The sequence below is a fragment of the Hemicordylus capensis genome, chromosome 1 (genome assembly GCF_027244095.1).
Source record: "Hemicordylus capensis ecotype Gifberg chromosome 1, rHemCap1.1.pri, whole genome shotgun sequence".
Taxonomy (NCBI): Eukaryota; Metazoa; Chordata; class Lepidosauria; order Squamata; family Cordylidae; genus Hemicordylus; species Hemicordylus capensis.
Window position 1 is genome coordinate 13623689 of NC_069657.1, and position 71553 is coordinate 13695241.

Consider the following 71553-nt stretch of genomic DNA (forward strand, 5'->3'; position numbering starts at 1 on the left):
CGATGACCCTGATATCATGCACCAGGTCCTGGGTGTCACTCAGAATTAGATCCAAGGTCGCCTTCTCTCTGGTCGGTTCCATGACCAACTGTTCTAGGGCACAGTCATTTAGTGTATCTAGAAATTTGACCTCTTTGTCCTGACCTGAATGTGAATTTACCCAGTCTATGTGTGGGTAATTGAAGTCACCCATAATTACAGCCCTGCCTCTCCTTGACACCTCCCTGATTTCCTCCTGCAACTCCCAGTCACTGTCGGCATTTTGATTCGGAGGGCGATAGCACGTCCCCAGTAGCACGTTCCCTTTCCGGCCTTGTATAGTCACCCACAGGGTTTCTGTGGAGGACTCCAGTCCACCTAGGTTTTCTAGCTTGTTAGATTCTATCCCTTCTTCAACATACAGTGCTACCCCTCCTCCAAGGCGCCCCTCCCTGTCCTTTCTATAGAGTTTATACCCAGGGATAACAGTGTCCCACTGGTTCTCACTGTTCCACCATGTTTCTGTTATGCCCACTATATCTATTTCTGCGTTAGCAACCAAGCACTCCAGCTCACCCATCTTGGCTCGGAGGCTTCTGGCATTGGCATATAAGCACCTATATGCTGAATCTCTCCCCTGATGTATGCTATTCTTTTGACTCTTTGACCTGCTGGCACAGGCTCCCGTCTGCTCTTTATGCGGTTCTGCACTGTCCCCTTCTGTTTTACCTGAATTCTTTGCAGCCTCACACTTTAAAGGATGGCTTTTGCCAAACGGGATACTGCCCAGCTCCCATCGGCTGTTCCCCAGGTGTCATTTTAAAAGCTGCTCTGCAACCTTTTTGATTTTAAGCACCAGCAGTCTGGTTCCTTCTTGGTTCAAGTGCAGCCCATCCCTTTTGTACAGGCCTTGCTTGCCCCAAAATGTGTCCCAGTGCCTAACAAATCTAAACCCCTCCTCCTGGCACCAACGTCTCATCCATGCAGCTCTGCCTGTCGCACTGTATTTGCGCGTGAAACAGGTAGCATTTCTGAGAATGCTACCTTGGGGGTCCTGGACTTCAATATGCTACCTATCAGCCTAAATTTGGCTTCCAGGACCTCCCGACCGCATTTCCCCACATCGTTGGTGCTGATGTGCACCATGAAAGCTGTCTCCTCCCCAGCACTGCCTAGGAGCCTATCTAGACGCTGCGTGATGTCTGCAACCTTTGCACCAGGCAGGCATGTCACCGTGCGGTCAACATGTGGGTCACAAACCCATCCGTCTATCCCTCTAATGATCGAATCACCCACTACAAGGAGGCCCCCGCCCCCCAGAGGAGTATCGCCTGTGCGAGAGGATATGGGCTCATCATCCACGGAAGGAGTCCCTTCTAAAGGAGCATTTCCCTCTTCCTCAGACTGATGTCCTCCTTGCCCAAGACCTTCATTCTCCCTGACAGCAGAGGAGCTACCAGCCCTGGAGTGGGATGCCTCTATCACATCCCTGAAGGTCTCGTCCACATGCCTCTCTGAGCTTCTCCAGATCTGCCACCTTGGTCTCAAGGGAACGGATTTGTTCCCTGAGAGCCAGGAGCTCCTTGCACTGAGCACACACCCATGACTTCTGCCCATGGGGCAAATAGTCGTACATGTGGCACTCTGTGCAATACACTGGGAAGTGCCCCTTCCCCTGCTGACCTTCTATCTTCATACTGTTTTTGTTGTCTGTTTACAGTATTTAGAGAGTTTATTGTCCGTTTATTAGATAGTTTATTAGAAGGATAGGTCTCAGCTGTAATGGTCAGCTATTTAACTGTCCAAACAGCCTTTCCCAAGAATATGAGGGATACGATGTTTGCAGCGCTGGTTTCAGAAAAGGCCAAGGAACAAGAGACATCATTGCAGATGTATGCTGGATAATTGCGAAAGCCAAAGAATACCAGAAAGAAGTCAATATGTGCTTTATTGACTACAGAAAAGCCTTCAATTGTGTCGACCATGTCAAGTTGTGGAATATCCTTAGGAAAATGGGCGTCCCAGAGTATCTCATTGTTCGCATGAGAAACCGATACACAGGACAGGAAGCCACACAGTCCAGACAGAACATGGTGCAACAGACTGGTTCCAGATCGGCAAAGGAGTAAAACCAGGCTGTATACTTTCTCTCCTGCCTTACCTATTCATTATGTAAAGTTGTGCCATTGAGTCGGTGTCTACTCCCAGTGACCACAGAGATCTGTGGTTTTCTTTGGTAGAATACAGGAGGGTTTACCATTGCCCTTACGCTCATTTATTTTGAATACACATGCTCCAAGGCTGAGCACTAGCATTTTAAAAGGGTTCTGGGGTTCAACCACAATGAAAATTAAGCCTCATGGCCCCAGATCGAAATATTCAGTACAGCACATAGCAGCAATCTGCTGTCACTCTCATAAGATCAGCAGCAGATGACATTTATGCACCAGAATGACAGAAACTCCAGAAGGGATGATCCTCTTGGAATCTGTCTAAACAAACCAATGGTGTAGAAAATGCATCTTTTTGAAATCGTTATTGTAGCATAATTATTGTGGCGTAAATAGCATGTTGTACACTGAGGATGCAATTTTAAAGAGCTGCTGTCTTCAGTACCACATGTACTTTGGGTTTTCAAAGTTGTGCTTAATAATTAATAGCGGTGCTTGAAACCAAAGTGCACTCAGGTGCTCTGAGATTATCTTTTTCAGGATTTTTCCAAAAGTGGACTCAGCATGGGACAGTTGTATTTTTCCTCCCAATCAAGAGGGGGACACAGCCAAGTCATAGAAACACATCCCTTTCTTCTAAGTTTGCTTTTTAGGTGGAAATATCACTGAAGTAGAATTAACAGCAGAAGAGAAGGCATGCCCTCACCTCTTGCCTAAGGGCTTCAAAGAGGCATCTGGTGGGCCATTCTGGGAAACAGGAGCTGGACTGGATGGGCCTTGGGCCTGATCCAGCAGGACTGTTCTTATGTAATTCTTTCCTCCAAACCACTTTGATTACATGAATGTCCTCCCTGATCCATCCCAGTCCATTGCCATTGCTCTCCCAGGCTCCATCTTCTCTTCTACCTGCAGGGGTGACCCAAGGTATTTTGGAGCCTGAAGTAAGACACCAAATGTTGCCTTAACCTATGCCCCTGTTGGGGCCAGCCCCCTTTCAAAACTGACCCTTACAAGCTTTGAAAGTAGTGTTGGGGAGGGGAGGAAGGAGAGTTCCCAGCAGCCTCCTCTTCTCTCCAGGTGTTTCTTGCAAGCTTGACAAAGTATTCAAGGGTCTGATTGGTCACGGAGAGCTTCCCTGATGGCAGCAAGGGGTACCTTGCTGACATAGGATGCTGACACAGCCATGACAACCTGAGGACCTGCTGTCTATAGTAGAGGCCACTCAGCATCACCAGTGCAAGCATCTTAGGAACTGGGCAAGGCCGAAGTTGTGTAACCTTGTTGACCAAGGGTGTCTGCAAGAGATTTATTTTCATACACACACACACACACACACACACACACACACACACACACACACACTCATCAATCATGGTTGGATGAGAAGGGGCTATCAGTCTCTTTACTTTCAGGATTTTGTGTATGCAAAAAGATGCACATTAAAGATTACATCTAGTTTGTCCTTGATCCAATATGGCAAGAGTTCTTAGTAGGGATGTGCACAACGTTTCGATGGTGAAATGTTTCTACTCAAAACAGGCCATTTTGAATGGTTTGAGCTCGAAACTGAAGACCCTTTTAAAGAAGGGGCCTGTTTCAAGCTCGGAGTAGAACAACCTCGTTTTGACTGAAACGTTTCAACATTTTGAGCACCATTTTGGAGGGTTGTTTTTCTCTTGCTGATTATTTTCTGGCAGAGGGTTCCAATTGGGTTGTGATGTCCTTTTAAACCTCTCCCCCAAACCCCCATAGGATCCCTTTTTAGATAACTTTTTTGGGGAAAAGTTAAAAAAATGGTTTAATTGCCCGCTTGCCCATTTCTTTTGCGGCTTGGGTGAGAGGTAGAATGCATCATGCCCTACCACCCAATCCACTTTGGTGTCCCTAGGAGCTACCCATGGGGAACAATAGGGAACAACTCAGTGTTTTGAGTTTCCCCTTTGTTCCCTATGGCCAAAACACCTGAAACATTTCGAGTTTGTTCCATTGAAACAGCTGGAATCGACTGCTGTTTCGACAAAACATTTCGGTCATCTTTTTCATTTCTACCTCAGAACAGAACACAAAATCAATTTCATGTATATCCCTAGTTCTTAAACCTGGTCCCCAGATGTTGTTGGCTACAACTCCCATCATCCCCACCTCGATTGCCTTTGCCCTTGTGGCAGAGGATGATGAGAGTTGTAGTCTGATAACATCAAGTTTGAGAGCCTTTGAAATATAGTGAGATCCAGTATGCAGAGATGTTTCCTTGTGCAAGTGCTGCATTGGGCTATATTTCAGCTCTAATATGATTCATTGACATGTTATAGCTAATCTGTGAAGGCGTCTCCATTATTTTTGAAACCAAACAATGTAATAGCTGTGGAAACTGGTTCCAAAATGGTTTTAATGATAACATCATGGTGTTAAATCAAGGCATATTAAGAGAAACTCCGAGGCACTGTAAACCCTTTCTCCTAATTATGAGCATTAACATACTTTATAATCTCATTAAGCTAATTGTATTGCTTTAGAAACGACATCTCAGATGCTCAATTTAAAAACACAGCTAAACAAAACTAACGGGATCAGTAACCGAAAGGGAAAATGCTGGTTTAAGCAGCTGTGGTGTTATTTTTTTTTTTTTGGAAAAAAATCTCACATCATGAAGCTGTTCTCATGATCCGTGAGAAGAGCTTCTGTTGGGCCTGAGGGGAGAGCAGGCCATCATGGAGCTGGTGGGAGCTGTGGGGATCAGGGGCCACGAGGCCCCCGGGAGTCCCAGGATGCTCCGTGTGAGTGCGTGGGGCATCCTGGAGAGACCCCCGAGGCCGGGAGGCTGCTTGCAGGTGATCCACGAGTAATATGTCTACTTGTGAGTCACGGCGCGCCACGGCAACATATGAGCAACCAAATGAGGTTAACAGCGTGAGCACTCTGTTAACCTCATTGAAGGGGAAGGGGAATTAGGTGGGCTAGCTGCCTTGGGAGCACCAGGCTTGCCTGCGAACCAGGTAGTTCCCACAGTCCCTGGAAAGTGGGCGAAGCGCCCTTAGTCTGCTTGCCAGTGATTGTGGGAATAGCTTCTATGTGTGTATTTTTGCAAGGACTTTGTTCTGTATACATACAAGTGAGAAGTGCTGGTTTAAACATTTAAAACTATGAAGGTCTGGGATTAAAGTGTTTTAAGAATCCTTTCCTTCTGTTTGAACCTGCTCAAATATCGATATCCATCTGTGTGAGCCTAATTGAATGAAAAGAAATAAGGAAAACTGGGGTGATTTTATTTTAATATCAATGATAATCTATCCCCCTCCCTCCCCCTCCCCCTCCTCCTCATCAACAACAGCACCATCTGCACAGTGAGTGTAAACAAGAAACAGAGCCTTTTTTTTTTTTGTTGAGGCCGCCATACTCCAGAACACTAAAGTGTAGTGTGACTGGGACAATTTCAGCTCAATTTCCAGAGGGTACCAAAGACTTACCTGTTCCAACAGACCTTTTCATTTTAAAAGCTGTTTGTTCTGCAGCTGCTTTATTTTGTGTGATTGTCTGTATGTATGGACACACACACATTGATTAATGGCGTCTTGTTATCTTAATTCTTTGATTCATTTTATTTTGATCTCCTCTTTTGTTAGCTGCGCTGAACAATCTTATGGCTGAACATCCTTATGGTGGAATGGCAAGGTATACATGTTGAAGATTAATTAACTAGTAAAGAGAGCCATGTTAACCCCTGTTAACTTGGCAAAGAGGCACCTTTAAACAAGGTGATTCTCTTTATTTAGCAGGGGGAGAGTAACTGGACCTATCCACTCCCAGCACAGGACCTCCAGTGACTGTTGCTGGTGTCTATCTTACATTTCTTTTAGATTGTGAGCCCTTTGTGGGCAGGGATCCATCTTATTTATTTATTATTTCTCTGTGTAAACCACCCTGAGCCATTTTTGGAAGGGCGGTATAGAAATAGAAATAGAATAAATAAATAAATAAATAAATAAATAAATAAATAAATATTCTTATGATTTAATAATTAAAAATGGTGGTTTTTTGTTATTTGTTAAGAACAGCCCTGCTGGATCAGACCCAAGGCCCATCAAGTGCAGCATCCTGTTTCACACAGTGGCCCACCAGATGCCGCTGGAAGCCTACAGGCAGTTGTTGAGGGCATGCCCTCTCTCCTGCAACTGGTACTCAGAGGCATCCTGCCTTTGTGGCTGTAGGTGGCCTATAGCCCTCTGACTAGTAGCCACTTATTGACAGACCTCTCCTCCATGAAGTTGTCCAAACCCCTCTTCAAGCCATCCAGGTTGTTGGCTGTCACCACATCTCGTGGCAGAGAATTCCACAAGTTGATTATGAGACACCCAGTTTCTTTATCTGTGGTGTGAAAAGAGGCTAAAATTAGCTTACTTGCAGCTGTGGAGTGGCCAGAAATGACTTTTGGTGTCACTTCTGGTCCTCATTTTAGAGCACAGAGTCATTTTGAGGCTCTTTCTGTTAAAACAATTTTTTTTTCTGCCAAAAATCCACCTGACTTGGTCATTGGGAGGGGTGTGTGCATTCCTGGAGCCCCGTCACCCTGGAGAGTAAGTTGCTGTGCAGATCTACTCTTATTTCTCCTCCCTTCCCACTTTTTAGGCATTTTTAGGTTCCCCCACCCCTGGAATCTAAGCCCCCAGTCCCCATAGAGTTAAAACTTTGTTATTCGTGGTTTCCATATCCGTGCTAATTGGTGGGAACGCAACCCTCACAAATAACAAGGGTCACCTATACCAGTGTTTCTCAAACTTTTTGGAGTCAAGGACCGCTAAATTCTTCGTGCAGAGTTTCAAGGACCGCTACATTCTTCATGCGCAGTTTCCCGGACCAGCAGTTAGTAAAGGGGTTTCAAGTCTGTCTATCTATCTCTCTATCAGACTTCTATACTGCCCCAAACATGCATCTCTGGGCAGTTTAGAATGAAAATAATATAAGCATTAAAATAATTAAATTTGGAATCTTTTGCAAACATGGAATATTAGGGGTTCTTAACCTTGGGTCTCTCAGTTAAACTCCCATAACTCCCAACAACAATGGCATCTGGCCATTATGGCTGGGGATTATGGGAGTAGAAGTCCACCAATGTCTGGGTAACAAGGTTGAGAACCCCTGAATCTAAAAGCCTGGGTGAACAAATTTGTCTCCAGTATGTCTTCAGTATGTGCGGGGTGGGGGTGGAGGTGCTTCTGATTACTCAGTGGAGAGGGTATGTTGGGCCATTAGAAAAATTCAAAAGCTACATGGGGCCAATGAAAACAACATACAAACAAGCCCCACTGATGCAAGAGGGAAACAGCGTTCCTTCTCAAGGTGCCTTGACCACAACAGGCAGCTGGGTTTCAATCAACCAACCTTTGGCTGCAAACAATGAGCATGCAAGAACCAGCAGCCCTTCAAGTGGCGCCCACTGCCATACTTTTTCCTCCATGCCCCCGCACCGCATACAGTTTGAAGCTGTAAAGATAGGGAATAAGATAGCTGTAGGAAGATCTCAGCAGCACATGGAGGCAAGGCACAAGAAGGGTCCCATGCCTCCGTGATACTCTTCCTCTTCCGTGCCATGTGCAAAATTGAGGAAGTGAGTGCCTTGATTTCAGTTTGGGGGGGGTTGACTCCCAGTCAGGGACTGGCACTCAAGCCTTCGGGGACCGGCAGCGGTCCAGGGACCGGTGGTTGAGAAACACTGACCTATACTATATACACGAGGCCATCGGATATTGTGGGTTCATTCCCCACTGTTTTTCCTATTCGTGGGCAACTTCCCTGTATACCAGTTTAGTTACTGCAGTGGTAGGTTTGGTCATTCGCAGACTCTGCAGTTAGGGAAACCCATTGGACCACCCCGCCCCCAACTAAATCTGTATATTTGGAGCAGCCCCTGGAAGGAGAGGAGTTCCCAGGAGGTTTGCAGTGAAAAAAATCCACTCTGGCACTGCTTCTCTGCTGCCTCACCAAGTGGATATTTAAACTTTAAACCCCGATGCATGTAAGCTGAGAAGAGCATAGGCTGCTCCAAGGAGTTTAAAATTTAAATATCCAGTCTCATACTGAGTAAATATTTAGAGTTTAAATCCCCCGGGATCAGCCTGCATGCCTCTTAGCTGACATGTGGGCTGTTTGGGAAGGTTTGAAATTTAAATAACCACTCTCACCTGCTTCTCAGCTGGTGCATAAGACTGATATTTAAATATATTTAAAATTTAACCCCCACCCCCATTTTGAGTTTAAAAATCCAACCCTGTACCAGCAAAAGAATCTAACCCAATTTTGGCGGTTAGGTCTAATAATTTAATATGGTGGCTTCTACATTCACAGAACTTTCTGCAAATGTTACCCCGTGGTCCTGGAGGGCCTCCTGTATATTTGATTGGGCTGGCCAGCCAGTTTAGATGGCCCATGGCAAGCGGTAGTACTATAAAGCAACCCTCAGTTATCCTGAAAACTCTTTAATAGAAACATCCCTGATAATTTTCCTCTTGAGTTATACACAAGTTATAAAAAGAAAGAACACAATGGGTATGTCTGAAAGGAGGGGACAGTCTTTCACAACCCCCCGCCCTGCACACAGAAAAGAATGCAATCATCCAGGAAGTCAAAAGAGAAAGGCATAATCAGGAGGAACCTTCTACAAATATTCTAGATTTTTAAAAACATCTCTCTTTTTTGGCAGCACACACACTTTTAAAAAAGTCTCTACAATGGAACTCTTTAATTTGAGTTTTAAAGACAACGTCTTTTGTTACAAATGGCTAATAATATGCTTAAAACTGCCTCCACAATAAATGGAATTATATAAAGTGATGGAATAATTAGTAGCTACCAGCTTGATAATGTCTTATTAAAATAGCTATGGGGCCTGCTAAAATTAACGTTGTTTATGAATCAGGATGAACTGAAACAACTAAAAACTAATGGGGAAGAAGTCCTTATTAAAGCAGGTGGTAGTGTGTGCATCGTTGCATAAAGGCTGGTTTCAGGGCTTAACTTCTGGAAAGAGAAATGTGTCTCATGTCTGGGACTGCGGTGAAGAGAAAGGAATGGTGCCAAAATTAAAAACAAAACAAAACCCTGAAATTTGTGGAGAATTTCAGGATTCCTCAAAGGAGAAACTTCTGGGAATTTCCTCCAATAGTTTCTTCACATTCCCCCTCTCAGGTGAAAAGCCACAGATGCTTGAAATGTGGAACCTCCATATTTAGGGGCAGTATACAGTTGAATGCCAGTTGCTGGGGAGTGACATGGGGAAATGACTATTGCTTTCAAGTCCTGTGTGTGGGTTTCCTGAAGGCATCTAAGTGACTACTGTGGGAAACAAGAAGTTGAATGAGATGGTCCTTTGGTCTGACCCAACTGTATTCTTCTTATGTTTTCAGTAGCAGCATATCTTGGGCTGGCCCTATCTGGTGAGCCATGATAACATGGCGGAACAGCCAGCATCCAAGGTCACTCACTGGTTATCTTCAGGGGCAGCCCTTTCATGAGGCAAGATGAAGCAGTCACCGCAGACAACAGATTATTATTGGGAATGGCAGCAAAATGCCCTCTGCTGCCACCATCAGAACAACTCTTTGGGACTGATCTGGCCCTAGCAAGGAGCATATCTCTTCACAAAGCTTGCAAGAAACACAAGGAGAAAAGAAGAGGCTGCTCACAACCAATTGTTGGATCAGCTGCAGATACAACAAATCATGGGAAACTCAAACTACCACATATTCAACATTGACTCCAGATTTTGCCCATTACATGGATTTCCCCTCCTTATCCCCGGGCTCTACTCTATACATTCCTCCCACCTGCAAGGCAGTGCGGTACTTAGTTTATTTTTTAGGAATATTGAAGTGTTTGGATTCTTTGGTGCCTTCATTACACACCTTCATTACTTCTGTTTATTTTGCTGCTTTGCAGGTGGGGGTGGAGAATTAGTGGCATCCCATGTGTCAACTACCCCACAACCTGCAAGCCACTCAGTATATATTTTAGGAATTTTTGAGTGGTTAGACTCTTTGGTGTGTAATGGATCCTCATAGGGATTTGTTATGAGGAAAGGTTATTAGACACCAAAGAGTCCAAACACTTGAAAAAAATTCTGGAACATAAACTGCATAGTACCCCACTGCCTTGTGGGTGGGAGGTGGGGTGTAGTTGGCACATGGCAGTTGACACTGTCCAAAGACACTCAAAATGAACAGAAGAAATGAAGGTGTGTAACGAATCTCCATGGGAATTCATTGAGGAAAAGTTATGATACGCCAAAGAATCCAAACACTTAAAACGAGTGATCAGACATTTAACTCCACTTCTACGAGGGCTAGAACTTAGCTTAAAAAGAAAAAAGAAAGCTGGGAATCTGGGTGAATTAGTAGGAGGGATCTGTATCTCAAACAGATTTGAATCAAATCAGGTGTGATTCGATTTGGACCCGAATCTAGCCTATGGACCACAGGGGCGATTTGTTCTGTCTCCAAATCACCCAAATCACCTAGATTGGGGTACAAATCGATTTCTACCCAAATCGATTCACAAATCCCTAAAAATAGTTTTTTTAAAAAACCCTGGACATAAATTGGGCTGGGTTCCAATACAGAAGTGAAAAGCCAAATCGTGTGTGAAGTGATCTCTGAAATATCGCATGGACTTTGGGGTAAATCTGGCCGATGTGTGTACACACACACACACACACACCCTCCCAAAGTAAAGTCGTGGTAAAGTCGCCATCTGAAAAAGCTCAAGGAGGGTGGAGGGTGGCTGCTGCTTCTGCTTCCACCGTTACCATTAGTTCCCCCCCGCATTGCTCCGATTTTGCTAAGCCCCCTGAAAATTGCCAAAATGGCTCACATTTTGCCAAAATGGCAAATGGGGTGGTTTAAATTGGGGGTGTGGGGGAGCATTTTTGTCTCAGTCTTATTTGGAAGGAAAGCTCACTGAACTCAACAAACTCCAAGAAAATGCTTTGGCTCAGACTGCAGAGCAATATATTTGAAAAGATTTACATATATACTATTTAAAGATAAATAATCATATGGAAGACACAAATGGCATGCCATATTAACTAGGGGAAGAGGGACCTTTTGAAGTGGTGATTTTCTTCACATTTATCAGGGACAGCAACTGCCACCATTCAGACGGGCACATCGTACCATTCCTCCAGTGGCTGTTCCTGGTATCTAATCTATGTTTCTCTTGAGATTGTGAGCCCTTTGGGGACAGGGAAACATCCTCTTCTGGTTGTTATTCCTTTTCTTTCATCCAAGTACTGAGGTAAATCTGGTCTTGGACGAGGTCACACTCCCTCTAAAAGACAAAGTCTCTGGACCTGACGTTGTCCTTGGAGGCACAGGTGGCGGTGGTGTGCAAGAGCGCCTTTTACCAACTACGGCTGGTAAGCCAGCTGTGACCCTAACTTGGAGAAGCTGGACCTGACCTCAGTCACTCATGTGTTGGTAACATCCAGATTGGACTACTGCAATGCGCTCTACGTGGGGCTGCCCTTGAAGACTGTTCAGAAGCTTCAGCTGGTTCAGAATGCTGCTGCAAGGATGCTCATGGGCGCAGGGCGTTTCATGAGTATCACACCCGTCCTGCGGCAGCTTCATTGGTTACGGGTCCGCTTCTAGGCAAGATTCAGGGTGCTGGTCTTGATCTTTAAAGCTCTACACGGCTTGGGGTGGGGTACCTGTAGGACCGCATTTGCCCATATGAATCTGCCAGGGCTCACTGTTTCAGGCCTCCAGTTGGTGGGGGCAGGGCCTTTTCAGAGACAGGGCCTTTTCAGTTGTGGCCCCTCGGCTTTGGAACACCCTCCCTGAAGAGCTTCACCATGCTCCCTCCCTCAGTGTTTAAAACAACAACAACTCAAAACACACCTTTTAAAGAAGGCTTTTTAATGCTCCATTTTTAGTTATATCTGGTAGGTTCTTTAGCTTTTTATAACTTCTAGTTTTTCGCTTTAAAAATTTTTATTTTGAATCTAATAATGATTGTGGTTTTTAACCTTTTAACTTGTTTGTTCAACATGGTCAATGTTATTACTTTTATTGTGTCTTGTATCTATTTTATTGTTGTAAGCCGCCCCAAGCAGTAGTGCGCTGGAGGGGCGGGGTATAAATATTTCAAATAAATAGCTAGCTAGATATATAGATAAATTTCTTTGTAAACCTTTCTGAGAACTTCTTTGCTTAAAAGCAGTATATTAACAATGGCTGACATTCTGTGTGTCCCACATGCATTCGAACACAACATGCAAGGACGTTTAACACAATGCTTATCACCATATGCAAGAACACATTGCGCAAGGACACAATGTGCAAGGATATGCCAACCCAGTATCGTTGTGTGTACACAAGTTGTGCAAATGAAGTTACACAAGAATAAGCTCATTGGAAATAATGGACTTACTATTGTATTATGACATTTGTGCAATTTCTGCATTTGCATACAATTTCTTGCATACACGCAAGTTTATTGAGTGGATGCACACTTGCGCAGTATATCAGTCAGCATGCCTAAATAGAACCGAGATGTACACATAGCCCCAGCCCCTAATCATGAATCTGGTCTGGAATATGTGGCTGCTGCTTCCATGCACCTCCTCCCCACATTTCGCAGTAACTTATTTTAAAAGCAGGAAACTCTTGAATGAGACCTTTGTTTTATACATGAATGGGGCAGAAGGAAATGAAAAATGCAGCTGCCTGATTACACCAAATCAATTAGACACAAGGTGAAGAGCTTTCTGTTCACTCAGACTTTTAAATTTTGATTTTTTAAAATGACTTAAAAACAAGTTTTTAAATCATTTTGTACAGTATTTTGTATTTGGGGTGTGTGTGTGTGTGTGGTGATTGGATGCATTTTATGTGTTTTTATTGGATGTTTTAATTTTGTGTCATGAGCTGCCCAGAGAACAACTTGTTATGAGGCAGTTAACAAAGTTGTTCATTATTTCTTGTTTACACAGTCTTGTAACAAGTCATTATTTCTTGTTTACAACAGACAGGTGTTACTGACTGGTTTGTTTTATCCAGACATCGAGTCCTTCCCAAGGACCTGGGATGGCTGAATTTTAGTGTCAATTGTTATAGATATCATCGCAGAATATGGGCTGTTCCCAGTAAAGCTGCTTTTTGTAATTGGCTGATGGTGATTTCTGTGGCCCCTATGGTGTTGAGGTGCTCTTCAAGGTCTTTTGGAACTGCACCCAGGGCGCCAATGACCACTGGGATTATATGGGTCTTTTTCTGCCACAGCCTTTCCATTTCAATTTGTAGATCTTTGTATTTGGCGATTTTTTCTATTTCTTTTTCTTCTATTCTGCTATCCCCTGGTATTGCTATGTCGATTATTTTCACTTGTTTTTCTTTCTTCTCGACTACAGTTATATCTGGTTTATTGTGTGGCAGATGTTTGTCTGTTTGTAGTCAGAAGTCCCATTATATTTTTACATCTTCATTTTCTACAACTTTTTCAATTTGATGGTCCCACCAATTTTTGGCTACAGGTAGCTTGTATTTTTTTGCAGATGTTCCAGTGTATCATCCCTGCTACCTTGTCATGCCTTTGTTTGTAGTCAGTCTATGCGATCTTTTTACAACAGTTGATTAGGTCGTGCACTGTTTCATCTGCTTCTTTACAAAGGCGGCACTTGCTGATTGTTGTGGATTTTTCGACTTTTGCTCTTATTGCATTTGTTCGTAGTGCCTGTTCTTGTGCAGCCAGTGCTAAACCCTCTGTTTCTTTCTTCAAGTTGCCATTCTTAAGCCATTGCCAGGTCTTGGTGATGTCTGATTTTCCACTTATATTGTGCAAATATTGACCATCCAGGGGCTTATTTCTCCATTTTTCTGCTCGGTTCTTGACTTGCTCTTTCTTGTAGGCCTGCTTTGTTTCATTGGTGTTGAATAGTTTCGCATTATTGACCATTTGAAGTGCATCTTCTTCACTGTCCTTGATATATTCTTCAAGGCCTCTTTTCTCCTCCTATACTGTTTGATGGACTTGCAGCATTCCTCTTCCACCTGAGCTGCGAGGGAGGTATAGCCTATCTACATCACTGCGGGGGTGCAGAGCATGATTGATGGTCATGATTTTCCTGGTCTTATGATCTAGCGTCTCTAGCTCTGCCTGGGTCCAGTCTATTATTCCTGCCGTGTATCTGATAACAGGTATAGCCCAGGTGTTTATGGCTTGTATGGTGTTCCCGCCATTGCGTTTGGACTTGAGGATTTTTCTAACTCTCCTGATGTATTCACTTCCAATTTTTCTTTTAACTTCAGTGTGTGCAGTGTTATCAGCCTGGAGAATGCCCAAGTATTTGTAATGTTCTTTCTCTTCCAGGTTCTTGATGTTGCTTCCATTGGGCAGTTCTATTCCTTCTGTTTTTGTTATTTTCCCTCTGTTCATTATTAATGCAGCACACTTGTCTAGTCCAAACTCCATTGCTATATCGCTACTGAATATATGGACAGTGTTGAGCAGTGATTCAATTTCTGACAGGGAGTTTCCATACAACTTCAGATCGTCCATGTACAGCAGATGGTTGATTTTACTTGATGTTTTAGATGTTAGGTATCTGAGGCCTGTTTTGTTTAGTATTTGTGTAAGTGGGGTCATGGCGATTACAAACAACAGAGGGGATAGTGAGTCTCCTTGGAAAATGCCTCTTCTACTGCTAACCTGTCCAAGTGTCTCGCCATTGATTGTTAACTGTGTACTCCACATGCTCATGGCTTTTTTTATAAATATCTGAATGTTTTTGCTGACATCAGTTGTTTCTAAACATTTTAGTATCCATCTGTGAGGCAATGAATCAAAGGCTTTCTTGTAGTCAATCCATGCAACACTTAGATTTGTTTTTCTTCTCTTGCAATTTTCTAAAATCATTTTGTCAATCAGCAGCTGGTCTTTTGTGCCCTTGGTGTTCAGGCAATTTCCTTTCTGTTCAACTGGAAGCTGTTTGTTAGTTAATAAGTGTTGCATCACTTCATCTGCTATTATTCCAGTTAATAATTTGAACATGGTTGTCAGGCAGGTTATCGGTCTATAATTACTTGGAACTGATGAGATGAGTTTTCCCAGTTGTTGGCCATTGTTCAATATCACCGCCTTGCAAAATGTGATTGAACTGTTTTGATAGTTGTTTATGAAGGCTTGTTAGGGGTTTAAGCCAAAAGCCATGCAGTTCACCGTTGCCTGGCGCAGTCCAATTTTTAATTTTCTTTGCTCTTTCACTTATTAATTCTGCTGTTATTATTAGATCTTGCATTTGTTGGTTACATTTTTTGACCTCTTTCATCCAGCCTGCTTTTTTATTATAATCTATTGGATTGTCCCATAATTTCCCCCAGAATTGCACTGTTTCTTCTTTATTTGGTGTTTCTAGGTTTCTTGCAGTTTCTCCTTCTATGCTTTGGTAGAAACGTCTCTGATTCGATTGGAATTGGAGATTTTGCCTGTGTTGTGTAATTCTGGCTTCATATCTGCTAATCTTCTTTGACACTGCTGTTATTTGCTGCTTTATTATTTCCAGGACTTCTCTAATTCTCCTTGAATCTAGGTGGTATTTTTGGATCAGATACTGTTTGGTGTTTTCATTCTTCAGCTTCTTGTCTTTCATATGTTTCAATTTACTAGCATCTGATCTAAGCCTGGAGATTTTATTTTCTAATCTAATCTTCCATTTAGGTGATGTACTGCTTTCTTTTTTGACAGGTCCACTGATCTTATATCCGAGCTCTTGTGTTGTTATTGTTGCTGCACTGTACATTAGTTGGTTTGTTTCTTGCAAATTATTGGTTGTTATTTCTGCAAGTGCAGCATTGACATCTTTTAATGCCTGAGCAAGTTGTTTTTTGGCAACTGTTTTTAGCACTGGAAGTCAAACCCTGGTGGTTGTTTGGTTCATGTGCTCAGTTATTTTTTGCTTTAGTTCTTGTTGCTTTTCTGTTAAACGGCATTAGGGTTTTTGAGGTGAAGGAAAAGGGGCGGTTGCCTGGTTTTGATTTTGAAACAGTTCAGTAACAGTGGCATCCTCTATTTCCAACACCTCCTTCACTTGCGCCTGAGCAACTGCTTCAGTTGGTGGTAATTCTTCTTCCATATCTTGAGCCTGTGTTGCTCTTTGCAGTTCTTCCAGCTCAACTTCTGTGAATACTTTATTTCTTATTATGAATCTTCTCTAGTCTGCTAGCCTTTGTTCTGTTATTTCTGTATCTGGATGCTTCTCTTTCCAAATTTGGTACATTCTTTTTAAATAACCTCTTCTAGTTGGACTAGACTTGTAATAGCAGATCATTATTTCCTTGTTGACATTTTTTGTATATTTTTTTCGGTTAGGCGACGTTTCTTCCAGTAACCTTGCAGTCTCCAGCCCTGGTTGCTCAACTGAAGATCCTGAGTCCTGTTGCCCACTTGCCACCAGATGTCCAGGGACTCCAGCACCTGGCGCGGCCCTTGTTGACCCGGGCGATGACCAATCCGGTATAGATTTATTAAAGTTACATCTCACCATATTGTTGATGGGAGAGGCACTCTTTGTCTCACTCCTCTGGTGAGACCTGTCCAGTATGGTCGGACCTCTGGCATAGCTCTCACCTTCCTCAGAGCACACAAGTCCCACAACCACACCAAGGTAGTGCCTCACTGGGGGTTGTTCATTATTATTATTATTATTATTATTATTATTATTATTATTATTATTATTTTACACAGTCAGACAGGTGTTATTGACTGGTTTGTTTTATCCAGACATCGAGTCCTTCCCAAGGACCTGGGATGCCAGAATTTTATTGTCAATGTTGTTGTTGTTGTTGTTATTTCTATTTATACACAGTCTACCAGATGTTATTATTTGGATTTGGTGCTTTAATTATCGGGCCCTTTCCGATAATTTCAAGGGGCTAGGTATTATTATTATTATTATTATTATTATTATTATTATTATTAATAAACAAGTTAAAATAATCGACATAGCAATACCAGGGGATAGCAGAATAGAAGAAAAATCAATAGAAAAAATCACCAAATACAAAGATCTACAAATTGAAATTGAAAGGCTGTGGCAGAAAAAGACCAAAATAATCCCAGTGGTAATTGGCACCCTAGGTGCAATTCCAAAACAACTTGAAGAGCACCTCAACACCATAGGGGCCACAGAAATCACCATCAGCCAATTACAAAAAGCAACATTACTGGGAACAGCCTATATTTTGTGATGATATCTATAATAACCAACAGTACTGACGATAAAATTCAGCCATCCCAGGTCCTTGGGAAGGACTCGATGTCTGGATAAAACAAACCAGTCAATAACACCTGTCTGACTGTGTAAATAAGTAATAATAATTTGACTCTAAGGATCAAACAAACTCTATGGGAAGTTTTACTGTCTGGGAGATGAAGTTGCCTAAGGAGGCCTTTATGCAGAAGTCTCAAATCTATTTGCCAGTCCAATCTATCTTTGTGTATATATTGTTACTGGTACATATACACATACACTTTTGTCACTATCTATGCCAGAGACCCAGCTTTGTCTCTCCACTATGTTCCTTTCCAGCCGAGGCCCCCCAGGGTCCATCCAAAGGCTCTACCTTTCTCAAAGAGCAGAAAGAAGCTGTGGGAGGTGAACAGACCCTTAACTCCCATGGTGAAGAAGAAGCTGGCAGAAATGAGTGACATCAGATCAGAATAAGGAAGGTGACTGGCTGAAAGACCTCCCACAGTCTGCTAGTCTTGAATGGGAAGATCAGTTCAGAGCTGAGGTGCAAAGATTTTTTTAAAGCAATCTTTTTTAAAGCCAAGTCTCACGTCGAGTAGTTTATTTAGAAAATCCATCAGGGAGATAGATTGAGACCTGCATGCCTCATTGCTAGCTACATACAGGAAGTGGGGAAAAGAGAAGAAGGAAGTCTTTCTATCCAGGTGAGAGGATGAAACCTGAGACTATCAGTCTACCAAGGGGAAGTTAGTATAGAGTAAAGAAAGCATGGTCAGAGAGGAGATTCCCTTGCTCACTATCTTGATCCCTAATGCCCCTAGTGGTCAATAGGGTTGTTGGTGCTAAGAGTCAATGCCATGCAGTAGCTGCATCTCCAGCAGTTCTTAGGACCCCAGCCAGCTTGGTGGGTTGTGGAAAACATAGTTTGTTTAATGGATGTAGCCAGGGGCGGATTAACCTTTTTGCTGCCCATAGGCAAAAAGGCTTTTGCCGCCCTTAAAAAAAAAAAAGCTTGGGGGTGTGTGTGTTAAGCAATAGCTGTGGGAAGCGGGGGTGACCAGGAGAGGGGCAAGTTCTCCCTTTTGCCCCTAAAGATTGCTGGCAGTGGGATGGGGCGCAGTGGTAGCTGGCTGGCTGCAGCTGCGAGGAGGGTGAGGGGGTGAGGAGGGGAGAGTCAGTGCCCTCCTTTTTAACCTCTAGGCCTACTGTGTGGGGAGCAGCAGTGAGCTCCAGCTCCGTCCTGCTAGCTGACTGAAGGGCCAGGCTCTGCTATCTGCAGACTGCAGCCCGCTTCCAGTTTTCCAAGGAATCATTTTCATTCCTGTGGGAACTAGAGGACTTTCTATTGCTGTGCTATCGGAAAACAGGAACACACGAAGCTGCCTTCTACTGAGTCAGACCCTTAGCAATAGCAATAGCAATAGCACTTACATTTATATACCGCTCTATAGCCGAAGCTCTCTAAGCGGTTTACAATGATTTTAGCATATTGCCCCCAACATTCTGGGTACTCATTTTACCGACCTCGGAAGGATGGAAGGCTGAGTCAACCGTGAGCCCCTGGTCAGGATTGAACTTGTAACCTTCTGGTTACAGGGCGGCAGTTTTACCACTGCGCCACCAGGGGCCCTTGGTCCATCTAGCTCAGTATTGTTTACCCAGACTGGCAGCGGCTTCTCCAAGGTTACAGGGAGGAATCTCTCCCAGCCCTATCTTGGAGATGCTGCCAGCGAGGGAACTTGGAACTTGGAACCTTCTGCATGCAAGGATGAAGGTGCTCTTCCCAGAGTGGCCCCATCCCTTAAGGGGAATATCTTACAGTGCTTACCCATGTAGTCTCCCATTCAAATGCAAACCAGGGCAGACCCTGCTTAGCAAAGGGAACCATTCATGCTCATTACCACAAGATCAGCTCCAGGGGAGCAACAGCAGGAGAGAGGGCATGCCCTCACCTCTTGCCTGTGGGCTTCCCAGAGGCATCAGGTGGGCCACTGTGAGAAACAGGATGCTCAGCTAGATAGGCCTGAGGCCTGATCCAACAGGGCTGTTCTTACGCTCTTACTATCCCTCCTCCTCAGTGTGGATGACCCATAAGTCATGGCCCTGGGTGACTGCTCACTCAGCCCCTCTCCAGACAGCCCTCCCACCGCCCCAGTACCCCTCAAAATGGACTACCAGCGCCTGTGACTTTGTCCTTTCGTTCTCAGTCTTCAACTTCACTTTTTTCCCCGACGAGATTTACAAGCAAAAATTGTAGGGCTGGTAACAGAGGAATACATCACGTTCCACTTGGCTGTGCACTAAGCTGCCTCTTTCTGCCTGGGATGCCAACATGCCTTTCAGCTGATATCTCCAGAAAGACAGAGACAACAGAAAACTACAAAACCAAAGCCGGCATGAAAAGCAAGTCCCAAGGCTGTAGTAGTGCCTCGAGCAACTTCCATGTGGCACGCCAGCGAAGCGTCTGTGTCCAAGGAAGGAATAAGATGGGGGGGGGGATGCTCCTTTGGTGTCTACTGTGCCAAATAGCAGAGTGAAGGCACTTTAAGGAATGTGTGTGAAGTGGGTGTGTATGTGAACACACACACACACACACACTATTAATTTTATTAGCTGATATTCTGCCCCGTATCCCACGTACATTTAAACACAACGTGCGCAGAGCTGTGCAAGAGCACTCTTGTGCAAATGCAGTTGTGCGATTATCCAGCTAGTCTTTCCAATGGTTGCACCGTCACACAACATTGCACATTTCTTGCATTTGCACAAGATGTTGGCATGTCCTTGGACATGGTGTCCTTGCACATTGCGTTCAACATTGTGTTAAAACGTCCTTCTTGCACATTGTGTTAAAACGCATGTGGGACACACAGAATGCCAGCCATTGTTAATATACTGCTTTTAAGTGGAAAGGTTCTCAGAATGGTTTACATAGAAAAGGAGCCCTTTTTCACGACTAGTGAGCTAACTGTCTGTGGGGTGGAAGCCCAGAAAAGCTTTCTTCCCTGCAGATGATCCTCCAGGCTCGCCTGGGCAGGCATATTGCCCACCTAGACAAGCCCTGGCTGCTGCCGGTGGCTGTGGGGGTTGGGGTGCCGGGAAACGTTGCCCTGCCTCCGCCCGGAAATACCACACGCCATGCAAGTGCACAATGCATTATGAAGATCCCCTCTCCCCTCCCCAGCCTCCCCACAGTCTGGCAGCCGGGGCTGACAGATGATAAAAAGCGGGGTTAGGAGAGTGCTCGCTTTCCTAACCACATTTTAGAAGGAGGCTTCACAGGTGGGTTTGCCACCATGGTGCCGCTGAGATTGGACTGATCCTAGCGGTTCACAGATGCGTGCAAAACTGGGCTGGGCTCCCTTATAGGGATGTGCAAACTGGTTCGAGCGTTCGTGGTTCAAAGGTTCAGTTTGGGGGTTCGGAATCGAACCGAAACCCACCCACCATGGCTCCATCCAGACCGGAACCGAACTCCCGCACCAGTTCACGAATTTTTTATTTTTATTTTTTAAAAAAATTAAAAAATTTTTTTAGTACCCATAGCCCCTTCGAGCTACAAAAGTGCTACCACACATGCTCAAAGGAACTTTGTGAGGCCCTGGGCCATGCCAGGCCTTGCAGAGGCCATTTGAGTATGCTCAGTGACAGGAAAAATGGCCGCTGTGCTGATTTACAGAGGCCTGAATGGGCCAAAAAGGAAGGTTTTACGGGCCACAACAGTGATAAACGAGGCCAGTGGGTGGAGGGGGAACCTTCACGGACAAACACGCTCCCGGCAGCCTTTAGGAAGCCCCCCCAAGTGGCTACAGGTACTAAAAAAAATATTTAAATTTAAAATAATAATAATTCACAACCCCCCCCCCCCACCGAATCGAATCAGGTGGGGTTCAAACTGAACTGGCCCAGTCAGGTTCGAGTGCAGCTTGCACTTGAACTGAACCAGGCTAGCCAGTTCCATGCACACCCCTACTCCCTTAGCCCAGTTTTGCATGTCTGTGTGTGTATAGCCTCACTGAATAATAATAATAATAAGAGGATGTTTCCCTGTCCCCAAAGGGCTCACAATCACGGTATGCCAGTTATTATCCTTTTTAAGTTCAGACCCAAACTCCCCACCTCTCCCTTTCCCCTGGACTAGGAAGAACAAGGGGATGGGGCTGTAGCTCAGTTCATTGGCACTGGCAGAGCTTCAGCTTTGCCTTCAGAAGGTCTCAGGTTCCGTCTCTAGCATCTCCAGGTAGGGTGGGAAAGATCAGGGGAAGGAGAGCTGGTCTTGTGAATTGTCATGAATTGTCCCCTTTTCCGCCCTGGATTGCACATGAAAGGTATGCAAAGGAATACGGTAAGGTATTCCCCTTAGGGGATGGGGCCACTCTGGGAAGAGCACCTGCATGCTTGCACACTGTGTTGGAGATGGACTTCCAGGACATTGACCTTTCCCCCCAACTATCCCAATGACCACTAGGGGCTCTGGGAGTAGAGATAGTGAGTAAGGGTCTCCCTAGCTGTTCTACCTGTCTCTAATCTATGACCCTTGCCTTGACACTTCAGGTATTTCCTGTGGGGAGTCAGTCCTTTTCCTTTCCTCTTAGAGAGCAGACGGAAATCTCTCTCTCCCTCCCTCCCTCCCTCTCCCCCTCTCTCTCCCCCCCCACCTATTGATTATGTAGTTCTATACATTAGGGTTAGGTCTTTCCTATCCAAAGTGTACTTCACCAATAAATGCTTAGTAGGTAGTTCTACAAGAATCTCCATGTGTCTTCTCTGCATAGCTGCAACAACTAAACTCTGCAACAACTCTGTAACTGGAGTGGGTAGCTTCTTCAGTGCTCCGCTAATTAACTGGGAGATAAAAATTACAACCCAACATGCCGAAGGTTCCAGTTTCCCTCCCTGGCAGCATCTCCAAGATAGGGCTGAGAGAGACTCCTGCCTGCAACCCCGGAGAATCTGCTGCCAGTCTGTGTAGATAATACTGAATTAGATGGGCCAATGGTCTTACCCGCCATGTTCCTATGACCCCTGGCTGAAACTCTGGAGAGCCACTGCCAGACAGTGCCATGGTGCAATGTGGGTAGAATGGGCCTGTGTTCATGTCTGAACTTGGGCAACCCCTTGCTTACCCACTGCCTGAGCTGTTGCTCTTGCCACCCACAGCTGTGGCAGCCGGCTTCTGGGCCTTGCCACCACCTGCACTGCCCCTCTTGCTTCCCGTGCTTGCTCTTGCTCCTAACCCTCACCGTGCAAGCAGTTCCCAAGGTGGTCCAAAGCAGGAACACCTCAAATGACCTTCCTGCTTCCAGCTGCCCCCAGAGCCTGCTGGGAATATTGAGGACACATGTGAGGACATATGTGCTGACTAGCACTGGATCGTACTCAGCAATCCCCTAAAATGGAGTTCTCATACTGGGGTCCCCAGATGAAGATGGACTACAACTCCCATCCTCCCCAGCCCAAAGGGGATGTTGATATGGTAGTCCACCAATATCTGAGGGCCCCAGTTGAGAACCTTGCCCTAAAGACCCAGAGAAGAAACCATCTAGATCCACTGTCTCGATCTTTTTAGCAATTCTCTTTTAAATCTCTTATTTACAGATGTTGTATACCAGTTTTAGAAGACAATACTTGGACTTCTTTTTAAAGAAAAGGCCTCCAACGCTCTTCCAGCTGCCCTCAGAGCCCGCTGGGAACGGAGGACATGTCGGGGCAGCTGCAAGCAGCTCCACGCACGAAGGGTGTTTGGGGCTTTTCTGCTTCGGACCACCTGGGGAACTGACTGCTACCACGATGGCCGTGGATGGGAGCAAGAAGAGCAGTAGGGAGCAGGGGAGGCAAGGCCTGGCAGCCAGCGGCCACAGCAAGAGTGGGCGCACGGGCCGCCATGGGAACCACAGCGTCAGCAGAGGGAGTCGCTCGCGGTCCACCAGGGCAACAAGGGTGGCTGGCTGGGAGAATGGAGGCAGAGAGCGGGTGAGCAAAAGCCCAGAACCCAGAGGGCCCATGTTCCATGGACATATCGGAACACTGGTAGCTCCGCCCCTGAAGCAGTGTAGACCATTAGGGATGTGCGAACTGGCTCGAGGTCGAGCCGGTTCACCATTGAACCGGGCCTGTTTGATGGATTGCCCTCAAGCCAAACAGGGCCTGATTCAATTCAGTTAGGCTTGACTCTGAGCTGAACCCCTAACCCAGGCCAGTTTGGGGCTTCTAAATATGGGGGGGGGGTTTAAATTCAGTGCTGGGTCATCTGGATGCCTCCAGGGGGTGCTGCCACAGCCATGGGGTGGTCTCATAAGGTTTCCCCTCCCCCTGCCAGCATCTCTCCAATCTTATTTGAGCCATTAAGGCCCATTTGGGGGCCTTTCCGGCCCTCTCCCAGCTTGCGGAGGCCATTTTGAAGGCCTCCGTGCATGCACACTGGCCATTTGCATGCCTGGGTTGCAACCCAGGCATGCAAATGGCCAGTGTGCATGCATGGAGGCCTTCAAAATGGCCACTGCGAGCCAGGCGAGGGCTTGAAAGGCCCCAAAAAGACCAGTGGAGGGAAGGCCGTGGGGGGAGTTCAGCAGGGGAAGGGGAACAATCTGAGACACACACACACACCCCCACACGGCTGCAGCAGTACCCCCAGAGGCCACCGGACGACCCGGACCTGGCAGTGAGTTTAAGGAATCCCACCTCCATATTTAGAACCCCCGAACCAGCTCAAACTCAAGCCAAGCTGGGGTGTGTGTGTGTGCGCGCAAAACCGAACATGACTGGTCCAGTTCAAGTCTGGTCCGGACTTGAACCGAACAAGGCCAGCTGGTTTTGTGCACACCCCCAGAGACCCGGCATTCTCCTGCCAACTGAGCAGAGGGGCACCTTTTCAAAGTGGCGATTCTCCTACATTTCGCATAGCAACTGGCCCTATCCAGCCCTGGCACAGCACCATAAGAACAGAAGAACAGCCCTGCTGGATCCCTCTAGTGGCTGCTGCTGGTGTCTCCATGTGTTTCTTTTTAGATTGTGAGGCCTTTGGGAACGGAACCATCTCATTTAATTCTTATTCTTTTTGTGTGTGTGTAGACTATGTTGAGTACTTCTGTTGAAAAATGGTATAAGTAGTAGTAGTAGAAGCAGCAGCAGCAGTAGTTCCCCATCTTGGGGTCCCCAGATGTTGTTAGACTACAACATCCAACATCCCCAATCACCCTGTTGTAGATAATACTGAGCTAGATGGCGTTTTCCAGTGTGAATATGTCATGCATTCAAAATATGTAAAAGAAAACCAAGGGGGGACAACCTCCCCCCCCCGCCTCCACACAAAAAACCCTGCCTCAGTGTAATGCAATGGAGTGGAATGTTGGCAGACTCAGACAGCAGTTAACAGACAACCTGGTGGTCACTGCTAATGGAACTCAGCGGTGAGTGGGCAGGGGGTGGGTGGGTGGGATGAGGGATTGAACAAAACCAGGGAAATTTTGTGGCTTGAAGAATACTCCTTCAAGACAATCACAACCCCTATTGATTCTGAGGGGGAAAGGTGCCTAAAATGTTCATCGTGCTCACTCAGAGCCTCAGGTAGCACAGCACATGCACACCAGGGATATACTACGGCATTTTGTTGTGTGTCCATACTTATTGTTTTTTATTTCCCCAGTGTGGTTCCTTTTTCCAAACAAAGGAATGAATATTGCTCTCATCGGCAGCTCTCAGATCCCCGACAGCTTTCTCCCCTTCCCTTCCCTTCCCTTCCCTTCCCTTCCCTTCCCCGCCTTCCCTTCCTTTCCCTTCCCTTCCCTTTTTGTAAGGTTTTGATATTTAAAATGACCATCTGGTTCAACAGAGCATTGGCTGAATAATAGATCAAACACCTCTTTGGTGTGTTTAATAAGTGATGCACCTTTTTGCTTGCCTGTTTCAGCAGAGCGTTAAGCTCAGAGATGTTCTGCACACCCTCCCCCATATAATAAGCCCATGATTAATTCTCCCCTGCCCTTTTCTGGTTTTTTTTGCTGTCTAAAGAAAGCATTCCTTGGCAGCAAACGGTATCAAAGGACTCAATTTAAGACAAGCCGAAACTCCCAAGTATTTGAAGGACAAAACTGGTTCTTTCTCTGTTGACATTATTTAATAGCTCTCTGGTGCCTGCTCCTGAGTTGCTACAAGTGTAATCTAGCAAGTTGCATGCCTGAGACTGACAGTGGTGTCAGGTTGATGAAATATATCTCTGGCCAAATAAATAAAAAGAAACAACCCAGCAAGAAAGCCAAACTTAAAGCAGGGGTCTCAAACTGTGGTCCTCTTGCAGATGTTGGGCTACATCCACCATCATCCTTGGCTGCTAGCCATTGTGATTGGAGATGATGGGAGTTGTAGTCCATTGACAGCTGGAGGGTTGCTGTTTGAGGTAAAGGTAAAGTGTGCCATCAAGTCAATTTTGACTCTGTCCTTGGTGCCCACAATGCCCTGTGGTTGTCTTTGGTAGAATACAGGAGGGGTTTACTATTGACATCTCCCATGCAGATGATGATGATGATGATGATGATTGATGATGATGCCCTTCAGCACCTTCCTATATTGCTGCTGCCCGATATAAGTGTTCCCCATAGTCTGGGAAACATACCAGCGGGGATTCGAACCGGCAACCTCTGGCTTGTTAGTCAAGTCATTTCCCCGCTGCACCACTTAAGGTGGCTCTTTGAGACCCCTGCCTTAAATCAGTACAAGTCCCTAATGTAATGCCTGTAAATAGACACTAGGGTGAGCTGCAGCAAGCGCAGTGAATGAGCTGTTTGCATTCTCTTAAGTGTAGCCCAAACTTCCCTAGACGTTCTCCTGGAGGAACTTTTGATTTGATTTTTGTGTGTGTATGTGGGAGCGGGAAGGTATGCCCAAATAGCCCTCAAACCTGTTGAGGGGGAGGAGTTTGACTAGCTTCAATTATAACTGAGCCAGTGTGAGCAGTAAAAATTGAGCCCATTAAAGAGTAGCTTGAGAACGTTAGTTGTTGAAGATCGCAAAAACAAGTAAGCTTTATTGGAGAAGTTACATTCTTGGATAGAAAGCTTGTGTGCCTGAGCTTTCTGTCTTCATAGTGTGGGATTATGATTGAACACCCCAGTCAAACTCCCCACCTGGCACTGTCCCCAGAGTGGGTCATGCCTGGCCCATGCTGGGCATTTGGAGTGAGAAACGAGAGCCCCTCGGGGTTCATCCCCTGTAATTCTATTTATTTATATATAGATTACGTAACAAACTTACTTCTGTGCCATTGACCACGGGTATTTCCTGTTTCATCATAGCCACCCAAACTGATTTCCTATATGGGCAATAGACTTTTATCCACACCCCACTCATATACTTTACTTGAAAAGTTTTTTACATGTTCTAAACCTTAGAATTTTGTTGTTGTTGTTGTTGTTGTTATTTTGCAGGGGAGAGAGTTATTGTGAACATGTGGGTTTATCCACCTGAATTTGTCTGACATTCATTGGTGGAGACAAATCACTCCACCAACTAAGAATAGGAGAGAGAGAGAGAGAGAGAGAGAGAGAGAGAGAGAGAGAGAGAGAGAGAGAGAAGCCATATGGCTGATGGAGTCTGCAGCAAAGAGTAGGGATGTGCATGGAACCGGTTCGGAGGCCCATAAAGGCCAATTCGACCGCCCGGTGGTCCTGCTGGTTTGAAGGTGGGGGGCAAATTTTTAAGGGTGAGGGAGGGTGCCCTTACTCCTCCTGCCACATTTCCCCTGCTAGCACTTCATTGAATAAGTCCCCGTCGGGGCGGCTGTGTACCTCCCTGCCACCCCAGAGTCCTCCTCAGCCGGAAGTTAAAGGAAGTACCCGGTGCCCACCCGACGGTGATCTCTTCCACTAAACACCAATGAGACCTGGCTGGATTGTACTTTTCTTGATTTTAATTTGCATCCCACACCCCACATGGGTGGCTAACTGTGGTTTTGGATTGTTTAGGTTAGGTCTTATTTATATTTAGGTCACAGAATGTTAGAATCAGAAGGGAATGGGGCCATAGCCCAGTAGTAGAGCATCTGCTTTGCATGCAGAAAGTCCCAGGTTCACTCCCTGGCAGCATCTCCAGGTAGGGTTGGGAGAGACTCCTGCCTGGTGTGGTTTTTTTTGGTTAATCCATTCCTTGATCCAGGCCAGCTTTTGAATGGGGCTTTAGTTACTTGTATTCCAGGCTAACAGCCAGCAGCAAGAGCACAGATAAGCCATCTGCACTTGCCTCTCTGTACATAAAATCTGTTTCATTAATGTTGCTGATCCATTCCACCTCCTTCCATACCACAACTATTTCCTCTGGATTCTACAGCTGGAACCTTGGGGAAGCCTCTGCCACTCTGCGTAGACAATACTGAGCTAAATGGACCAATGGTCTGACTCAGTAGAAGGCAGCTTCCTATGTTCCCATGAAGGGTCTTGGAGGTTTTTCGAGTCCAATCCCTTGCTCAGTGTAGTAATCTGCTACAGCAGGAGTTCTCAAACTTGGGTCCCCAGATGTTGTTGAACAACAACTCCCATCATTCCCTTTGACAACAATGGCCTTTGGCCATCTTGGCAGGGGATGATGGGAGTTGTAGTCCAACAACAACATTTGAGGAGCCCTATGCTACAGCATCCCTGACAGATAGCCATCCAGTCTCTGTTTGAAAACCTCCAGTAAGCAAGAGCCCACACCTGCATGAGGCAGACTGTTCCAAAGGTCTTAGCTAAAGACTGTCTCACAGTAGACTGTTCATAGGTTTTCGGATGCTCTCCCAGTAGGCATCCCCCCCTCAATCTCCACCGCAACTCTTAGAAGGCAGGTTAAAAACATAGCTTTTATTTGAGTGCTGTTCTACTCTTTTGTTCCTGCTGTTTTCAAATCTTGTATTTTACTGCTTTGTTGGGTATATGCTGTTTAAAAAAGTTTTGTACTGTTTTTAATCCTCAGATTTAATATTTGTACTGGGTTTTAATTGTTTGATAGATTTGTATTGGCTCTGAATGTTGGCGCAGCAGGGAAATGCTTGACTAAGAAGCAGAAGGTTGCCGGTTCGAATCCCCTCTGGTACTATATTGGACAGCAATGATATAGGAAGATACTGAAAGGCATCATCTCATACTGCGTGGGAGGAGGCAATAGTAAACCCCTCCTGTATCCCACCAAAGAAAAACACAGGGCTCTGTGGGCGCCAGGAGTCAAAATCTACTTGACGGCACATTTTACCATTACTTTTGAACGTTTTGTGAACCAATTTGGGATTATTTTTAATAATGAAAGGTGGTATATAAATTTCACAATCAATCAATCAGTCAATGAGTCAGTCAGTCAGTCAGCCAAGCAAGCAAGCAAGCAAGCAACCAACCAACCAACCAACCAACCAACCAACCAACCAACCTTATCCAAGAATGCATTCTTGATTAGATCTATCTATCTATCTATCTATCTATCTATCTATCTATCTATCTATCTATCTATCTATCTATCTATCATCTGACATGTGCATCTTTTGCTCCTTTTGAGGAGGAAGGGGAAACATTCAACGATTCAGTCTCCCTACTACCCGGTGTTATCTAGCTTAGCTACTTAAAACCATGTACAGAACCTGTATTCTCGAGTTCTGTGTCTGACTCTTCTGGAGGAAAAACTCATGAAGTCCAGCATTCTAGAGGAGGTGATGAAATTGGGGTTGTCCTCCAAGAATAGCTGGAGGGCCTTGGGTTGGACACCCCTGCATTAATGCAAGTGAGCATCATATGTAGCTTGACCCTAAACCCCTCCTCCTAATGTGCTAGTTTCCTGCCTGTATGCAGGGATTATTCTCGAGAGGAGTATTAAAGCAATGACCCCTCCCCACCTGCTGCCAGAAGTGGTTTGATCCAGCATGATACGACCTCAATGTACCACTGCATTCCGCGCAATGTGTAGATGGGCGCTTAGAGTGAACTCCACTGTGGGATCATTATTGCTACATCTATGGGGAATATGAGCGTTTGCAGCGGAGATAAATCTTCCTGTCCTCAAACCCAGTTGCCTAGCAATCGGAGAATACGCTGAAACCAAATGTATGAAAATATAATTCACTTTGCAAAGAAGAAGAAGGCCCTTTATAATTTCAAAAGGGGCTGCCGCAATAATACATAACTTCACGGAACAGAAGCTCGGCAGACGCTGCTCTCAAAATTATTCTGTTTTATTTTTCTTGGATGAGCACGGGAAGATTGATGGAGGTATACTGATGCAAAATTGAGTTAGCATCTTTGAGATCAATCATTCGCCTCCCTAGTTCAGAACACACAATATCTCTAACGAGAGCAAAATTATGGAGGAGATGTAGCCTACCTCCCCTCCCCTTCTCTTGTCTGCACTGATTTCTTTTACTGGGGCAATATTATGCAATCAAAACTACGATTAATGTTTTACAGCTTGCAACTGAGACAAATTCTTCTCTCGTTTGTTGAGTGCAGATATAACATTAAAACAGAAGTCGTGGCTGGTTTTTCTCCCGCAATGTGAGCCTGTTTTCAACCTGCTTTCACAATGTAAGTGTGAGGATTATAGGAACATAGGAAGCTGCCATATACTGAGTCAGACTATCGATCTATCTAGCTCAGTATTGTCTTCACAGACTGGCAGCAGCTTCTGCAAGGTTACAGGCAGGAATCTCTCTCAGCCCTATCTTGGAGATGCTGCCAGGGAGGGAATTTGGAACTTCTGCTCTTCCCAGAGCAGCTCCATCCCCTGAGGGAATATCTTAACAGTGCTTACACTTTTAGTCTCCCATTCATATGCAACCATGGTGGACCCTACTTAGCTAATGGGACATTTACCACATGATGCTAAATGTGTCATATATTCATACATTTTTACATTTATTTCTCACTCTTCCTCCAAGAAATCCAAGGCAATGTGCATTGTTATCCTCACAACAACCCTGTGAGGTAGGTTAGGCTGAGTGATAAGTGACTGGCACAGAATCACCCAATGAGTTTCATGACTTAATGCAGATTTGAACTTGGGTCACTCTGGTCCTAGTCCAACCACTATACCTCCCTGGCTCTCATTAATGTATTCTTAATCATTAATGTATCATCAATGTATCTCATTAACATATCCATTGTCACCAATAGAAGCTCCCCTTCTTGATTTTTCAAGCATTTTATTTCATTTCATTTGGAGCATGTCTGTTATTTTAATCAAGGGGGGAAAGGGTGGACTCACCAATGAAGCACTTAGCATCACGCCTGGTTAGGCCTTCAGATGTACATAGAGGCAAACCTCGTTACCCACGAAGTCAATATCCACAGTTTTGCATATCTGCAGTTGGATAATCGACACCCAACCTCGGCATACATGGAAAACAAATAGTTAATTTCATGTATCTGCAGTTTGGAGATGGCCAAAAATGACCTCAGAAGTCACTTCTGGCTGCCATTTTGTGGCTCATTTAGTAAGAAAAAACCATGAAACATCATGGATTAATGGAATAATTTGGACTTCTGGAGGGCATTGCTGGATAGCTGGAAGCCCACGGAGCATGGTAGGACACTTCATTTTGCCCTTAATGGGTTTGCGGGGTGGCATTCCCCCTCTGCAATTCTCGGGCCTCCAGGAACTTAACCCCTGCAATCCCATTGGCTTAATGCCTCATATCTGCTGTTTTGGTATCCGTGGTAGTAGTGGAGAACGGAGCTCCCATGGATACCAAGGTCCACCTGTACTGGCCAACTGATTCAGTTGTCAGTCTTGCCCCTACCTTCATGCTTCAGGTGGGCTGTTCATTTAATTTATTTTAAAGTGCATACATTTACCAACTTAAACATTAATTCATTGCTTTTTTAAAAAATTGTGCAATCAGTTTAAGAAGAGTTGCAAAACTACTCCCAAGTAGGAAGCTGTGTGACTTCATGATGCCACAGGCACAAGTCAATCAGTGCTGTGCACGGCGGCTTTCTGCCGCATTGTTGTCGTTTTCTGAGCTCGATACTGGAAAGAAATAGGGTTGTGCGTTTTGTCTTTTTTTCTGTTTTGTTTTTGGCTCGAATCTGAAATACCCCCGTTTTGTTCTTTGTTCGAAACCAGCCAATCCGAAACACCCCAATTTTGTTCTTTGTTCGAAATTGCAAAATCCGAATCCGAAACCTTTTGGATTTTAAAAAATGGCCCCAGGGAAAAACTAGTGTGTGAGTGTGGTAGAGCCCAATGGGTGGAAACTACCACCCAAATTTCAGAGGAATTGGGCAAAGGGCTGGGTTTTGGTGAATTTTTGAAGTATAGGATTTTTCCCTTAGGGAAGAATTGAGGTTTTAGCAAAAGCATAGCTTCATGTTGGGGGGAAAGGGGTGGCCCAGAGCAGAGTAGGGTGGGTGGCAGTGCCCAGTGGGGGCAAGGAAGCTGCCAGAATTATTTCAAAGGAATTGGGCAGAAGGCTGATTTTTAAAGATGTAAAGGAATTTGCGTGTCTGTAAAGTTCTTCCCCATAGGGAATGATGGACCTCCATAATTTCTGCCCCATAACTGCACTTAGGGGGCACCAGGGTGGCCCAGAGCGAGTGGTGGTGTAGACCACATAGGGTGCCAACCACCCCCATGGGTTGCTAACCCATGGGGTACTGGGTTCTGTTGTTTCTGAGATGTTTTGAGTGTAGATTCAGATTCTCTGGTAGCATATGAGAGTGGATTCATGGTTTGTCACTGAAAATCTCATATGCTACCAGAGAATTTACACTCAGAACACTTCAGAAACAACAGAACCCAGCACCCCATGGTTTAGCAACCCATGGGGGCAGTTGGCACCCTATGTGCACTACACCACCACTCACTCCCGGCCACCCCAGTGCCCCCCAGGTGGAGTCATGGGTCTGCTGAAACCTCCATTATTCCGGGGGGGGGACCTTAAAGAAGCGTAAACTTCCAACAGTTCCTAAGAAATCATCCCTTTTCCCTATTCCTTTGGAATCTGGGTTGTGGCAGGCACCCCTTGGGGCTCTGGCACCCAACCCACTGTTTTGCCCCTCAGGCCCCCTTTCTGCCCCAAATCTGCCCCAAAGACATGTCAACTTCAGAAATTCTTTAAAAATCAGCCCTTTCCCCAATTCCTTTGGAATCTGGGTGGCAGCAGGCACCCATTGGGGCACTACCACCTGAACCACTCTTCTGTCCCTAAAGCCCCCTTTATGCCCCCAATCCACCCCAAATAACATCAACATCACACATCAACAACAGCAGAGCTTTGGAAAAAATCAGGCAGATTTCCAAAGGTCATGCACATCCACATCCCCCCTGCCGGAAATGCAATTGATCTACACACAACAGTAGATCACAACAACAACAATGAAATGCACACTGCCCCACTGGCCAATTAGGGTAAAATTTACCCTTAAATTTGCTTAAAAGGAATAAGGAGGCAATTGCCAGCAGATCAGCCCATGCTTTCGCTGGCCAATCTGCAGGCTGGAAGGGCCGGAAATTCAAACAGATGTCAAAACTGAAAATGGAGACTGAAGGAGAAAGACTTTCTGTGATTGCAAAATGGAGTTCCAAAACAGCTGAAACAACAAAACATTTTGTATCCGAAACAGGGACGTTTTGTTTTGGCTACAAAATTTCTGTTTTGAGCATTGGGTGTTTTGTTTTGGCTACAAAACAGCCGAAGTGGCCTGTTTTGTTGACAAAACGTTTTGTATCCGAAACGAAACGCACATCCCTAGAAAGAAATTTGTTTGAGCAGAAGCTGCAAATGTGTTTCCAGAGTGATCCCACCTCTCAGATAATGTTATGCCTGTATGACCCCACAATTTGACAGTGCACGGTCAACTGTTTAAGTGAAAGGGTAAGACTCAGTCAGTTCAGATTGCAGCAAGATATAGGGCGTGTATGCTCATGACTTGATTATCAAAACATCAAAGCCCCGGGCACTCTCATGGTTTCAGCAGGAAAAAGAAGGGTGGAAGCCCTGCCACCCTGCTGTCAATCACCTCTCTCACGCTGATGATCACAGTTACAGAGGCATTTGTCTAAAGGGGGCAGTGCCCTAAGTGTGATCGCGGAGAATCCATGAGCTGCAACCTGGAGAAAGTGGATAGAGAGAAATTCTTCTCACTCTCCCATAACACTAGAACAAGGGGTCATCCCATGAAATTGATTGCCAGGAAATCTAGGACCAACAGACAGAAGTACTTTTTCACACAACTCATAATCAACTTGTGGAATTCTCTGCCACATGATGTGGTGACAGTCAACAACCTGGATGGCTTCAAGAGGGGTTTGGATAGCTTCATGGAGGAGATGGATATCATCAGCTACTAGTCGGAGGGCTACAGGCCACCTCCAGCCTAAGAGGCAGGATGCCTCTGAGTACCAGTTGCAGGGGAGTAACAGCAGGAGAGGGGGCATGCCCTCAACTCCTGTCTGTAGGCTCCCGGTGGCATCTGGTGGGCCACTTTGTGAAATAGGATGCTGGACTAGATGGGCCTTCGGCCTGATCCAGCAGGGCTGTTCTTATGTTCTTATATTCTTATGTTTTTATGCTTACAGTGGCATCCCCTTCAGACAAACGGTGCTCGTCAGCGCAAGGGTGCGGTTGATTGTGGGGCCACGGGACTTCCTCCCCGCTTTTGCCTGCTGTAACCGTGAGTGCCCAGGGTGCTCTTAACATCTGAAGAGGGCTCAGGTAAGAAGGATTAAATTGCATGTAGAAGCCATCACAGTCCTGACACTACAGAACTTCCTTATCATTCAATGTAGCTGAATTTTCAACTCTGGGGAACATTTACACACCATGGCGCTCACACACAGCCTCTCCAGAAGGTCCATCCTTGCGGCAGCAAATGAAATGCAAAGAAAAACAAGAACAGCAGGTACTCTCAAATCTCAATAGTTTTTTTGAAGATTTAGGACACCTAATTAGGGTAGAAGAAAACCATGTTTTATTCCTGTTTTGAATTTACTCAGTCTGCAAGGAGCAAGAGGAAATCTTGTAAAGATTTGGTGCTAGAAACTTTGACTCCTCTTGGTCTTGTAGAAACACAACAATGTCCTTCATGCAGTGGGAGGTGCAGATAGGACTGAGCACTGAAAGATCGATGCCTTGTGTGAGCCGGAAGAACCATCTGTTCATTAGGGTCAAACTAGAGATGAGTTTAATCCGCAAATGGATTTGTGAAAGCATGTCCTCTTTCACAAAGAGCAATTGTGGGCCCTGGTCCTGATGCCTGGGGAGGTGGAGATTAACTCTTTCCCCCTTTGTTACCAGCAGAGCTTTTCTGTTGGCTCCCAGGAGCCCCCTCATTTGTGTTTGAGTCTCTAGGCTTGGAAATCTCTCTCTGTATAGGCTCAGGAGCCTCACAGCATCGTGAGCTCTCCCTTTATACACATGGAGACAGGGCACTGAGTGACAGTGTGCCAGTCACCTCTAGATTTGGCTCCTAACAAGCAAATTGTAAAGGGACCAGATGCATGCCCTTCCTAACACCCTAAGTAGAGGAGAGCTGGTCTCGTGGTAACAAGCATGACTTGTCCCCTTAGCTAAGCAGGGTCCACCCGGGTTGCATATGAATAGGAGACTAGAAATGTTAGCACTGGAAGATATTCCCCTCAGGAGATGGAGCCACTCTGGGAAGAGCATCTAAGTTTCAAGTTCCCTCCCTGGCAGCATCTCCAAGATAGGGCTGAGAGAGATTCCTGCCTGCAATCTTGGAGAAGCCGCTGCCAGTCTGTGTAGACAATACTGAGCTAGATGGACCTATAGTCTGACTCAGTATATGGCAGCTTCCTATGTCCCTATGTTCCTAAGCAGATCACAGAAGTTAACTAAAAGCAGGTTAACTCTCTGCCAAGGCCACTCTGCGCTCAGGGTGAACTGCCTTATCTTTCCCCTCCTTTCACAAAAAGGATAGCAGTCAGCTAATGAGCCAATTAGCTCAACAGGAGCATTTCCACACAGGGCTGTTACCACAAATCCATTCGACAGGGCTGTTACCCTGAAGTCCGTTCGAGATCTTTGGAAGCACCCCCCACACAAATCAGGCTTTGTCTTCTGAATTCTAGCTTATCTCGATGTATTTCCAGGTTGTTAAAATCCTGGTTTTACATGAGTTTTTCTTAAAACACAGCAGCAAATGCCAGGACGGAGAGGTACTGACTAGAGTATTTACCTAATCATTAAACATGACAAGAGGAAAGCACTCTTTAGGAATGCAAATGGAACTGCCTTGCTTAGATGCAAAGAGTGGAAAAACCCATTTTCAGGAAGCAAACCCTTTGAAAGTTCTAGTTACAAAACCTCTGTGTATGCTCAAGTTTACTTTTTGACTTTGTGTATGCTCAAGTTTACTTTTTGAATCAGATAAGTTGACTCAAGCAGACATTGGTCTGTGCTTGCTTAAGGTTTTCACTGGTTAAAAAAGAGGTTTTAAAACTGATGTAAAGCACACCACGCATGTGTTGGAAAAAAGGGAAGACATCTGTTAGTGTATACAAATGCTCCCAGTCTAGGACACGAGCTTTTGAAGGCAACATTGTGTTCCTCCCCATGGCACTCCCAAACACTCATTCTCACTCCCCCCGCCACCAATTGGCTACAAGGAAAGCATGAAGGCATGCGATGTGAACCTGCACAAAAAGGAAACCTGAGGGGAGGGGCTGCCTCCCCCATGTCACAAGTGTAATTTGAAGTGGCTTCGCTCAACATTTACCCCGAGACCTGGAAGCTATGTGTGGGAAAGCTCCTGGGAAATCATAGATAAAGCTTGCGGAGGTGAATCTCCCCCTGCCCCTCACAAAGGAGGTTGAGTGAGTGAAGAGATGCACTCATTAAAAGTACTGAATATGATTCAGAAACAGAACAGATAAAAGACTGCATGATTCAGTGGATGCAAAATTTAAACAGGACAATTGATATTCGGCAATGGGAACATCCATGGAATGTGAATATTAAATTTACAGCAAATAGTACCTTAAGAGAAAATTGGTGCAAAATGTATTTTTGTTGGTACATTACTCCTGCTACCATTAGAAAGATGGACAGTGATTACTCGGGAGACTGTTAGAAATGTAAGAAACATGCGGGGACATTCTATCATATGTGGTCGACTTGTGGCAAAGCACAACAATTCTGGAAGAAAATTCACTCTAAGATGCAACAAATTCTAAATATAAACTTTCCCTATTCACCTGAGCTTTCTTTCTTTCTTTTTTTTTGGTTAAATATGACTACACCTTATATACCTACTAAACACATGGAGTTGTCTTTATATATGATTACTGCTGCCAAGATTCTCTATGCTGCCAATTGGAGGTCTCAGGCAACCCCAACCTCAGACAAATGGCTACTAAAGCTATGGGAATATGCCTCGATGGCTAAGATCACTGCTTATTTGAGGAATACCTCAGATGAAATATTTGCATTAACCTGGGAACCTTTCATAAATTACAATGTAGCACAGGGTCAACACCCATACCGAAGATTTGGGTTGTGTGGTTTTTTTTTAATATTGAGGGCTGATTAACACATTACTTATATCTTTCTGTAGTATCTGATGAGAGGGGGAAGGTTGGCAAAGGGTGGAAGCAGAATCCTGGATTGTCATATGTAAGTGTGGGAAGTTCAAGAGATGATAATGTAATCATGTTATTTTTTTTTTATTTTTTTATTAAATAAGAAATATATATTTTAAAAAGGTACTGATTAGATTACTGGACTTTTCTGTTTAGACAGATTCCCCTTCCCACATCTAATGCACTCTGTTTTCATGACAAAAGTCTTGGCATACCACCGCAATTCCCATATTGTTACACTCAGGAAGAAAGATCAGCGACAACGGGGTCCCTGCCGGTACCTCTCAACACACTCATCAGACAGCAAGGGTCAATTGGAATTTGCCCCCAGGATATGTATTTGAGTATAAGGACTCTCAGTTACACAATCCAGTGTGCTCCCTTGTGCCTCTCACTTGGGACTCTATTCCTGGGGCTTGCATACTCCCTTGTATGCTTCACTTGGGACTCCATCGCCTACTCCTTGTGATCTTTGTGCTCTCTATGCACCACCTCTCTTGGGGTTACCAACAGCTTTGTGGGCGATTTACTGTCCACCGACCACCACGCAAGGCAGTGTTCAGTACTTCATGCCACTCTCCAGATCAACTTTCTTGCCCAGCCTGATATGCCCAGTCTTCCTAGCTAACTTAGGAAGCTGGGTCCAAGGAGGAAGCACCCTCCTGGAATCACCTCTAACTTGGAGATGCCAGGGAGGGAACTTGGAACCTTCTGCTTGCAAGCAGGCAGATGCTCTTCCCAGAGCGGCTACATCCCCTAAGGGATGAGCCAGCGTGGTGTAGGGGCTAGAGTGCTGGACTCGGACCAGGGAGACCCAAGTTCAAATCCCCATTCAGCCATGAAACTAGCTGGGTGACTCTGGGCCAGTCACTTCTCTCTCAGCCTAACGTACTTCACAGGGTTGTTGTGAGGAGAAACCTAAGTATGTAGTACACTGCTCTGGGCTCCTTGGAGGAAGAGCGGGATATAAAATGTAAAAATAAAAATATAAATAAATAAATAAATAAATAAATAAATGGCAATATCTTACAGTTCTCACACGTAGTCTCCCATGCAAATGCAAACCAGGGCAGACCCTGCTTAGCCAAGTGGACAATTGATGCTTGCTACTGCAACACCAGCTCTCCGCCTTTGTTTGCCTGGAGTCACATTTTATTAAATTTAGAAGCCTACATAGAATGGGGAAAAAATTCTCAGTTCTGCTGCTGAGAAGTGTTATATTAATTGGTGCATGCGCTGTGAGGCAGGGCTGCCTAGCTTTGGCCTTCCAGAGGATGTTGGACTACAACACCCAGCATCCCTGACTATTGTCCACTGCAGAGGGAGATGATAGGAGTTGTAGTCCAACAATAGCTGGAGGGCTGAAATTGTGCAGCTCTGCTGTGGGGAGTAGATGTGGAGTCTGCCAGAAGTCCCTTTGGCAGGGAAAGGAGAAATGGGGATGCCCAATCAGGGTCTGGGTTCTAGAGGAAACGGGATGACTCCCTTGACTTTTCTCATGATGACCAGTCACTTTTTACATCACCTAACATAATACAACTTTTGCATGGCTTGAATTTTTTAAACGGCACAAATGTCCTTCTAGAACTGCTCCCTGGGAGATGGATGCATTGTCCAGCGATAGGCCCAATGAATGATGTCTTTTTTCGTGTGCTAAACCTTTTCCTCTAGTTAACTTGGGAACGATGTGACCTCAATCATATCCCTTCATTTGGTGAAGCAGAGTTCATGCCAAGGGCCAAAGAATGAAATCAAAGCCTTACATTAATAGCTCACAACCCTTCTCCTGACTTGCCATTTAAATCTGGAAATGGCCCATTTGTAGCCGTCCGAGACTGAACTCACCATCTTCTTTAACCTCAATTGCTTCTCCTTCATTGACTGTTCCATTACCCTGATATATTGGTAGTTTCGTGTGCATTGTGCTAGAAATGAAGAAATGGGAAGGAGGCAGAGCAAGCTCCACAGCACTGGCGGCTTCTCCAAGGTTGCAGGCATGATTCTCTCTCAGCCCCAACTTGGAGAAGCCAGGGAGGGAACTTGGAACCTTCTGTTCTTCCCAGAGCAGCTCCATCCTCTGAGGGGAATATCTTACAGTGCTCACACTTCTAGTCTCCCTTTCATATGCAGCCAGGGTGGACCCTGCTTAGCTAAGGGGACAAGTCATGCTTGCCACTAGAAGATCTGCTCTCCTCTCCCTTTAACATTACTACACCCATGTGAACAGACTGAAATAAAAAAGTCCCATGTAGGCTGATTACAGTAGATCAGAGATTCCCAAACTTGGATCCCCAAGTGTTTTTGGATTATGACTCCTGTTGTCCTCTGCCACAATTGCTGAAGAATCCAATCCTTGCCCAGTTGCTACCAAAGTAGTGGCAGGTTCTTCTCAGATTGTAAGACCTGGCCTGTAGGTGGCGCTGCAGGAATTGCACAAGGTCCCTGCTTGAAAATATGATTGTGCTAGGAAGGAGTGTGGAAGCCTTTGAGAGTATGTGGACTGTGAGCAAGAAGGAGTTTTGAAAAATAAATGTTTGAGAAGGATCTCAGGATTTCTCATGATGTGAATCATCTGAGAATTTTTCAAGGGAAGGCAAACGGGTTTCTAGAACACAAAAGAAACTTCTCCGGGAATGTCTGTGCAGCCCTAAGTATTTATTGTCAGCAATTAACAGTGATTGTGATGATCTCAATCACAGATTCTCCCGTGCCCTGAAAAACTTCACCTCCTGATTTCTGGAGATCAAAGTTGCTATTCAAGGCCCAGCGACAGAGATCAGTTCAAAAGCCAGCAAGGAAAGGGGAGTTTCACTGTCACACGCAGCAGCTGAGTAGATGAAGATCTCCCTGCGAGGCAGAACTTCACTTGCTGTATGTCAGGTCTTTGTTACAGGTACAAGAAGAGATCCCATCCTGAAAACTGGCGACAGCCCCAGGTATAAAGGACACCATTGAAATGAATTATCTACAGTCCATTTGTGCTTGGTTTTTTTTTCTGGCAAGAAGGAAAGCAGAAAATGGAAACCGAAACACAATCATTCACACTAAAATCTTTCCCCCCCCCGTCAATGCCCAGAGTCCTGCAGTTGACTGGCATATAACAAAAGTAAAACTTTGGAACAGGATTGCTAACTAATCGGAAAAGAATCCTGGCTTTTTCTACAGGAAACAGCAGGTGATGCTGCCTGAAAGGCAGGGAGATAAGCATTCTCTGCTAATGGCTGCAGATCAAGCTGTTATGAAAGGCATAGCAGCAGGGGCCAGCAAAAGAGTTGGCAATCCTCTTTTTGAAGAGGAGTCAGCAGAACTGTGTTGCTCAAAGAATGGATGAAGGCATCAGAGGCATATCTAGGGAAAATAGCACCTAGGGCAAACACTGAAATTGCACCCCCTGTCCAAGCATTTGACACCCATCTTTCAGATAACTTTACCATAATATCAGCTGAAAAAGACAAGTCAAGCTCCTTAATCTTTTAATATTTCAAAAACTATTTAGCAGTGGACTTAGCCAGACCAAAAAATGCTGGAAAACTACAAATTTCAGTATGCGGGGGCTCATGAAATACCCAAATACTATGTGGAGGTGTACTTGGAAAACTAAACAGAAGTGCCTACTATGCATTGTAGCATCACCATTACATAAGTTTTAAAAATCAATGGAGAATTTGACATTTCCCAGATACTCTGTAAATAATTAAAGGATATGCAGAGTAAACTGTGTCACTGCTTGGAATATATTCTAGTCTTTCAGAAAGACAGTTAAAATGAGAGAAAGCAAGAAACTCCCAGTGGGCCTTAATATTAAGGATTTCACATTGATTCAAAGACAAACTGACCATTAATAGCCATATTAGCAAGACATCACATTTAACTCACTTATCACAAGAAGCAAAGTAAGAGCAAATGAATACAATCCTAGTTCACAAGCGTCCGCTCTGCATTCACAAGCCCTGATTCTCTGTACATAGTGCCAATCTGAATATGCGTACAGTGTCTTATATTTATTTATTTATTTATTTATTTATTTATTTATTTATTTATTTATTTTTACCTGTAGCCCCTTTGGGGGGGGGCTTCCTAAAGGCTGGGGGGTTGCAAAGGTTCCCCCCTCACCCCGCTGGCCTCTAGGGCCTCGCATGGACCATTTGAGCATGTGCGGTGGCCATTTTTAAAAATAATCTGTTTTTTAAAAGGCCACTGAAAACAAAATGGCCACCGTGCATGCTCAAATGGCTTCTGCAAGGCCTGGCATGACCTAGGGCCTCACAGAGGCCATTTGAGCATGCATGGTGGCCATTTTGTTTTCGGCAGCCATTAAAAATAAATAAATTACAAAATGGCGCCCCCTTCAAGTGGTGCCCGGGGCACGTGCCCTGCCTGCCCTACCCTAGATATGCCCCTGGGAGGCATATTTCTATATATGGAAGAGGGTTAGATTTCAGGAATGTCAAGGTGCATTTCACACAGCAATCAGGGTTGGTCTTAGGGATATGTAGTTCTTGGAAGTGTTAGGCAAAGTGTTTCTACAGATAAGGAAATATTGGTTGTCATGTCTGTTATATATTTTAAAGAAATTGTTTGTTTGTGTGAAATGAAGTCATACTTCCTGATGACCTACAGATACCAAATTTTGCATACACCGCCATCCTGCCACTGAAATTAGCTGAACACGTTTTAAACCATGATATGCTCGGTGAAAACTTAAATAATTTTTGGTTGGTTTTTTTAGAATGTCAAATATACTTTCTTTTCTCTGTCCAAAATCTCCTGCCCATGGGGTAACTCCTGGTTCTAGTGTTGTGAGAGAGGGTGCAAAGCTTCTCCTTCCTTCTGTCTCTCTCTCTCTCCACATCATGTTTTTTTTAAAATTTATTTTATTTTTACATTAATATCACGCTCTTCCTCCAAGGACCCCAGAGAGGTGTATGTTTATCCTCTCAACAACCCTGTGAGGTGGGTTAGGCAGAGAGATACGTGACTGGTCCAGAGTCACCCAATGTGTTTCATGGTTGAATGGGATTCGAACTCAGGTCTCCCTGGTCCTAGCCCAACACTACACCACACTGGATCTTGCATGTGGCATTACTTAGGGTTTCAGGAGTAAAGTCTGAGCTGCTATTGCCTGGGCAATCTCTTCCCACGTGCTTGCTCGATCAGCACCCCTCTAATGCCTTCTCAGCCTATGCATTGGAACTTTTGGGGGACAGATGTTACAAAGAAGTTATAAGTGTCAAGGGTTCTCTTTTCCAAAGAAAAACAAGTCCATGATGATTGCTGTGACTTCCCCTCCACTCGTAGGGGTGGCCACTTTGCATCTCACTGACCTTTAAATCTCTTGCAGAAGTGGGAGACAGACATCCCTCCCCACTTGAATGGCCCATTTCTAGGGAAGACATGAGTTTAACATCCACCAGGCAGCAGTTTGCACATCTGATGCACTGCTGGGGAAATGCCGCTGGTCAACATGCTGACCAAGAAAGCATATGTGCAGCAAAACAGGAACACAAGAAGCTGCCGTCTACCGAGTGAGACTAATGGTCCAGCTAGCTCAGTATTGTCTATACTGACTGGCAGCAGCTCTCCAAGGCAGGAATCTTTCTCAGCCCTAACTGGAGATGCCATGGACCGAACCTGGGGCCACCTGCATGCAAGCAGATGCCCTACTGCTAAACTATGGCTATTAGGCTGGGGATGATGGGATTTGTAGTTCAGCAACAGCTGGAGAGCCAAGGTTGCCTACCCCTGTCTGAAGGGGATATCTTACAGCAGACTGTGCTTACATGTAGTCACACATACAGATGCAAACCAGGCCAGATCTTACTTAGCAAAGGGGGCAATGCACACTCACAACCACAACACCAGCTTTCCTTTCACACTTGTGGCGGATTCATAAGAACATAAGAACAGCCCTGCTGGTTCAGGCCCAAGGCCCATCTAGTCCAGCATCCTGTCTCACACAGTGGCCCAACAGATGCCTCTGGAAGCCTACAGGCAGGAGTTGAAGGCATGCCCTCTCTCCTGCTGTTACTCCCCTGCAATTGGTACTCAGAGGCATCCTGCCTTTGAGGCTGGAGGTGGCTTATAGGCCGCCGACTAGTAGCCGTTGATAGACCTCTCCTCCATGAAGTTATCCAAACCCCTCTTCAAGCCATCCAGGTTGTTGGCTGTCACCACATCTTGTGGCAGAGAATTCCACAAGTTGAGAATTCTACAAGGCTTCATTCTAGAGTAAAGCAGTGCTGGAATTCACATGGAGGATAATTTTTACTGATCGCTCCTCTGTAGTGTTCTGTGTGACCATCAGGGACATACAGTATTTCCAGGTGGAATAGAGCACTTCAGAGAGAAGGGGAGATCAGTGAAAGCCCCCCCCCCCCGCATTTGAGCATCCATTCTGCTTTACTACTACTACTACGACTACTACTACTGTTTGAATGTAAACCTCCCTGAGCCATTTTTCCCCCTTTTAAAATGTTTTTATTTAAAGAAAAACAAAAACAAAACATGATTACATTATCATCTCTTGAACTTCCAGTTACAATCACTGCATATAAAATATTACAAAAGCAGTCCAGAAAAACCTCTTCCATCCATTTACCCACCCTTACCCCTTAACAAAGTTAAGGCAAACATACAAATATAGGTAATTTATATCAAACATCCTTATTAAGAAAAGTCAAGTCTTGGATGTGGATGATGACCTTGCGGAATATTAAAATTTATAAAAGGCTCCCAGGTTAACACAAATGATTCAGTCCTGAGCCATTTTTGGAAGCGTGCTATAGAAATCAAATAAATCAAATAAAATAAATAAAAATAAAATAAATATTACTACTACTACTATATTTTATGGAGTATAAGACGCACTTTTCCCCTTGAAAAATACCCCCCAAAATTCAGGTGTGTCTTATACTCTGATTGGCCGGGGAGAAGTTGAAAGTTTAGCGCTTGTCGGGAAAGAGAGGGGGAGAAGGAGGAAGAGGAGGAGGAAGGGTTCGGAAGGATTGGGGTGGGGGGTTCCATTAAGGGCGGGGGAGGGTTTACTTACCCCTCCCGTGCTTTCCCCACTCCGGCGCCGTATTTCCTTTACAAATCGGGTGGCAGGATACCTCCCTGCTGCCCCTTTCTCCGTGTTCTGTTCAAATCGGGTGGCAGGATACTTCCCTGCCACCCCCTTCCCCGCTGGGCTCCTTTTAGAAATCGGGCAGCAGGATACCTCCCTGCTGCCCCTTTCGAGGCTTGGCTGCAAAAGGCTTTAAGAAGTAAAATACGGTACTACTACTACTGCGGTTTACATAGAAAAATAAATAATACAGAAATAAGTTGGTCCCCTGTCCTCAAAGGGCTCACAATGTTCAAGGAAACATAAGGCAGAAACCACCAACAGCCACTGGAAGGATGCTGTGCTGGGGTTAGTTAGGGCCATTTGTGTCCCCCTGCTATCTACAAGAGAATTACCACTTTAGCCTGGAAGAAAGCCTCTGCATGAACATTTCCTTTGCTGCTTACGCACTTGGTTAGTCAGAATGTCAGCCACTGTTTTGAGGTTGGCTCTAGTACTTCTGACCTCCTCTATATTGCATTAGCACAACAACACCTATTTCCCAGAGAGCTCTTGTAATTTTGACCCGGCCTTTGCTACATGCCAAGCCAACTCATCCGTGTCAAATTATACATGGAAATGCTGGCAACCTTCCTCCTTGTGGAGGAAATTATCAGCCTCTTACACAATTTGCAGAGACTCAATTTTTCTTTGACTGCTGCGGGGCTGTGAGTGGGGTCCATCTTGTTAGGAGACGGGCTCATTTAGCTATTGAGTTTCTTAATGACTATTAGCACCATTTGAATGGATCATTAGAAATAATCTGTTGCAGAAATTGAACTCCTCTTCCACATTAACGAGTGAGCCATGATGGGTCAATTCCAGGGCCTGCAACGGATCTCGTGTTTCATGGTCTGATGCTTAATATATTTCAAAGTGTGATAATCACCCACTTGGCAGGTCACCCAGGGGCAAGCAACACACGATGATCAGCCATGGACCATGTTCTCTTCTTACAAAATGTAGAGATGTTGGGAAAGGTTGCTGAGTGTGGGCCTGCATGTGAGCTTAGGTGACTTATAATGCTTGCCTCAAAGAAGAGATGTTGAACTGGTTTTGATTGGGTATTTGTCTTTTTATACTCTGTGTTTTCCTTTGTAAACCTCCCTGGTAATTTGATTGAAGGATGTGCTCTCTCTCTCTCTTTCAGATAGATAGATAGATAGAGATTTATTTATTTATTTATTTATTTATTTATTTACTTATTTATTTATTTATTTATTTATTTATTTATTTATTTATATCTCCTTCTAAATGAGCAGAGAGACCTTTTTAACTGGCGAATCTCTTGTATTAAGCAGGGGGAGAGCAACTGGCCCTATCCAACCCCGGCACAGCATTCTTCCAGTGACTGTTGCTGGTGTCTACCCTCTTTTTCTTTTTAGATCGTGAGCCTTTTGGGGACAGGGAGCCAACTTATCATTTATTTCTCTATATAAACTGCTTTGATAACTTTTGTTGAAAAGCAGTATATAAGTAAGAACATAATAACAGCCCTGCTGGATCAGGCCCAAGGAAGCCCATCTAGTCCAGCATCCTGCTTCACACAGTGGCCCACCGGATGCCGCTGGGGAGCCCACAGGCAAGAGGTATGTGCATGCCCTCTCTCCTGCTGTTGCTCCCCTGCAACTGGTACTCAGAGGCATCCTGCCTCTGAGGCTGGAGGCTGCCCACAGCCCTCCGACTAGTAGCCAATGATAGACCTCTTCTCCATGAAGCTATCCAAAACCCATCTTAAAGCCATCCAGGTTGTTGGCTGTCACCACATCTTGTGGCAGAGAATTCCACAAGTGGATTATGCGTTGTGTGAAAAAGTACCTCCGTTTGTTGGTCCTAAGTAGTTGTAGTCGTGTGTGTGTATGAATGAGGTGTTCTAAATCTCTCTTCTCTCTCATCTAGATAGATAGATATAGATCTAAATCTCTTTCTAATTATAGATAGATAGATAGCTGCCTTATCCTGAGTCAGACCATTGGTCCATTTAGCTCAGCATTGTCTACACCAGGGTTTCTCAACGTGTGAGCCCCCAGATATTATTGGACTTCAACTCCCATAATCCCCAGCCCCAGTGGCCTTTGGTTGGGAATTATGGGAGTTGAAGTCCAATTACATCTGGGGACCCACACGTTGAGAATCCCTGGTCTACACTGACTGGCAGTGGCTGTCCAAGGTTCCAGGCAGGTCTTTCCCAGAGATGCTACCAGGAACTGGGACCTTCTGCATGCAGTCATGCAGATGCTCTTCTACTGAGCGAAGGCCCCATTCCCCAAGACAACAGGGCTGTATAGGAACATAGGAAACTGCCATATACTGAGACAGACCATTGGTCTATCTAGCTCAGTATTGTCTTCACAGACTGGCAGCGGCTTCTCCAAGGTTGCAGGCAGGAATCTCTCTCAGCCCTATCTTGGAGAAGCCAGGGAGGGAATTCTGAAACCTTCTGCTCTTCCCAGAGCGGCTTCATCCCCTGAGGGGAATATCTTGCAGTGCTCACACATCAAGTCTCCCATTCAGATGCAACCAGGCCAGACCCTGCTTAGCTATGGGGACAAGTCATGCTTGCTTCCACAAGACCAGCTCTCCTCCCATAATTACTTTGACTCTCCTGCTGATGTTGGACTATAATTCCCATCATCCTTGACAACTGGCCACTGTGGCTGGGGATGATGGGAGTTGCAGTCCCACAACAGCTGGAGGACCAAAATGGCCATCTTTGCAATTGCAGAGAAACCCCTTGACCTAAGTGGCTTTGGCAGGGGTGAATGTGGATTTCCAACCACAACCAGTTTTTGGGGGGTGTCCACTTCACCTCTCTCCCTGCACTGGCCAGGTAAGAGGGGTTTAAAGGGAAGGGATTTTGGGGTGTGTGCAAGATGGACGGGAGCTGAGAGGGATAGAGGAGATTAGACAATTCAGGTTGGCTCAGAAAGGTTGGCTCCCCAGCCCTTCCAAGTTTCTCAACAAAGTCAATGTGGAGTGGGGAGGGAAGATAAGATTCACAATTAAGCCACTGAGATTGCAATCTGCAGCAGAAAGCCCATTTTGGAAGAGAGGAGCACCTTATTAATTATTTCCTATCTGGCCATTTTCTCATTGAATCTCCCATCTTATTTTTCTCCTGTAGGGGAAAAGATACATAGCCCTTTCCTTTACCTATGGGGGTGAGGGAGCAGATGAGGGGGCATTTTTAATGGGAAAATAGCTAGAAGGTGAATGCTTCGAATCAATAGATAAGAAACCCCTTCTCCCTCCCCCTGTGCTGTAGCTTCCACAGCTGCATTTTGGAAGGGGAGGGAAGAGAGAGAGAGAGAGATCATTACATAGATATCAGCCATATCATTAGTCCATCTTCCTGAGTATTGTCTGCAGCTTTTCCTGGGTCTCAGGTAGGAGTCTTTCCAGCCCTCCCCAGAGATCCTAGGAATTGATCCTGCGACCTTCTGCATAAAGGCAGATGCTCTCTTACTGAGCTGTGGTCCCATCACTGGGAGAAAATGACATGAGCATTATGCATAATTGCCCCTTCAAGTTACAATTTAAGTTGACATAATTTGTTTGTACTGTTATTCCTAGTCTGCCTTTCCATGTTAGAACAAGTGCAAAGTGGCTTGCAGTGAATAAAGCATAACTAAAAACAATAAAACAGAACATCAAAGTTACCAGTACGATAAACCCAGTGCTAAAGCAGAAGTGACACAGAAGAAAAGACCGATATTTACAGCTTGGCTTCCATGGTGGAGCTCAAAGTGACAGGAACGTAGGAAGCTGCCGTATACTGAGTCAGACCATTGGTCCATCTAGCTCAGTACTGTCTAGCTTCTCCAAGGTTACAGGCAGGCAGGAGTCTATCTCAGCCCTATCTTGGAGATGCCAAGGAGGGAACTTGGAACCTTCTGCGTGGAGGGAATCTGGGCGATGCCAGGAGGGAACTTGGGCATCTGAGTACGCCCCATAATACACCGCACCCTCACATGGTACAGCGTGGGAGTTCCAGGGGCCTCCTTGCCCCCAAACCTCCCTGCTACCAGCAGAAGCCAACAATCATCTGGGCAGGCGATCTCCCCACCCAGCAACAAGGAGAGGATTTTGTCTGTGGGGGAGGTAAGCTTTTTGCGGCTTCCTCCCCTCGCCCCTTCAAGCCCTTCTCACGGACTGTAGTCTCCCATTCAAATGCAAACTAGGGCAGACCCTGCTGAGCAAAGGGGACAATGAATTCATGCTTGCTACCACACGGTGCTAGACCAGGTCACTCCAGACACTGGCTCACATCCAAACTCAGTTACTCATGAGACTCTCATTGGAATTAATGGGATAAGTTTATCTCATGAGTAATTTAATCTGGATGTAAGCCAGTGACTGGAGTAGCCCATCTCATAAAGGTAAGATTTAAGTAAGTGTGTGTGTGTGTGTGTGTGTGTGTGTGAGAGAGAGAGAGAGAGAGAGAGAGAGAGAGAGAGCACACACATACACAATCTCTATTGGGTACCTGAGCTGCAGGTTTGTGGCAAAAGGGGCAGAATTGTTAAAAAATAAAAAATAAAACAATGTTTGGGAACTCCTGCCTTACTGGGACATGCTGGAATTTTAACAAGGGGTTGCATGCATGATCTACCATGTTGTTACTGCCTCACTTTTATCGCTTTCCATCAGTGTAAACTAGGATCAAGATTATAATCCAGAGTCTGAACAAGCTTTGCTGAGTTTGTGGCCCACTTTAACAGAGGTCCGGAAAGCCCCTCTACAACTGGGCAAGATGGTTGATGTTCCTTGTTCTGTATACTCAGCTTCCTGAAGTGGAATGTTGTTTCTGCTGCTGGCTTTGTAGAGAACAGATCCAGATGTCCAGCTGTTGGGTAAGTTCCCTTCGGCCTTGGCCTCATTCCTAGCTGCTGGCAGACATCACTGTGCCATTCTGTGCTTTGGTGCATTCATTGTGAGATTCCCAATGCTTTGTCAAAGGGCTTCAGAATGGAAAGTAGTGTTACTGATAGTTGTCCCTAAACCTGGGATGAAGACATGAGATACCAAGCATGGACTGAGATTAAGGGCCACAACTTCTAAGTCATCAAGAACTACAATGGTAAAATCCAGTCTAACCCAAATCCCCCCTGCCATCAGTATGGGTGCAAAAGTGACAGCTAGGAAGATTCTTCCTTCCCCGGGTGTCTCTTCTCTGGCATGGAGTCTTGGGGTCCACCCCATGGCCTTCCAGTGCCTTCCTCTATGGGCATAGTCATTTCCCAAACTGTGATTCAAGTTAGTGAGTTTAGAGCAGGGCTGCACAACTTCCGCTCGCTAGTTGTTTTTGGACCACAACTCCCACAATCCCCAGCCACAGTGGCCCATAGCCAGGGATTATGGGAGATGTAGACCAACATTAGAGGAGGGCTGAAGTTGTGCAGCCTTGTTTAGAGAGATTGGCTTGGGTAAGCCTCCCTTCACCGTAATGAGGGCATTAACCACAAATGCCTTCAAATCCTTCCCAAACCTACAGCTGTGGCCAAGGAATGCACTTCACAACTTTCATTCACAATCTGCAGAGAATGACACACACCGCCAGTGCTCAGTAGGCAAAAGGTGTTTAAAAAAAAAAAGCACCGGGAGCCAAACAGGGGAGAGCAAAGTATTGCCCTGAGTAGGATTGCCACATTCAAGCTTCCCAAATCCCGGTGGCCCAATTGGCATATTATGCAAATTATGCAACAACTCATTTGCAAATTTATTTATTTATTTGACAGATTTGTATACTTTCCCCATCTTCTCTGACTCCCCATGTGATCGCATCCAGAGTAAAATCCAATCAATCCGGGCAGCACATCTGAAATCTGTATAAATCTGGGTGGAATTTGGCAGCCAGGTGGAGGAACCAAAATCCAGGTAATACCCTAAATTCCAGGGGACAAGGGAAGGCTAGCCCTGAGCAGTATTGAACCGGAGGGGCAGGATGCAAATATTGTAAGCAAGTAAGTAAAAATAAGCAAGCCTACTCTACTCCCTCCCTGAAACAGCAATTGGTTAATCCAACGATGTTGAAAATGGGTGGGAGATCGGTGTACTGTTTCTCTGTGCAGTGAGGGGAAAGAGCAAAATGTGCAGGTAAAAATCTGGTTTGCTGCTGCATGCCCCTGATTGGCTGGTTTTCCTTCCAAAGCACAGCTGGCCCCACCTTGCTGTCTTGAGTTGCATTCCAAAGGAGTGTGGTCAAAGATGCCCCTCTCAAATTAGTGGAGAGAGGAGGAGCAATGAACTCGCTGTGTGCATGTTCCAAAGAGTAGCCATGTGAGTTTGTTGCAGCTACAAGAACAGAGAGTTCTATGGCACTTTAAAGACTGCTACATTTACATAATAGTATTCTACATAATGCAGATGCATGCACCTGTTAAAGTGGGCTCTGGCCCATGAAATGCCGATGAATACGGTTTACAATGCTCCCTCTCTCTCTTCCCTGAAATTAACTCCTCTCCTCCACAGTCATTGCTTTGGCTTTTTTTTTTTTTTTTTTTAATAAAATGTATTTGATAAAGCAGTAATTCTTGCAAAGTCAACATGGAGGAGGAGGGGCAATCAACCTAGATGGATGATGAGGAATCACTGAGATGATTGGATGACTCGATCCAGAATTTCAAAGGGAATCATTTTGTGGATGCAGGATCCAGAGAAATATATTTAAGGTTAGGTTTGCTGCAGAACACTTGCAATCTCAGTACGTGTTTCAGCTGCTTATGGTAGATTATTAAAAAACCTCAAGAGGTAATTTTCTTTTCTTCCTCTTTGCTGAAGCCAGTTGCATATAACAAACTTTGAACATGATTCTCAGCCTCCACACCCCCATCTAGCCATTTGAAGGACATAGTCTGAGTCCTCGTCTTCTCCTTGCCTCCTGACCTGCTCTGTTTGTTCTCTTAAAAGGTGGAGTGGGAGGGACTTTGACCAGGTCCCACTACCCTCCCCAGGTGTGCTGTGGTGCCACAGCCCAGCTGGGTTTGGCATCTTCTTGGGCCACCCACTCATTGTCATGCAAAATTTGAAATCAACAAATATTTATAAAAACCTCCCAAAGAGGTTTACATAGATATAAGTGAATAGACAAAATCACTGCCTGTCCCCAAAGGGCTCATAATTTCACTACCCCTGCTAACTTGGCAAAGAGGCACCTTTTATCATGGTGTTTGTCTTTATTGAGCAGGGGGAGAGTAACTGGCCCTCTCCACCCCCAGCACAGGACCTCCAGTGAATGTTGCTGGTGTCTATCTTACGTTTCTTTTTCGATTGTGAGCCCTTTGGGGACCGGGATCCATCTTATTTTTCTGTGTAAACTGCCCTGAGCCATTTTTGAAAGGGCGGTAAAGAAATTGAATGAATGAATTAATCATCATCATCATCATCAAGAGAAAAAGAAAAAGAAACCTAAGATAGACACCAGCAACAGCCACTGAAGGGATGCTGTGCTAGGGATGGATAGGGCCTCTAAGAGCATCTAAGCTAGTGATTGGAGATGGTGGCTTGTCAAAGCTCCTCTTGGTTCTTCTTCCTCACCAGAGGTGATGGTGGGGGTGTCCCTGACACCTCTTTGCAGGTTCTAGGGGGTTATGCATTGTACAGAAGACCATTTGCCAACCTAAGTAGGCCCTGAGCTGAGCAGAAGCTCATGTGTTCTGCCCTAGAGAAGTGAAAGGAAATTTATAATTTTGTTTCTCCATTTCTTTTGTTGATGAAGCCCTCAAGTGATGAAAATTTGTGTGACCAGTCCTCAGGGACCCCTTTAAAGATCTGAGAATGGACTATGTCAGGGGTTCTCAAACTTGTCCCCCCCCGCTTTTGGACTTCAACTCCCATAATCCCCAGCTACAATGGTTGTGGCTGGGGATTATGGGAGGTGAAGTCCAACAGCATCTGGGGACCCAAGTGTGAGTTCAAATCCCCATTCAGCCATACTTGCTGCTGGGTGACTCTGGGCCAGTCACTTCTCTTTCAGTCTAACCTACTTCACAGGGTTGTTGTGAGGAGAAACTTAAGTATGTAATACACCGCTCTGGGCTCCTAGGAGGAAGAGCGGGATATAAAATGTTTTTAAGAAAGGAAAAGAAAAACATCAAAGCTGCAATGTACAATTACAGGCTCGTGTAGCTGAGAATGGGCAGACATCAGGAGACGATTGCATCATTCGTTTTGATGCAACTATTAAACAAAAGTGAGCTTGCCTCTTGAGTTTAAATAGTCTGACAGTGTTCTTTTCAGGCACAGATTTGCCCCCAGCGATCTCCACAGAAACCAACCCAGTCCCTTAATGTGGTTTCCAAATGTAATAGCCGGGGAAAAAGTTCAAGATAAACATGTCAGATTAGATAAGCAGGGTCCTCATTGCTGCTTCTTTCCAGTTCTCCCTTTGTAGCATTAGCCTGGTGCAATAGCTTGAAATAAGAAGGGGGAGATTAAAAATGAACTCATAAAAGCAAATTCACTATTTTTTTCTCCAAAATTCTTAAGAGAGACACTGTCTAACCAGCTCCAGGCCCATGATGCAATTTTAATGATATGTAAATTTAGAATTAGCATTTTCAAACAAAGAACATGCAAGGGGATGGTACTGGATCACCATGATTGGATGCATGAGATCAGTGAGAAGCTTCCATGTGGTGCCATCAGTAATACACAGGTGCAAATGTACTGGGGGAAAGACATCTATTCCTAGTTCAGTGATTTTCAAATGGGGTCCCTGGGAAACTTTCCTCTGGTTTCCTCTGGAGCCCATGGCACACAATGAGAAGATCAGTTATGGCAGAAAAGCTTTGCTGAAAGTCATCTTGAAAGCCATCTTGTCCATCCATTACTGATCTTCTTCTCCCTGTGCTTGTCGCCTCCCTCTGCTCAGCTTGCATGTTTGCAAACTTCCTACAAAAATAGCACAACTCTCATCAGAAGGAAACTGACAACAGTGCCTTCACAGGTAACACGAAACCGGAGGTCCTTTCACCTCTGGTTTTGTAAACTTTACATCTGAATGTGGGCAACTGGAGTTCAGCTGTAAAATGGAACTGCGCTTTCCCTCCCTGGAATCCAATTTGTAGCTTCAGTTATCTCTAAGTTTCACCACCCGACTCTGATTTGGCAGTGCCAGTGTTACATCTGAACGCTGGCAGCACAGTTTCCCTCTTCTATAGCTGGAGTCAAGACAGGAAGTTCCTCCCTTGCTCCAGCTGCTATTGGCTGCTGGGCTGCCCTTCATTAAAGAAGGAAGCCCAAGCAGACAGTTCCTCCTCCTCTCTGCAATCAGTGAGACTGCAGAGAGGAAGCTCTCTGCATCGCCTGAAATGCGGATGGGAGAGCGGAGGCAGGGGGTGTAGAACCACAGGTCCATTGGACCCACGGTTCCACAGTACGAAGGCGGCCTACATAGTAGCTTTCTACTTCATGGACAATTGCTGGGTATCTGGGAAACAGTGGCTGATGTAGGAACATGAGAAGCTGCCATATACTAAGTCAGACCATAGGTCCATCTAGCTCAGTATTGTTTACACAGACTGGCAGCAGTTTCTCCAAGGTTGCAGGCAGGAATCTCTCAGCCCTATCTTGGAGAAGCCAGGGAGGGAACTTGGAACCTTCTGCTCCTCCCAGAGAGGCTCCATCCCCTAAAGAAAATAGCTTACAGTGCTCACACTTCCAGTCTCCCATTCATATGTAACCAGGGCAGACCTTGCTTAGCTAAGGGGACAAGTCATGCTTGCTGCCACAAGACCAGCTCTCATCTCTTAATGTACAACAAATAGTTCTGGCTGGGACGCTGCCACCTCTCCGCCACTCTCAAGAGGGGCCAGTGGGCGAGACCTGCATGCTTTCAGATGGTCCTGCCCAACCTGGGGTGTAAGTGCCTGCTCCTTCCCCACCTGTTATGTCCTAACCCAAGTCAGGCGGCTGGGTCAGCATGGAGGGGAGCGGTGAGTGGGATCTTTAAAAGAGAAGAGCCACTGCATGACGCTTTCTGCTGTGACCGTGCTGCCCCCAAGAACCCTCATGCAGTGCCGGCACACCCTACATTTCATGTGCGGATACCATGTGCAGGGTCAGCAACACCACACTGATGGGTTCATGGGGGCAGCTCCGTGCCAGCAGGAAGGTGCATACGGTGGCAGAGAGCAGGTGAGGACCTACTCTCCTCTTTTAAAAAAAGGGGAAAAAGATCTCACTTGCTACTCCTCTCCTCATAAGAACATAAGAACAGCCCTGCTGGATCAGGCCCAAGACCCATCTAGTCCAGCATCCTGTTTCACACAGTGAACCACCAGATGCCACTGGAGGCCTACAGCAGGAGTTGAGGGTGAGTCCTCCCTCCTGCTGTCGCTCCCCTGCAACTGGTACTCAGAGGCATCCTGCCTTTGTGGCTGGAGGTGGTCTATAGCCCTCCGACTAGTAGCCATTGATAGACCTCTCCTCCATGAAGTTATCCAAACCCCTCTTAAAGCCATCCAGGTTGTTGGCTGTTACCACATCTTGTGGCAGAGAATTTCACAAATTGATTATGTGTTATGTGGAAAAAAACCCTTCAGTTTGCTGATCCTAGATTTCCCGGCAATCAATTTCATGTGATGACCCCCTGGTTCTAGTGTTCTGTGAGAGGGAGAAGAATTTCTCTCTCTCCACTTTCTCCACACCATGCATGATTTTATAGACCTCTATCATGTCTCCCCGCAGTCGTCTATTTTCTAAACTGAAAAGCTCCAGGTGTTGTAGCCTTGCCTCCTAAGAAAGGTGCTCCAGGCCTCTAGGAAAGGTGCTCGAGGCTCACGGCACTGAGCCAGATTGGACCTCATCAGAACTGGTTCTGCACCAAACCAGTGCACGAACCTCGGTTTGTGCACATCCCTATCAGACATCCAGCGAAGGGGGCTGCTTCACCACTTTCTGTTTCCTGGTGGACAGTTTCACTATCTTCTGACCGGAGGGCTCAAGCCTAGGTCCTGCACTATCCTTCTCATCACTGGCTGGTTCTGGATTAAATAGGCTTGCATGTACAGTGCTCACAGCTGCTCAAAACCCTCCCTCCCCCTTTTCAGACTCCCCTCCCTGTTCCCTCGGTCTTCACTAATTTCTGTTCCCCTGACTCCTTCCGGTCCCCTCCCCCTGTTTCCTATCAGGCTCAGAGCCCACCTGGCTACTTCTTGCTGTCTGGGCCAAGTTGGACCAGGCTGAGGTCCGGCTGAGTCACCAGCAGCGTGACTCCACCCTATTCCTTCTCCTTACCTCTCTCTGCCATCATCTGCCTACAGCCATGTTATGGCAGCTCATTGACGAGAGGAGGAGTGCTGGTCTTGTGGAGGCAAGCATGACTTGTCCCCTTAGCTAAGCAGGGCCCACCCTGTTTGCATATGGAAGGGAGACTAGAAGTGTGAGCCCTGTCAGATATTCCCCTCAGGAAATGGAGCCACTCTGGGAAGAGCTTCTGAAGGTTCCAAGTTCCCTCCCTGGCAACTCCAAGATAGAGCTGAGAGAGATTCCTGCCTGCAACCTTGGAGAAGCCGCTGCCAGTCTCCGTAGACAATACTGAACTAGATGGACCAATAGTCTGACTCAGTATATGGCAGCAGCTTCCTATTTTCCTATGAACAGTGCGTCAGCAGTTCACATTCAAGGTGCTGGTTTTGACCTTTAAAGCCCTTAATGAGTTGGGCCTGGGATACCTGAGGGACCGCCTGCTCCCAAGGGTTGCTGCCCGCTTGACGAGGTCATCTGAGGGGGCTCTGCTCCGGGTGCCGACAATGAAGGAGGCTCGCCTGTCATGCACTCGGGACAGGGCCTTCTCTGTTGCTGCCCCCAGACTTTGGAATGCTCTCCCAGTGGCCATTTGCTCCTCAGACTCCATCACAGTTTTTAGAAAGCTTCTTAAATCTTGGCTTTTTATCCAGGCTTTTACATGACTGTTTCTACTGCTGCTTTTATGCTTGTATTTTATAGTTTTTAAATTAGATTTGTTTTATATTTTTAGTTTAATATTTTAATTGTCATTTTTATTGTATGGTTTTATTAACTTTTGTAAACCACCTTGGGGTTGTTTTTAATGAAAGGCGGTATAGAAATTCAACAATAAATAAATAAAATAAAATGCACACCAACTGCACACCTTCAAGGCAAGCCAGGCGGCTGGGTCAGCATGGGACCTCAGTAAGTAGCTTGCACACTCCACGTGGAGAGACACCACTTTACTATGCTTTGTTATGAAATTTTTTTTGTCATGAGCTGACAGTTTAAATCTAATTCATCAGAGCCTTTACCAAAGAGAGATCACATCCAAAGATTTTATATGACTGTGGTAAATCCATCTTGTCGTTGAACAATATATAATTGCCTGTGTCTTGATGTCCTAAAAGTGACGTTTTGGGATCTTATTGTTGAAGTCGGTTAGGGGGAGAGTAAAGGCACCCATGTCAGATTCGAAAGAAAAAAAACACACATACACACACAAGACAAAAAGAGAAAAAAAGACAACCCCCCCAAAGACAAACCATACACACACACACACACACACACACACACACACACCATTTACATAACCAGGCTGGCAGCGGGGTGGGCAGGTGTGGGGTAAGGCTTTATTTGACTCACCTTCCCCCCAGACAGTTGATGAAATGTTGCTGGCAGTGCTGTCTGCACTTCCACATGATCCAACCCCAGAGAGATGGGATGACGTGTCCCAGCCTCTGGATATCCCACAATGCACCATGCACCGAGGGATTCCCCAAGGGGACAGGCACTCTAGGAGCTCATCTCTGTGTCTCCTTGAGCTGAACAGAGCCCAAGGAGACACACAATCAGAAAGCCTGCGTTAAGGGAGCACTCGCTTCCTTAATGCCAACTAGGAGCTGGGCAGTGCTGCCCCAACAGGATTAGGTCTGATCCTGGCAGTTCTCACACACAGCCTAACACACTCTGGGTTTCCCTTGCCTGTGTTAGGCTGCACATGAGAACAGCCTCATTAGATAGAGATCCATTAGTTCTGGAAATTAATTGATACCAAGTATAGGAGCTTGTCATCAGGGCTGCGTGCTGTAATTGGTAGGTTCATCAATTTTAGTGTTAACAGATTAATCACTAAGGGCAAATCTTTATCAGTGGAGTGTCACATTTCAAACAAAATTGGCCTGGGATGAGCTGGGGAGAAGATTCATACCACTGAACTATCCAGTGACCACGGTAGGAAAAGCAAGACAGATGTAAAGTGTGGTGCAGCATTTCTGTCTTTAAAATAGTAGCCACAGGGGTCCAATACAGTTTGTGGCCATGGTGCATGGGAGAGCCGTTTTCCTCCTGCATCAAGTTGCTCCAAAGAGGCAATTTTCATAGGGAAATAGCACTGGGAAAGGGCTAAACCCTCTTGCCCTATACCAAGGTGCTGATCTGGATTGTGTCCTTCTGTGGCTGCTGTTTTAAAAGAAAAGGTGGGCTGGAGAGCTGGTCTTGTGGTAGCAAGCATGACTTGTCCCCTTAGCTAAGCAGAGTCTGCCCTGGTTGCATCTGAATGGGAGACTTGATGTGTGAGCACTGCAAGAGATTCCCCTCAGGGGATGAAGCCGCTCTGGGAAGAGCTTAAGGTTTCAAGTTTCTTCCCTGGCTTCTCCAAGATAGGGCTGAGAGAGATGCCTGCCTGCAACCTTGGAGAAGCCGCTGCCAGTCTGTGAAGACAATACTGATCTAGATAGACCAATGGTCTGACTCAGTATATGGCAGTTTCCTATGTTCCTATGTTCCTAAAAGGTCATAAGAGTCCTGAAGGATCAGGCCCAAGACCAGTGTTCCCTCTAATAGGGATTCCCAGATGTTGACTACAACTCCCATAATTCCCAAGCAACCATTGCAGCTGGGGATTCTGGGAGTTGTAGTCAACAACATCTGGGAATCCTTGTTAGAGGGAATACTGCCCAAGACCCACCTAGTCAAGTAACCTGTTTCCTACAGTGGCCCACCAGATGCCTCTGGGAAGCCCACAAACAGGAGATGAAGGCATATTCTCTCTCCCTGAAACTGGTATTCTGCCTCTAAGCCTGGAGGTAATCTATAGCCATCAAGGGTAGTAGCCATTGATAGCCCTGCCCTCCATGAATTTGTCTCATCCCTTTTTAAAACCATGGAAGCTGGTCAACCTCACCACGTCCCATGGCAAAGAATTCCAGAGATTAATTATGTGCTTTATGAAAAAGTACTTCCTTTGGTTTGTCCTAAATTTCCTAGCGATCAGTTGCATGGGGTGACCCTTGGTTCTCATGTTGTGAGTGTGTCGTTCTCCTGATCCACTCTCTCCACACCATCCATAACTTTATAAATCTCTATCATGTCTCCCTTTAGTCCTCTTTTTTCTAAACTTAAAAGGCCCAAATGTTGTAGCCTTTCCTCAAAAAGAAGGTGCTGTAGCTCCCTCATCATTTGTGTTGCAATCTTCTGCATCTTTCCATAGAAAGTTCTATACAGGAGAACCTGGTTATTCATGGAATCGCTCTTCACAGCTCTGCGTATCTGCAGGGTGTCCCATTGACACCCGTTTTCAGTACCCACAGATATGAAAAGGTTAAAACCCACATATCCCCGGTTCCTAGAGGTCTGGAACTGACTGCGGAGGTCACTTCCATTTGCCGTTTTGTCTGCAGTGAGCCATTTTGTGGCTCTTTCTTAAAAAAAAAAATAGCCTTTTTAAAAACTTCATTTGCGATTTTTCAGTTTGGAGAGCATTTTGGGGCATTCCTTGACACATGGAGGAAATTCCTGGCCACATACAGATCCTGCAGAGCATGCCACAGTAATTTTTGTGTGTTATTTTGCCATTTGGGGCCATTTATTTGTATTTCCTAGGGTTGTGCATTTTGGGTTTTTTCTGTTTTGTTTTTGGCCCGAATCTGAAACACCCTCATTTTGTTGTTTGTTTGAAATCAGGCAAGTCAAAACACCCCAATTTTGTTCTTTGTTCGAAACTGCAAAATCCAAATCCGAAACGTTTTGGATTTTTAAAAATGGCTCCGGGGCAAAACTAGTGGGTGGGGGTGGTAGTGCCCAATTGTTGTAGAAACAAACATTGTTTGTTGTAGAAAATCTTATTCCTGAAAAGGAATAAGAAGGCAATTGCCAGCAGACCAGCCCATGCTTTCACTGGCCAATCTGCAGGCTGGAAGGGCCGGAAATTCAAACAGATGTCAAAACTCAAAATGGAGACCGAAGGAGAAAGACTTTTTGTGATTGCAAAATGGAGTTCCAAAACAGCCAAAACAACAAAACGTTTTGTATCCGAAACAGGGACATTTTGTTTCAGCTACAAAATTTTCTGTTTTGAGCACTGGGTCTTTTGTTTTGGCTACAAAACAGCCGAAATGGCCTGTTTTGTGCACAAAACATTTTGTATCCAAAACGAAACACACATCCCTAGTATTTCCTCTACACTTTGGAATCTAGCCTCCCTTTCCTCAGAGCAATGACTCGTTACTCATGGTTCCGTTACTTGCGGCAGTAGGTAAAGAATGGAACGCCTGAGAGTAACGAGGTTCTGCTGTGACATATTTCTTGAGATGCCATGACCAGAACTGTACACAGCATTCCAAATGTGGCTAAACCATAGACCTGCTGGCTGTGGTCCTCTAACTTGAAATGGATTCAAGGTCTTTTTTACAGGGCTGATGCAGAAGATGATGCCAAGTTCTGGCTTGTGGCTGCTGCTGCTCTCCCTCCTCTAAACCTGGCAATGCAGCATGGCACTGGGTTGACTTCAGGCCGTGACCACAAGATGCCCCCTGCAGGTTTAAAATCCAGAACAGATGTACCCTCAGTGAGCTAGCCCTGAAAACAGCAAGTTTTTGCACGCAAAGTTTGGAAATGGTTCCAGACATTTTCTAAAAACAAAACAGGGGCTGTCATTTCGAGATGCCCGTGGGCAGTGTTGGCTTGGCCTGGCTGACACCTCCATGGCATTTCACTCCACATCATGTTGAGCTTGGCGACAGTATAAAAAGCATCATTTTCACATGGACGGACCTTTTATGGAAGGAAAAAACCCACATATCGTCTTCTGTGGGCACAGCAGGGTCATACTGCATGATGCAAGGCATCCTTCCCCTTTGAAACAACTACGTTTTAAGAAGGACAACATTGGGAAACTGGAACAGGTACAAAGGGCGGCAACCAAGATGATGAGGGATCTGGAAACCAAGTCCTATGAGGTAGGCCTGTGCAATATCAGTAATATCAGTGGTAAAATTGGACCATGTCTGATATATAGCTATAGCTATAGATATATAGATATAGACACACACACACACACACACACAGAAAGAGGGGGCACACACAGGAGGCGGGGCTGGCAGGAGGAATCTTCTGCCCACCTGCTTGCTTGTGCATATCTAATTTTTAAGAAGCTTTTTTAAAAAAAGATTTTTAGCCCATTTTTTACTCACAAGCAGCCAATATCTGGGTTTCTTCTATGATTCCCTGGTGTGAAGTAACTTCCCCTTATATTCTTTGATGTTACCTCACTTCCCCTGTGACTCTTTGGTGTTATGTTAGTTTTCTTCTGGGCTCTTAGTGAACATCTACAGTTACTTTAAAAAGGATATTCTAAGATTTTCCAGCTCCGACCCCAATCCCAACTCTGATTCTGACTCCAGTCCTGAACCCAACTGAAGGGTCCAAAGTATCCCTACCACCATTTTGTGGAGTTACATGAGATTGGGTTGGACCCACTCCCAACTAGGGATGTGCCCGAACTGATTCAACAAAATCGACACCACCTCAGGGAAGCACTGAACCAGTTTGGGCACTGGCATTCAAACTGGTTTGGTGGGGCGGGGGACGGTTCCTATAAAAAGTAGGCAAGCAGGACCTTATGTGCTCTTCTGCCACCCTACTGCTTTTCCAAGTGTGGCATGCGCTCTTCAAAAGGCCAGGCATGGCTGCAGCACTGCTCCCAGCAGCCTGTGTGGCAGCCATGTGCGTGCCGATGCTTGCCTGTTTTTTAAATGAACCAACACACACACACACACACACTGCCTGCGGCTGTACGAGCACATCCCTACTCCCAAAATTTGTGCACATCCCTACTCCCAAAATTTGCGCTCATGCACAGGCATAGGAGCATAGGAACATAGGAAGCTGCCATATACTGAGTCAGACCATTGGTCTATCTAGCTCAGTATCGTCTTCACGGACTGGCAGCGGCTTCTCCAAGGTTGCAGGCAGGAAACTCTCTTAGCCCTATCTGGGAGATGCTGCCAGGGAGGGAACTTGAAACCTTCTGCTCTTCCCAGGGCAGCTCCATCCCCTAAGAGGAATATCTTACAGCGCTCACACTTCTAGTCTCCCATTCATATAGCAATAGCAATAGCAATAGCGCTTACATTTATATACCGCTCTATAGCCGGAGCTCTCTAAGCGGTTTACAATGATTTAGCATATTGCCCCCAACATTCTGGGTACTCATTTTACCGACCTCGGAAGGATGGAAGGCTGAGTCAACCTTGAGCCCCTGGTCAGGATCGAACTTGTAACCTTCTGGTTATAGGGCGGCAGTTTTACCACTGCGCCACCAGGGGCTCTTTTGCAACCAGGGCAGGCCTACTATGAGAAACAATTAAAGAAGCTGGGTATGTTTAGCCAGGGTGTAGTTATAATTGAACAAGGGGAACAAAGGTCCCTGGGCTCCTGGGGAAGAGGGGGTCCATCAGCTGAGTGACAGCTTGCTCTTTCCTCTTCCTCTCCCACCCCTCCAAAGAAGAAGGTGAGAAGGGGGGAGAGGATGCAGGGGCCTATTTTCACATTTTCTTCCTACCATAGCCATCTTCAAATATGTGAAGTGTGTTACATAGAAGAGGGAGTGGACTTGTTCTCTGTTGTTCCTGGACTGGAACCAAAGGGTTGAAACTACGAGGAAACAGATTTACAAAAGAGCAGCCCTGCTGGATCAGGCCCAAGACCTAACTATTCCAGCATCCTGTTTCACACAGTGGCCCACCAGATGCTGCTGGGAAGCCCACAATCAAGAGCTGAGGGCATGCCTTCTCTCTTGCTGTTGCTCCCCTGCAACTGGCATTGAGAGGCATGGTGCCTCTGAGGCTGGAGGTGGCCTATAGCCACCAGAGTAGTAGCCATTGATAGACTTGTCCTCCATGTATTTCTTCAAGCCCCTCTTAAAGCCATCCAAGCTAGTGGCCATCACCTCATCCCATGGCAAAGAATTCCATAGTTTAATTATGCATTGTGTAAAAAAGTACTTTCTCTAAATTTCCCGAAGTTCAGTTCCATGGGATGACACCTGGTGCGTGTGTTGTGACAGAGAAAGAAAAATTTCTCTCTGTTCACTCTCTCTAAAGGTTGTGCTGTTGAGTTGGTGTTGACTCCTGGTGACCACAGAGCCATTTGGGTGGTTTTTTTGGTAGAATACAGGAGTGGTTTACCATTGCCTCCCCCCACACAGTATGAGATGATGCTTTTCAGCATCTTCCTATACCGCTCCTGCCCCATATAGGAGTTTCCCATAGTCTGGGAAACACAACAGCAGGGATTCGAACCAACAGCTTCCTGCTCTCTAGGCAGGTTACTTCCCTGCTGTGCCATTAGGTGGCCTCCACTCTCTCTACCCCATGCATAATTTTATACCACTCGATCATGTTTCTCCCTTAGTCGCCTCTTTTAGGCTAGAGATCATTCATTCATTCATTCATTCAGTTTCTATACCACCCTTCCAAAATGGCTCAGGGCGGGTTTACATTAATAAAATAAAATAAAATAAAATTAACAGTTAAAAACAGAGATGATAAAACACCATAAAAAATAACAATTAAAACATTCAAAACAATTTTAAAACCCAGAAAAAAACAGGTTACAACATTAAAACAATTTACAACAATTTAAAAAACCTGGAAGGCCAGGCCAAACAGAATTCAGATTACGGATTACTGTTGGGAGTGCAATCCATAGCCCAGGAGCTGCTACAGAGAAGGCCTGCCTCTGAGGTGTCACCAGACACACTGGTGGTAGTTGTAGACAGACCTCCTCAGATGACCTTAGCATGTGGTGAGGATCATGCAGAAGTAGGCACTCTCTAAGATAACCTGGACCTAAGCTGTTCAGGGCTTTAAAGGTAATATCCAGCACTTTATATTTTGTCTAGAAACGTATCAGCAGCCAGTGCAGCTGTTTCAAAACAGGCATAATATGGACTCTCCAGGTTGCCCCAGAGAACAATCTGGCTGCCACATTTTGAACTAACTGAAGTTTCCGAACTACGTACAAAGGTAGCCCCACATAGAGCGCATTGCAGTAGTCAAGCCTGGAGGTTACCATAGGAACATAGTAACAAAGGAAACTGCCATATACTGAGTCAGACCATTGGTCTATCTAGCTCAGAATTGTCTTCACAGACTGGCAGTGGCTTCTCCAAGGTTGCAGGCAGGAATCTCTCTCAGCCCTATCTTGGAGATGCTGCCAGGGAGGGAACTTGAAACCTTCTGCTCTTCCCAGAGCAGCTCCATCCCTTAAGGGGAATAATCTTACAGTGTTCACACTTCTAGTCTCCCATTCATATGCAACAAAGGCAGACCCTGCTTAGCTATGGGGACAAGTCATGTTTGCTACCACAAGACCAGCCTCCTGGTCTTGATGATGCAGCTGGTGAGCTGCAACTCATCAGGGCAGTAGACATGATGCTCCCTTCTGACCTGCTTCTAAAATGGACCCTTCGTATGCTGAGGAGTAGCGGGGGCTGAAGTGGCTGGGTAGGCAAGTGGAACACAAGTGGAGGAGAACTCGGCTTGAATCTGACAGGATGCAGCATGTGACCCATTTGAAGGCTTATGCGGTAGTGGTGTGTGTGGCAAAAAGGAGATTTTGGACAGTGAGCATTGCATCTGCAGGTCTGCGTTCAGCAGAGCAATTCCAGGCTCTGTTCAGAGTTTATTTCTGCTCCTACCAAAAATTAAAAAAATAAAATTAAAAAACCCTCAGCTCTCAGTCACCCTTTAAAAAACAAACAAACAAACAAACAAACCCAGAGTGGGTGGGAAGAAGAAAGAAGGAAAGGCAAAGTGGCGGGGGGAAGAGGAAGAAAGGAGGACAGCTAGAGTTGGGAGAGTGGTGGTGGTGGGAGAGAGCGAGCGAGAGAGTGGTGGTGGGGAGAGCGAGAGAGTGGTGGGGGGAGAGCACGAGTGAGAGCGAGCAAGAGTGGTGGGGAGGAAAGAACGAGTGAGAGAGTGGTGGGGGGAGAGGGGCGGATGCCACAGGCTCAGTGCACTACCGCACAGATGCTCTATGCGAGGTCAGCAAAACCACCAAAATTAAGTAAACTACCTGTGGTGGGAGATAGACTGAGCAAGAGTGCTGTCGGGGAGGGGGGGGAGAGCAAGAGAGCTGTGGGGGGGCAGAGGAGCGAGAGGACTGTGGGGGGACAGAACGAGTGAGAGAGCTGTGGGGAGAGGCAGAGTGAGTGAGAGAGCTGTGGGGGGGAGAGCGAGCGAAAGAGCTGTGGGGGGACAGAGTGAGTGAGAGAGCTGTGGGGGGAGGCAGAGCAAGAGAGCTGTGGGGGGAACAGCGAGCGAGTGAGCTGTGGGGGAGGGACAGAGCAAGCGAGAGAGTTGTGGGGAGAGACAGAGCGAGCAAGAGAGCTGTGGGGTGGGGAGAGCAAATGAAACAGTTGTGCGGGCGGGGGTGGGTGGGGAGAGGAACACGGCTACAAAGGGAGAACCAGCCAAATGAATTCTTCCAACTTAACCCCAAAAGAAAGTAAACTACCACACAGATGCTCCGTGCGGGTTCAGCTAGTAGAAACTAATTGGGCTAGGCTCATAGTTGTCATGGCCACTATGAACTCCTGAGCTGCACCAGACAAACCAGCCCCAAAGTGGATATTGAAGTCCCCAAGTACCGAAAGCCTGGGAGACGCCAACACCAACTCCACGACCAGCTCTGTCAGCTCAGTTAGGGAGTCAGTTGGGCAGTGGGGCGAATGGTACACCAACAGAATCCCCAATCTATCCCTAGTTCCCAGCCTCAGAAATACACACTCGGTATAAGTCAACTGTCTCACAAGGGCCCTGGTAAGGGAGATGGTATTCTTATGGACCACAGCCACTCCACCCCACCCTGCCCACTTCCCCTAGCCTGCTCCACGACAGAGTAACCTGGTGGGAGAAGCTGAGCCCACACTGGACCACTCGCCTCCCCCAACCAGGTCTCAGTTATACAAGCCAGGTCAGCTCCCTTATCCATGATCCAATCACGGACAATTTCAGTCTTATTCTGAACTGACCTGGCATTGCAGAGGAGCAAAGCCAGGCTCTGTGCGTAACTGGAGCTGCTCCCCAAGGCCTGAGAGTAGACAAAGCAGTTGGAAGTGGAAAGAGTTACTAAATTACTGATTTCCCTTCCCTTGCAATGGCCAACTGCTCTGCCAGTGCCAGTTCTTCTATTCCCCACCGCCCCAGAACTGCCGAACGCACCCCTGACACCATCCCACTCAAGAGAGCCCAAACACGTATCTGCAAAAAGGCCTGGCACAACTCAGTCTGATAAAAAACCAACAACCTCTGGCCCAAACTTTCACCCCCACCCCACAGCATAACCTCTCCCCAGCCCTCAGTCCCCCACCCCGAAGGGCCAGCCCCTTTTGGCCGCTGGCTTTGGTAGACCACTACAGGTAGACCACTAGCCACACCATTGGCCATGCCTCAGGCTTGCCTTCCTGAAATTTATATGCCTCCAGCAGCCCAGCAGCCCCTCCTCTCACGAGACTCTGTTGAGCCAACAACAGATGTACAAAATCCAGCCATCCTGGAAGGCAGCCGGCTGGAACACCACGGCTGGAACAACACAGCAAGCTGGCAGGCAGCCCCTCGTCCGGGCTAGGAGATGGAAATGCAACCTCCAGAAACAGAGGGGGCCAGATGTTAAAGTCCAGGCGAGGGAGGGGGGCTGAAAGTCAGGCCCTCTAACTCTGCTCCCTTCTTAATTCTTAAGAATTAAGAATTTCCTAACTAAGAGCTGTTTGACAATGAAACAGTCTGCCTCGTGCAGTGATGTGCTGCCCTTCACTAGAGGTTTTCAAGCAGAGCCTGGATGGTCAGGGCCTGTCCCTTCTTTTTCATTGGTCTAAGGCTATTGGGTCAAGTGCCATTGTGACTAAGGGAGTGGAGGGAGACTAATGCCATCAGGTCATCAGGAACTTGTGTGGAGCCCTAGGCTGCCTCTTACACCACAGTAGCAGAAGTAGAATCTAGCCTACCATCTCCTTCCAGTCCTGTGGAATGAGTCCTCCTGGCTACTCTGTGATGGAGTCCACTGCAAAATAGCAACGTCAGTTTCATTTTCTAGTGGTCTGGTTTGGAGTCCAAAAGCATATAATGTTGGGTGCCAGATTTGAAGTCGTTTAGTTTGTAGGAGGTGGTGTTCAGCAAATCCTGCAGATTTGCTGTAGATTCAGCAAAAACAATTCCTGTGGCCTTGGCTGGTGTGATTTCTGCAAGTGATCGATAGGTCACAAACTGCTTTTCAAATATCCTAGACTTCTTCACTCATCCAACAAAAAATAAATAAATAGTAAAATATTGCTTGGTTGGCAGCCTCACCACAAGCCCTGATGATCTTTTCCAGGAAGGTTGTTCTGCTTCTAGAGCAACTGCTGTGAATGTTTCTTCTGGTCTAGGTAGGAGCAGCATCTGGCTTGAATTTTAATGTGGGACAAACCACTCTCCATATAAGATTCCAGGGGGTGGGGGCTGGTAAAGTGGCAAAACCCTTCCTAAAAGGGGCTGAGCATTCCTAGACCTCCAGAGGTATTTGACTAAGGCAGATCCAAAATGAAGAGTAGAACACTTCATCAACAAGGGTATACCGCTTGACTCCAAAGGCTCTAAGTGGTTCACAAAAACAAGCACAAGGAAAACAAAATAAAACTGATAAAAACAACAATTAAAAAAATTAAAACATTCAGAGGGTATTAAATCCTGGCTAAAAAAAAAAAAAGTGTCTTAAGGCCTCTTCTGAAGGCTGGCAAAGATGTTAAACCATGAATATCTATAGGGAGCACATTCCACCACCTAGGAGCGACTACAGAGAAGGCCTGCTCCCAAGTCACCGCCAGATGAACAGGCATCATATGGAGACAGACCTCTCTCGACGATCTGGAGGACAGCTGATCTTGTGGTAGCAAGCATTAATTGTCCCCTTTGAAAAGAAGGGTCTGCCCTGATTGCATTTGAATGGGAGACCACATGTGAGCACTGTAAGAGATTCCCCTCGGGGAATGGAGCCACTTTGGGAAGAGCATCTAGGTTCCACGTTCCCTTCCTGGCAGCATCTCCAAGATAGGGCTGAGAGAGACTCCTTCCTGCAACTTTGGAGGAGCTGCTGCTAGTCTGAGAAGACAATACTGAGCTAGATGGACCAATGGTCTGACTCAGTATATGGCAGATGCCTATGTTCCCATCTCAATGTGCGGTTACATTAAAAGAAAAACAAGAGTATGAAAAAGAATTGTCTCTTCATAAAGCAGATTGTAAGAGAGAGATGTTTTCATTAACCAGGTAACTCAGATTCAAACAATACAATAATGAAAAAGAACTTCCCTCACACATCTAACTGAACTGGTCCCTATCTTATTACACACAGGCAGGGAACTTACTGATGTCTTCAGCCTCTAGACTGTGGCCTCCCATTTATTTTTATTTTATTTATTATTTAAAATATTTCTATACCACCCAAATCTTGCGTCTATGGGCGGTTTGCAATTAAAATCATTTAAAAGATTAAAAACATTTAAAACCCAGTATTAAAATTATTAGGTCAGATGGTATTCAGGTCAGATGGTACTCATCCAGATCAGCTGGTACTCAACATGCTACTGAGGAAGAGCTGAGGATCTCTCAGAGTACTGTTGGTGTTTATGACGTGGTTAGACTCACTAAAGCCTTTTGGAGGTCTAGCAGCTGAGTTTGCCATGTAGGAAAAAAAATTCCGAAGCTGCAAAGACAGAATTACAATGGGAACGTGGAACATAAGAAACATGAATATGGGAAAGCTCGACACACTGAAAGATGAAACGAATCGACTACAGATTGACATCTTGGGCATCAGTGAATTAAAATGGACTGGAATGGGACTCTTTCAGTCAGAAAACCATACCATTTACTATTCAGGACAAGAAAACCAAAGGAGGAACAGTGTTGCTTTCATAGTCATGAAGGATATAACAATGACTGTACTTGGGTACAATGTGGTCAGTGATCAACTAATATCAATTAGATTTTGTGGACAACCCTTTAACATGACAGTTCTTCAAGTCTTTGCCCCAACAACTGATGCAGAAGAAGAGGAAATTGATGAGTTTTATGCTCAAGTTCAATCTGAAATTGACAGAACATGCAAGCAAGATGTGATGCTGGTGGTTGGAGACTGGAATGCCAAAGCTGGAAAAGGTAAGGAGGAAAACACAGTCGGCCTATATGGCCTAGGAAACAGAAACAAAGCAGGAGAACGATTTATTAGTTTCTACCAAGCCAATGATCTCTTCATTGCTAACACATTCTTCAAACAAAGCGGCGCCTATACACATGGACATCACCAGATGGAGTGCACAGAAATCGAATTGATTACATTATTGGTGCAAGGAGATGGAAGAGCTCAGTTATAACAGCGAAGACATGGCTGGGGGTGGACTGTGGAATTGATCACAAATTGTTCATGTGAAAGTTCCAAGTCAAGCTAGAGCAGAAAAACAAAGCTACCCAGCTTCCACGATATGATCTTGAGAATGTACCCACCATTTTCAAGGAGAACATCAGGAACCGCTTTGAAGTTCTGAACTTCATTGATAGGGAACCAGAGGAATTGTGGAATGAAATCAAAGAAGTTGTTAAGGATGAATGTGAAAAGAGACTGCCAAAGACCAAGAAACAGAAGAAAGCAAAATGGATGTCAGAACAGATGGTGGAAATTGCCAAGAAGAGGAGAGAAGCCAAAGTCAAGAAAGTCGATAAAGACCTCAGGAAGGAACTTCATAGGGAATTTCAGAAAGCTGTTAGAAGAGACAAGGAGCAATACTCCAATGACATCTGTAAAGACCTTGAGGATGGAAACACAGGCAAGTTTTCAAAAAAATCTCTGAACTCAGAGGGAGGTTCCAACCTCGAATTGGTATGTTAAGGGATGCCAAAGGGCAGATAGTAACTGATTCAGAGAAGATCAAACAGAGATGGAAGGAGTATACTGAAAATCTGTACAGCAAGGACATCAACATCCAAGATAATCTAGAAGATATTCCCTACTTGCAAGAACCTCTAGCACAGGAAGATGAAGTTAGATCAGCACTCTGGTCACTACCAAATCGGAAGGCTACAGGAATTGATGGAATAGCTACAGAAATACGGCAGGCAACAGAAGAAGAATCAGTCAAGGATCTAACCAAACTGTGCAAGCAAATTTGGAGAACAACACAGTGGCCAACAGATTGGAAGAGGTCAGTCTACATACCCATACCAAAGAAAGGAGACTTAACAGATTGTGCAAACCATCACACAATATCCTTAATTTCACATGCTAGCAAAATAATGTGCAGGATCATCCAATGCAGATTAGAGCCCTAAGTGGAAAATGAAATGCTGGATGTTCAAGGCGCTGGTTTCCAAAAAGGCCGAGGAACAGGAGTCATCATTGCTGATGCACTCTGGATAGTTGTGAGAGCCAAAGAATACCAGAAAGAAGTCCATATGTGCTTTATTGACCATAAAAAAGCCTTCAATTGCATCGACTATGTCAAGTTGTGCAATAGCCTTAGGAAAATGGGCATCCCAGAACACCCCATTGTTCTCATGAGAAACCTATACACAGGACAGGAAGCCATAGTCCAGATGGAACATGGAGAAACAGACTGGTTCCAGATCGGCAAAGGAGTAAGACAAGGCTGTATACTTTATCCGTCTTTATTCAATTTATATGCTGAACATATACTGAGAGAAGCTGGATTGGAAGAAACATAAATAACCTGCGCTATGCTGATGACAACACTCTGATAGCCGAGAATGCGGATGATCTGCAAGCTCTAGTAATGAATGTCAAGGAGCACAGTGAAAAAATGGGACTACAACTAAATGTGAAGAAGACTAAACTAATGACAATGGGTACAGCAACCAGCCTCAGAATTGACAATGAAGACACTGAAGTGGTGGATAGCTTCTGCCTTTTAGGATCGACCATCAACAGTAAAGGATCCAGCAGTCAAGAAATATGCCGCAGACTAGCATTTGGTAGGGCTGCAATAAAGGCCTTCGAAAGGATATTTAGATGCCGTTACGGGTCTACGCCTACAGAGATTAGACTCATTCAGACAACGGTTTTCCCCATGACACTCTAGGGATGCAAAAGCTGGACTTTGAAGAAGCAAGATAGAAAAAGCATTGACACTTTTTACTTTGGTCCTGGAAAAGACTTTTGAGGATACCGTGGACAGCCAGGAAAACAACAAAACAAAAGATCGACCATAGAACAAATTAATCCAGAATTTTTACTTGAGGCACAAATGACCAGGCTCAAACTATCGTACTCCGGACACATTATGTAGAGACCCAGCCCCCTTGAGAAGTCTATAATGCTGTGGAAAGTTGAAGGAAAGAGAAGAAGAGGATGACTAGCAGCAAGGTGGATGGACTTGATTACGACAGCCATGAATGAACCACTGAGAGACCCTTAAGGACAAGTTGAAGAAAGATCATCCTGGAGAGAATGTATCTATGTGGTCGCTAAGAGTAGACACCGACTTGACTTAATCCATCCATCGATCTTTTTTTTAGCCTTTTTAAAACTCTAGGAACCTAACCCTCCAATTCCCATTGACTCAAGGAAGCTCTTCTCACGATCGGTGAGAAGAGCCTCTGGTGGGTTTGTGGGGAGAGCAGGTTAATGTACCCCTCCCCATAGACAATCGCCGAGCCATCCCTGGGCGGACGATTGGCTGCCCACACAATAACCAGCTCCCTCACAAGTGTGTGGGGCATCCTGGGGAGACCCCTGCATCCGGAAGGCTTGTTTCAGCCTACCGGCAGGAGTCTCCTTCTCTCCTTGCTGCAGCACGGAGCTGCGCCATGGTGACACACCACCAGAAAACCTGCTTACCTGGGTTAAGGGGAGGGCTTCTTTGGCAGGCAAGATGCCAGAGAACCACTGGGCTCTCTCGCAAGCCTGGTGGTTCTCATGATGGGGAAAAACTGGGCTGGGGTCCTTTAGCCTGGTTTTCTCCCATTAGCCTCAAGGTCTCGTTATCAGAAGTTGCATTATAGATGGTTGCAGGGCAAAACAGAACCCCAATGGATAACATGGGCCACATGTAATTAAGAGAACACCTTCTTCATTGTGAGCCCCACTGCCTAGTGAGATCATCTCTGGGAAGTCCATCTGCAGTTGACACTAGCTCGTCTGGTGGCTGCTCAGGGACGGGCTCTCTCCATTGTCACCCGAGGCTCTGGTATGCTGCTCCCCATCTCTGACAATTTTTTAAAAGACAATTA

General features: G+C 45.6%; 1 long non-coding RNA gene across 1 annotated transcript; it reads left to right on the plus strand.

Annotated features, from left to right (window-relative positions):
- The first annotated feature begins 21094 nt into the window (after positions 1-21094).
- Positions 21095-50284, plus strand: LOC128341092 (uncharacterized). Its single transcript, XR_008314202.1, has 6 exons — positions 21095-21200; positions 22987-23361; positions 29847-29921; positions 33916-34238; positions 48689-48891; positions 49777-50284. It is a non-coding gene; the product is annotated as an uncharacterized LOC128341092 (long non-coding RNA).
- The last annotated feature ends 21269 nt before the right edge of the window (positions 50285-71553 follow it).